This window comes from Eucyclogobius newberryi, unplaced genomic scaffold (genome assembly GCF_026437365.1).
Source record: "Eucyclogobius newberryi isolate DKJ021-1_F unplaced genomic scaffold, fEucNew1.0.hap1 SCAF_3, whole genome shotgun sequence".
In the NCBI taxonomy this organism is placed as follows: domain Eukaryota; kingdom Metazoa; phylum Chordata; class Actinopteri; order Gobiiformes; family Gobiidae; genus Eucyclogobius; species Eucyclogobius newberryi.
In genome coordinates, this window is record NW_027315945.1 from 29,649,139 (window position 1) to 29,721,227 (window position 72,089).

Genomic DNA, 72,089 nt, shown 5'->3' on the forward strand with positions numbered 1-72,089 from the left:
TATGTAACGGTGCTGTCCCGGTGGTCCTTGTTTGGTGCTGCTGCTGGACAGGACAATGGTTGCCTCGGGACGCACAGTGATGCAGAGCGTAAATGGAAACTAAAAGCTGCGCGGTGCCTTCTTGGGTCAAAGCGTTAGCCGTGCAGGAATGTAGACCCTTTACAGAGCAGCTCTTTAGATGTTTACTGCACATTTTGAATAACATTTTGGTTAAACTTGGGCAATCTCCACCTTCTATTCCTACTATTGTCTTACTGCTACTACTATGATTGTTTTATTCTTAAATTGTCTCCTAGTTTCTCAATGTTATATTTCTCTATTTATACACATTTACGGAAAGGTTTTCTGATGTTGTGATAATGTAAATATTGTCTCTACTACTACTACTACTACTACTACTACTACTACTACTACTACTACCACATGTATATATTTATGATGCTTTATTACTTTTTCAGGGAGGTTATTATTTACATTTCAGTACTAGCATGTAATGTTGTCTAGCATGTACTACTACTACTATTACTACTGTAATAGTAGTAATAGTAGTAGTAACTGTGATGAGAACTTAGAATTTTCAACTTGGACAAATTTTATGGATCCACAAGGGGAACAAGTAACTATATCAAAATACTTCTATATGGTCGTGTACTAAACGCAGACACTTAAATGACCTGCATGCAGCAACAGTCACAGCTTTAGTTGCACTGCTGCGTACACCAAACAAGCCAGAAACCCACAACAAACGAGCGCAACATGCAGCATCTTTCCTCCTCTGTTCTGTTCTCACCTTGTCCCGCTGGTGATGTCCGGACTGACTCTGGTCGTGCAGCGTGAGCCTCAGACTCCTGCAGCGGTCCTGAGGGTGAGAGGAGAGCGTCAGAATGAGCGCGATACACAAAGAGGACGCTGTGTGATGGAGGGTCCGGGTTATTTTTGAGGAGGAGAGATTGAGTCATGGAGCAGAGCGGCTTCTCTTTTTTTCACAGCGACACACACACATATATATAAATAGTTTGGGACGTCACAGGGACACAGGCGGGAACCCTCCAGCCAATTTAGAGAAGCGTCTGGATTTCTGGGAAAGAAAAGTGAAACAAGATGGGGGGATTTACCAGAGCAGCCGATGTTTAGAGAAGCCCCCCCCCCACGTTAAATCTAAGTAACAAAGCAGCAGAAGTGGGAAGAGATGCCAAATATGTGTCGTCAAGACTACTATTGTGGATAAAAAAGTGGGAAAAAGTATAAAATTGTGACTCAGATAAGAAAAAAATACAATAAATAACAAGTATGTTTTGACTTTGACTTTGACTGAAATATTGCCAATAGAAGTTATGTTCATATTCCATATAAGTGCAGTCTCATTTTATTGTGCTTAATTAAGAGTAAATATATTCTGTGTACTGTGTAACGGTTTGTAAGTAACATCTTATTTTCAGAATTGAAGGCACAGATGCTAATAATAGTGGATGAAAAGCTTTTGCTCCCTGTAGATCTGCACAAAATATAGTAGAGTGACCAAGTCTTTCACAAAAGCTTGACTTAAATAAAGCCTGAAACAAGTTAAAGTCAAAGTATGTGTAGCGAGTACATAAAGTACATAAAGAGTATTCCCAGCTCAACACGCAATAAAGATTACAATACTGCAATAATAACAATGAGTCACTTCCAACACAAAATAATAAACCTTCTCTCAAGTTGCTCTGATACAGCTCTAGTTCTAAATCTGTTCAGAAAAGGTCAACGTTTGTCCAGTTTATGGGCTTTTTTCCCCCCATAATCGATACTTGCTTATCCTACTTAGTTTCAATGGTTGTTCTAGTGTCAATAAGTCTCTAATTTCCATGACTTTTGACCCCCACTCGTTCCCAAACCGCCTGCGTCAGAAGCGAGGGAGTCGAACAGGAAACGTCTGGACTGGGAGTTTGTGTCTCTGAAGGGAAAGCTCCGGAACATGATGCAACAAACACATTGAGTTCTGTTTGCTTTTCCAGCGCGATAACTCTAGTGTCGTCCACATCCGAGCTGCGCGGGCAAACATTCGTTACCGAGGCGATTACTGGTCATGTGTCGCACGGGCCTTGTGGCGGTTAATGAGTAATCTTTGGTGGACGGGACGTTTGCCGGCGGATTTCAGCCACGTCGCACCGAGTTTGGCGTTTGGCATGAATAGATCCGGGGAGTCCAAACGCGATCGCGAAACATCGATGTAAACAACAACAACAACAACAATAACAACAACAACAAAAAATGAATAAGCGGCTTTATCCGTCGTTTTGACCTGGTGCGTGTGATTCTTGCTTTTAGTTATGCATATTTCCGTACGAGTCGAGCTTCAAATGCTTCCTGGATGTGTTACAAATGTGCACGGTGAACTTTATCTTGAATTCATAACCTATATTGCAAATCTAATAACAAGCACAAAAAACAACAACACACAGTTAGATTATTTCTCCAAATCTTGCAGAAAAAGGCAAAGTTAAGAAGGATCTCGGACTAACAAACCCTGACAATGTGATCTGTGTTACTTTATTATGCATTATTCTACTTTTGGAAACATATATTTAAACTAATAACAGAAATCAGATAAAGGTCAAACTGTCTGGATGTTTAAATACCAAAATATATTCATAACATGCTTAAAGTCTTTATCACAGCTGCACGATGTCACTTTTCTGGTGTGTATGTTGCATTTAGTCAATAACAGATAAAAAATACCATGACAAAACATCCATTATTATTAACTCTGTGTGAGCGGGGTCGCCCCTCCACAAATCTGACCTGTAACTTGGTTTGGGGGCTTCAAGTTGCAAATAGGGTTTGGAAAATCGTGATTCTTCAAGTCACAATTAAATCGTAAGAACTACAAAATACAAGTTAAATCTGAGTGTGAAACGCTTTTATATCCGGCCACTTAAGTCACATTAACTGGACTTTCTCGTTCATAAAGTTTGATTTCATAAAGACTAGACAAATGTTGATCTATTATTCAACTTAAATGAGAGTAACTTTATGATTTCACTGTTGTTTGGGGTCAACACATCGTGAATAATCAGTAAACGCGGTGTTTCTCCTCACAACAATCGCAACAGTCTGACACACGACAACTTTGAAACTAAAAAGCAGGTGACGCTGGGTAAAAACAGGAAAAGAAGAAGCAAACTCGCCGCAAACATTAAGTACAAAAGAGACGCTGATGCTCTCATTCCGCGTGGTGTTTGTCGTCGGGCGGAGTCCAACATAACGACCCGGGTCGCATCGTTTTGTGGACGGTTGCTGCGAGACTAATAAATGTTTACGAGGCCAGAGTGTGTTTGCAAACTGGCGTAACGCTGATACCACCCGAAGGCCCGAACGCAGCCGGTTGTGTAATGAAACGATAAAGGAGCGGGCGTGGTTATGGAAGTATTTATTTTACATCTGACCCAAAGGTCTTTGAGGTGTCGGGGAAGTGGAAGGAGCTGGAATAACACATTGTGGCGGGGGGTCCAGGGTATTGAAGGCCCCGCTCGCCCTGCTGTCCTCTCGGGTTACGTGCACCTGAAAGAGCTCTGAGGGGTCGGGAAAGCGGGGAGAACAGAAGCGGGGTTGTTTTACAGAGGAATTCATCACTATGCAACGCCACAAAGGCAAATCCACGACCGCTCGAGTATGCAGTCTGAACCAGCTTCAATAAGAGACTTTACTACAGATTATTGATGTTTATTTGAGTTGCTTTGACTGGTTTGGATTGACTTGGGCCTCGAAATGTTGATGTGTTTCAGCTGGATGTGAACTTTTATGACGATGCAGAGCCATTACTTTAGTTAAGGTTAGGAAACTCTAACCTTAACTAAAGTAAACTTAAACATACTTGACCGTAAAGGGAGTTTGAAAAACAAGCGACCGTGAGAGCTACAGCAGGAGCTGATTTAAAGCAGATGAACAGCCTCCACATTCCTCTGAAGGTATGTGGAGCTTCTGAACTCTCTCCTCCTCCTCCTCCTCCTCCTCCTCCTCCTCTTCCTCCCCCGTGTGGGATCTGGAGCGCAGATTTCTCTCTTCGCTCCAACCATCCTCAGAGTGAAGCGTTTCGTCGACAGGTGCGAGATGGTGGAGACTGAGGTTTCCGTAACACCAGACGTGACTCAGAACAGACTTGTTTTTGTAGCTTTTCCTCAAGGAGTGTGCAGTTCTCTAACAGGGATGTGCAGTTCCCTCGCACAGGGATGTGCAGTTCTCTTACAGGGATGTGCAGTTCCCTCGCACAGGGATGTGCAGTTCTCTTACAGGGATGTGCAGTTCCCTCGCACAGGGATGTGCAGTTCTCTTACAGGGATGTGCAGTTCTCTTACAGGGATGTGCAGTTCTCTTACAGGGATGTGCAGTTCCCTCGCACAGGGATGTGCAGTTCTCTTACAGGGATGTGCAGTTCCCTCGCACTGAGATGTGCAGTTCTCTTACAGGGATGTGCAGTTCCCTCGCACAGGGATGTGCAGTTCTCTTACAGGGATGTGCAGTTCTCTTACAGGGATGTGCAGTTCCCTCGCACAGGGATGTGCAGTTCTCTTACAGGGATGTGCAGTTCCCTCGCACAGGGATGTGCAGTTCTCTTACAGGGATGTGCAGTTCTCTTACAGGGATGTGCAGTTCTCTTACAGGGATGTGCAGTTCCCTCGCACAGGGATGTGCAGTTCCCTCGCACAGGGATGTGCAGTTCCCTCGCACAGGGATGTGCAGTTCCCTCGCACAGGGATGTGCAGGTCCCTCGCACAGGGATGTGCAGTTCCCTCGCACAGGGATGTGCAGTTCCCTCGGATGTGCAGTTCCCTCGCACAGGGATGTGCAGTTCCCTCGCACAGGGATGTGCAGTTCCCTCGCACTGGGATGTGCAGTTCCCTCGGATGTGCAGTTCCCTCGCACAGGGATGTGCAGTTCCCTCGCACTGGGATGTGCAGTTCTCTCGCACAGGGTTGTGCAGTCCCCTCGCACAGGGATGTGCAGTTCCCTCGGATGTGCAGTTCCCTCGCACAGGGATGTGCAGTTCCCTCGCACAGGGATGTGCAGTTCCCTCGCACAGGGATGTGCAGTTCCCTCGCACTGGGATGTGCAGTTCCCTCGCACAGGGATGTGCAGTTCCCTCGGATGTGCAGTTCCCTCGCACAGGGATGTGCAGTTCCCTCGCACTGGGATGTGCAGTTCCCTCGCACAGGGATGTGCAGTTCCCTCGCACAGGGATGTGCAGTTCCCTCGGATGTGCAGTTCCCTCGCACAGGGATGTGCAGTTCTCTCGCACAGGGATGTGCAGTTCTCTCGCACAGGGATGTGCAGTTCCCTAGCACAGGGATGTGCAGTTCCCTCGCACTGGGATGTGCAGTTCCCTCGCACTGGGATGTGCAGTTCCCTCGCACTGGGATGTGCAGTTCCCTCGCACTGGGATGTGCAGTTCCCTCGCACAGGGATGTGCAGTTCCCTCGGATGTGCAGTTCCCTCGCACAGGGATGTGCAGTTCCCTAGCACAGGGATGTGCAGTTCCCTAGCACAGGGATGTGCAGTTCTCTCGCACAGGGATGTGCAGTTCCCTCGCACTGGGATGTGCAGTTCCCTCGCACAGGGATGTGCAGTTCCCTCGCACTGGGATGTGCAGTTCCCTCGCACAGGGATGTGCAGTTCCCTCGCACAGGGATGTGCAGTTCCCTCGCACAGGGATGTGCAGTTCCCTCGCACAGGGATGTGCAGTTCCCTCGCACAGGGATCGTGACGTAACAAACAGCGTGCAGCTCGTGTTGATCTATAATGTGCAGTTCGTCAAATCAAGTGCATTCAAAGGCGCGACAGGTGCTTTTGAAGTATTTGCGACTTGTGCAACGTGTGAACTCAAACGCAAAGTCAAATGTAGTCTTTCTTCAATGTGGTCTTTGTTCAGGTGTAGTTTGTTCTTGACCTGGGAAAGTCATGGTTTGGTTCTGGTTTAGTCCTGATTTGGACTTGATTGCCTGATTTAAATCCTTTTTGGCGTGAGGGTGAGCAAGTTTAGTCCTAATTTAGTCCTGGTTTAGTCCTTGTTTGGAACTTGTTTGGTCCTAGTTTAGTCCTGGTTTAGCTTAGATGGCAATAGGAAAGACAAATATGCTCCGTTATGCTATTAACTGATTAACTGCCAAAACAGTTTCTATCACAGATCCTTTGTGGGAAAACTACTTTGCACTTGCTATTTTACTCCGCACACAACAACCTTAAATGCATTTAAAGCACAATCCAAGTTGAAAACACGTCGACTTTAACTGCACGGGAACAGCTATTTCGATTATAATATTACACCGGCATTCGGATCGAGTTGTGGGAACGACTCGTCTCTTTTGTTCACGCTCAATGCAAAACAGCTCCGGCTCTTTAATAACCAACATTCCAAATCAAACCAGTTCAACTTCCAGCGAACTCGTTCTCTCGTCTGGTTGAATATAAAACAATGTGAAGCATGTCGTAGTGTCACTTATTAAACTGCAGAGAACACACGGGCGACAAATGCCTGGAGTCGGAATTTTGGCTTCAGTTTTCCAGTCTAAACAAACTAATGCTTTATTACTGTAGCACGTTTAAAAAGCGCAGGTGACCACAGGGACAGTGCTAGTTTAAATAATACCACATAGAAATAAAATAAAACTACTGGGAGGAGGATCTTGGGACACAAACATCAACACAGAGACTGGTAAACAAAGAAAAAGCAGCTTAATCCGTCCAAACTTCAGCTCAGTTACTCCTTTCTGCTCGTGTGCAGGTAAAAATAATAAGTGGACAAATGAAAACAGGCGAGATTTAAGTCCCAGCAACAGCGTGTTGATTTAAAGGTGCCATGTGTAGCTTTAGTGGTTGTTTGTTTCCATGGAGATGTCATTGTTTTGCCTGGAATGTTCCACAGTATGGCATGAAACATATCTGTCTCGCATTTGTTCAATTACAGATGTTTTTATGGCTGAAATAAATACAACAAGCTATGTTTTTACTGTGAGCCTGAAGAAGGTACAGTCGGACTTCAATTGACCAAAATGTGACAAAAATGTGACAAAAATGTGACAAAATGGAACAAAAATGAGACAAAATTTGACCAAAATGTGACAAAAAAATTTAAAAAATGTGACAAAATGGAACAATGTGACAAAATGGAACAAAAACGTGACCAAATGGGACAAAAATGGGACCAAAATGGGACCAAAATGGGACAAAATGGAACAAAAGTGTTAAGGACTGTGTACAATGTTTGCATGTTCTCTCTCTGCGTCTTGTATCTATTCTGTATTCAATGTTTTCTCTAAAAAAAATAAGAAATGAAATAAGAAAAGAAACAACAAGGGGAAATAACATTCGGACTCAATTTAGAAATGGATAAATTTGACAGACTTTTTAATTTAGATGCCGTGACTTTGTTTCTCTGGGTGTTTTGCTTGTGTTCTTTTTTAGGTTTTCGCTCCCTGGTTGCGTTCTGTATCATTCTGTATCATTCTGTATCATTCTGTATCATTCTGTGTTCTGTAAACTGGATAAAAGTTCACTAATCATCCATGTCGCTTCTTCATTTCACAAACTTCCCTCTTCTTTATTTGATTCACTCCCTTGCTTCCGGTCATGATCACATCTAAACAAGCTGAACTGCAATAAACACAACGGTGGCAAATGCCTCGGTCTGACTTTTTGAGCTCCAGTTTTCCCAAAGAAGATTTAAACCCCGGTGTGAGGCGAGCGTTTTCCCGTCAGCGCCTGCGTTACCGTCGACGCTGACGCAACCGTCTGGAAACAGTCACCTGCCTTTTCCTCGGACGACGTCGCTGTCAGTGTCATGGCTTTGGATTTTACGAGACAATCCGACGTGCGAGACCTGATGCCCCCGCAGTGATTGAACATGTTTCTATGATGTCACACTGCTGACTGTGGAGAGGAGAATGTATGAGCTCATGCAACACCGAGAAATGCTGCCCGCCAAAACTGCATCGTAAAAGGTAAAAGCTGCACCTGAAGCTGTTAAAACAAAGTGTGGCTCGTTTTACGGTGATCCCATGACACAATCGCATGAAAAACAAGCGTATCGTGGCTTAAAAACAGGATTTGGCCTCATTATAATCATTTTAAAAGCTGATTAGTAAGGGATATTTCTGTAAGGGTTGATAAAACAAACAATTATTTATATTGCGCCTTGGATTAAAGTAATTATAGGTATAATCCTGCACTGGTTTAGTCCTGGTTTGCGTTTGGACTTGGTGAAGATCCTAAACGAGATTGGATTCTTATATTTCTGTAAAGATCTGAAAAGTGACATCCTTCTCTTGAGCCGTTATGATATAATAATGTCGTCTAATCTCTTTTATTGCACAGGATATGGTTTAGAGCCTGTGTGTTGTCTAGATGAGTGATTATTGTCTTTATCTTTGTCTTATTGTTGTTATATAACATCTTATTTATCGCGAGCTAGTTCTGGTGATACATGAACTCTTTTTTTTTTCACCTTTTTGGCTTAGTTCTTATTTAGTACTTGTGTAGTCTGACTTTAGTCTGACTTTTAGACCTGGTTTAGACCTGAAATTGTTCTGTTTAAAACCTGGTTTGGATCGTGTGGCTCGACAAACACCAGTCGGTGTTTAAAGTGCAAACTGTGGATTATTACATCAGTTTGTTGGTCATTTTGTCGCTCAAGCCGTTACATTTAACCCACAGTCGTCATCGCCACGTCCCAGATACTTCTCATATTTGAATAATGCCTCGTTTCATATGATGCAGCGTGAAACCTTTGACCTGGAACAGCAATCGCACGTGCAAAAGAGAGAAAAAGGGCCGTGTCTTTCTTGCCTATTGTATGAAGTGTATTAAAAGCACACACTTGTCTTCCGTGCCAGTGCTTTGCGTGCAGAGGTTTGACGTGCGCTTGTTTGAACTCCATTTGAGCAAATATCAGTTAGATTACTTTATGGCCTCGTGTCACATTCCTCGGCTTTATTATTCAGCACCATCGGCACAATAATCGGCACATATCGCGAGCCTAAGTGTGTTTTAAGTCTAGACTCAGAGATAGACTCCGGCGCGGGCTCATACGTTTGAATGGTAACCGTGGCGATAAGGGGAAAGTGTCATGTTTCCTCAGAATCTCGTAAAGTGCAGGTTAAATGTTTGCTCAGTGCAGAGATAATGATCGAGCTGCAGTTGAACACGCAAGAGAGTAGTATCCATTTGAAAGGAGGTTAATGTCAGGCTGATGATTTTACAGTTTGAATCAGTTGTTATGTTATGAAAATGAATATGTGTTTCGATTTGAACACAAGCAACTATTAATATCCTTTATTCACTTTCATTCAGCCACAGATTTAACTTTAAAGGCGCTGCACGATGTTGGAAAAGATTGCGATTCGGCTGTTAATTTGAATAAACTGTGTCGATTTGCAAGTCAAACTCTGTCAAAATAAAAGCTTAACATGGACAAAACCAAGAGTAAATCCAGGCTAATTTACCGTAGGAGTTTAGCGCAATAATACATCATAAAAACACACATTTGTATTTAAACCTGAACCGTCACGGTGTTTGTACGATATATTTAGCTTGTTGCGATATCTATACTTTTGCGACATATTGTGCAAATGTTATGTCACTTTTTTTGACATGACCCGCCACCTGCTCGTTCCCATGGAGTTGTAAAAGTTTTGCATATTGCACGGAATGGAAATAAACTTGTATTAATTCAAGGTAAAGCGACGATGTATCCATGGAGACCAGCACAGTGCAGTTTCCTCTACTTGAAATGTCACACAGGGTTTAAACTGACAGAATAATAACTATAAAGTCATGTCGCAGCGTTTGAATGTGAACTTTGCCTATCAAAACTGATAAACGCGAATCTGTTCTTTACGTTACAGTATGTTATTTAAATGTTGGTCAACAGGTTAAACGAAATGTGCTGCTAAATGGAAGCTTCCTACAATTACGGAGACGAGGGTAATCAGGATTAAGGTAAAAGCCATTGATCTTGACATCCTTCTGCTCGTTGCACTTTGGGAGTTTGAATGTGTCACAGTGCGATAAATAAGCCCCACGTGAAGAGCCACAGATGTTCCTCCTGCTGCACAGGGGCCCACCTGAGCACAGAGCCAAAGCCTTAAGCACAATGAGGCCCCAGACTTTAAAAAAAAAAAAAAACTGTGGCTGTCCGAGGTCAAAGGAAAGTGTGAAAATGCCACCGGCAGCAGAAGTTTAGACACTCAAAGAACTTTAAAGGCAGAAATACAGGCAATGCAACAGGTGTTTGTTGGTAAAACGCTGAATCCGACCAAATAAAAGATAAAAATAGACTACAATTGACATTATACATTCACACATTTTGCCTTTATCGATATGTCCCCAAAGTGACAAATGGACTGAAATGTACTCATGGGTTTCAGCTTCTTTAATGCAACATTTTGAGGACTTTTTCCAATTCAAAAGACACAATATTCTGTTCATTCTGAAAGCCATGGATAGACTATAACACTGTGATTAGTTATTTAAGCATGACTGTCATTTCGAGATGTCAAAATGAGTTCAACTAACATAAAAGAGAACAAATGGTTTATGTTTAAGCGCCTGAGGAAATTATTTTATATTAGCTTGCTTTGTTTTATTGGCACAAAACTAATTCACTTCCGAGTCTCCTGCATTCCACTCGCATTTAACTGAGCTATAATAAAGTTATAATGGGCAAATAAATCCACAACACGCCAACTTCATAACGTAACACACTGATTATTAAAACACATATAATATAACACGTATATTATCATTTATAAAGACATTTAACACATATAAACGTACCGCATACTCCTGATTCCGGATGTCCTCAAAGGTGCACAGACTCCTGCTTCCTCCGTTCATGTTTGAGAGTTATAAATAAGCAAAAACACGCGAAAAAACAAAGATAAATACAAATAAATAGACGTTAGGCTCAGCTCCTGCTTCCTTCACGCGCGCGCGGTCTGTCGCCTTTTACGCACGGGCTCGCGCTCCGTCTCTCACTCTCTCACTTTCCCATGACGTCAGCGCGCAGCCACGCCCCCCGCGCGCTCGGGCCTCATAAGGCGCAGAGCGGAGGGACTACGACAAAGTCTGAGGGGAGGAGGAACTTCTATAGGATACAATGACAAAGGCATCTCATGACCTCTTGGGCTTTGTCAAAGCACTGGAGGTCAAAGCACTGGAAGAACAACTTTTAGGACTACGACAAAGTCTGGGGAATAAAGTCTGGCGGTAATGCGACACTCAGATGCCAACCGCCATAAAACAACAACAACAACAACCATGGGGAGGAACCATGGGAGGAACCATGGGGAGGAACCATGGGGAGGAACCATGGGGAGGAACAGGGAGAGTCTGAGGCAGAAACTATTCAGAGGGAGTTGTTGTTGTTGCAGTGGTGATGATGATGAGGCCGCTAATGGTTTTGGAGGAGGCACGAAATAAAAAGACAGGTTTATAATTATTGCACCACGTGAATTTGATCATCGTTTGATCAAAGCCAGCGCTCAATTTACCTCTGAATGATTGATTTAAGTTGAGCGTCACGCCGCAGCCACGAAGCAACTGTCTCCACTTACAAAAGGATTTTTATGGAGTAAAATGTAGCTTAAAGTGTTTTTGTGCACCGTCAAAAGTGATGTACATATTATTAGAATGGCCTAATGACATATTAGTTTGACATATTAGACATATTGGTTTGCTATGCATTTTGAGAGAGAAGTAAGATGTTTTATTGACTTGTTAAATTGACGCTTAATATGTGCAACATTGACATTAATAACCATAATAAACTGTAAATTTGTTTTTCTAAAGCTGTTATATGCTGACACTATACAGAAATCTAGATGAATATTCAGATTTAAGTTATTTCCTAGCAGTCTGAAGATTCATTTGTAACATGCAAGAACTTAATTTTGTATATTTAGCTTTAATGCCATAAACAGGACAAATCCAGGTAAACAAGAACGTGCACATGTGACTAAATGTCTAGTTTGGAGTCTTCTTTCTTATATTGTATCTCACTTTGACCACGTTCTTGTGGGATGGAGCATAAAGGTGGCAGAATGGAGCACAGCCGGCTCAGATGGCACTGCCTGTCGCTCCGCTCTAATTGGATAAGACTTAGTTGGCATTAATGGCTGTGAGAGCCAAACTGCAGGTGACAAACAAGAGATCCCGTTACACAAATCTATATCTGCTGACAGGGCTGAGCACACACAGGGCTGAGGGCAAACTAGGGCTAAACCAGGACTAAACCAGGACTAAACCAGGACTAAACCAGGACTAAACCAGGATTAAACCAGGACTAAACCAGGACTAAACCAGGACTAAACCAGGACTAAACCAGGACTAAACCAGGGCTAAACCAGGACTAAACCAGGATTAAACCAGGACTAAACCAGGACTAAACCAGGACTAAACCAGGACTAAACCAGGGCTAAACCAGGACTAAACCAGGATTAAACCAGGACTAAACCAGGAATAAACCAGGACTGAAACACGACCAAACCGGGACTAAATTTGGAATTAACCAGGAGCAAATTACGGAAAAAGAATCTGCACGGCTGTGGATGTCCTCTTTTAGGAACAAACAGGTTTATTCGTTTTGGAAGTGTCTGTGTCTTTTTCCCTTTCGCTAAATTTGGACTACAACTGTGCTAAACTAAACCAGCTGTAAAACAGGCTTAAAGAAGGCCAAACCAGGTCTTAACCAGGATTAAACCAAAGCACAGCTAAAACTAAACTGGTTTTACCAAACCTGAATTAAGACAAGACTAAACTAAGAGTAAACTAGAATTAAACAACAGCAACATTAAGACCAACCAGTATAACCAAACCAGAATTAAACCAGGAGAAAACTAAAACTAAACTAGTATTAAACAAGAGCAAAATAAAGACTAAACCAGGAATAATCTGGTATTACCAAATTAGAATTAAACCAAGACTAAACTAGAATTAAACTAGAGCAAAATTAAGACCAAACTAGGATTAAACCAGTACCAAACCTGTAATGAACCAGTTTAAAACCAGGACTAAACCAGCTCAAATACAGGTGTGAACCAAGGCCTAAAATGGGTCTCAAAATGATGAATTTATCGTTTATGTTCAAGCCTAAATCAAGGTTAAATTAGCACTAAACCAGGTCTAAACCAGGCTAAACTAAGTCAAAACCAGGACTAAAATGATTCTAATCGTGTTTGGCTCCAGAGATTATTATTCTCTATGACTGACACTCCTAAACTAAAATGTCGTCATCTTTGCATCATTATTGATTTAACGTCTGGTGTTAGTCCCGCTCCCTTTGTCCCTTTGTGCAGTTGATTATTTGGTTATTTGGTTATTTGGGGCGACTCCCGGTGCACGTACGCTAAATAAAGGTAATCGTTATTGCAGCATCATGTGACCACGAGTCCAGCCGTAACGCAAGTCCCAAATATGTGTTTACGGCGAAGATCCCAGACCAGACGTCCTGATCCTCAGATTAGAGGGGTTTCAGCGTGAGACGGTGACTCAGGACGCTGCTATTCCAAACAAGGATGATGTGATGATGATATATAATGAAGCAAACAGAACTGTGAACTGGCCTATGGTGCCTCAAGTCAATACGTTACAGGTCAGAGGTCTCATGAAGTGGAATTCTTAATAAACGTGATAATACTCTGTCACTTCTCGTCTCTCTGAGCTCAGATCGTCTCTGAAAGCCCAGACACACAAAGTTCAGAGTTTTTGGACACAGGTTTTCTCTTTATAGATCACAAACCTAATATTAAAATGTTTGTATGCACTCGCTTTTTATAATTGAGACCCCTGAACTGTGCAGAGACGACCCCACTCGCAGAAAGAATGAATGTTTAACACATGTAACTGAATATATGCAACATAGATGAGTTAAATCTTAATCCCTTCAAGAAAAAGCACATCGTGTACCTTCAAATACTTCAAATACTTTCCCCGATGTGTTTTTGCTGCACTTGATATCACGTGCGTTTCAAATACATATTTTGCCTGTTACTTCAAAGAATGGACATAAATCATATCAGATGGTGGAGCTGATGATGCGACAATAATAAAGCAAAAATAACTCTGAACTGGTTAAATAAAAGGTGCAATGTAACTTTTCAGGTGGAGATTTGCTTGCTTTATGGCAAAATTTCATGCTGTTTATCGCATAAGAAAAGAGAATAATCCAAATTTAAACTCAAACTTGTTCCTAAAATGTATTGATTTAGTCTTGTATTGCAGTTGGTTGTGTTTTTTCCCACATATTTCCTCCGACCCCCGGGAAGTCTGAAGTTAAAGAGTAATCTGTGTTGAACTTGACCTCGGTGAAAACATGTCACACTCTGAGCTGACGTCGCAGGGAAAAGTTAAAGAAAGACAGAGAAAAACGCTGACGGTAAAACCAGGGCATAAGTCAACACAAAGCAGTTTATTTGTCATCTTTTATACACGTACAATCATAAAACAGCAGTCATGAAAACAACAATTATGAACGTAGAGTTGTCCATAATGTTTTATCACATAGTTTGATCATTTTCTGTCCATAATAATGCATATATGACATAAAAAACAACGCTTATCTACACATTTGAGACTGGACTGAAGACTATTTGCTTTTAAATAAGTTTTTTTTAATGATACGCATCTGTCAACTTGTTTTTCCATTGAATGTTTGTGGGCGGCGACATGAGCCATGAGATTATAATCATTTCCAAGCAATTAGGAGTGGATTTTTCAGTGTTTTCAAAGATTCTCAACATCAGTGAAGTGGCTCTAAAGCAATAAAAAAAGTCTAAGCCAGGATTGTAATTTGGACCTATAATTCTGTATATAATTTGGACCTAAACAGGACTAAACTGTAAATAAACCAAGTGCCAACCAGGATTCACATGTCCAAACCAGAACGACAACCAGATCAACTTAAATCAAGTCCAAAACACGATGAAACCAGGACTAAACCCAAACTAAACCGCAACTAAATTGAATATTAACGAGATGGAATTCAGTTTGACCAAAATGCTGCGTATTCGCTGCAGGTGACTGTACAATTGTGTTGCGCTGCATACTTCATGAACAGCTGTGACAATAAACGTAATAGTCAAAACACGACACGCCCAGCGCTTGACAAATCAGGCTTCTGTTGTAAAGTTGTAAAGGAAAACAGGATTCATCCAGAAACCTAATCCCTCCCATGGAAACTATGTCCAACTTTAAGAGCAGCCAAACAGGTCCAGTACCACATTTATCGTAGTATTTATGTAGGTTTGGTCTTGGAGGCGCAGTATGGAAAGTACAAGTGATGCGTTCTTTTGTTTTTGTGCAAGACGCCCACATTATACTGCACACTCAGGGATAAAACATATGCATAAAGCGATGAAATGTTGTGTTTTTCAATGGTCAAATGTCCCCAAAATGGCACCTACAAACAGGAAGCTGAAGCCCAGGAACAGACAAATGCTTTACGGCTACATTAATGTCGCGAAATCATTAGTTTGAAGTAACGTAAGCTTTACATCTTTACGGAGACGAGCGAGTGACATCACCAGGCCGAGAGGTCAGAGGTCGACTAAAATGTAATGTGGAATTCTTAATAAACGTCTACGTGCGGACACATTCAACCCTCAAATCAATGTCAAATATAAATTCCCCAAATAAATATAAATCAAACAGAAATTAATGTTAAATAAAATCATATGTTACAGTCACTGATGCAACATTTTTCTACTTTTTAAAAATGAGACCCTGAACTGTGCAGAGACGACCCCACTCAGGGAAATAATGAATGTTTAACACATATAACCGAATAAATGCAACATAGATGCGTTAAATCCAATCGCTAGAAGAAAAAGCACATCGTGTACCTTCAAATACTTCAAATACTTTCCCCAATATGTTTTTGCTTTGATATCGCGTGTGTTTCAAATGCATATTTTGCCTGTTACTTCAAAGAATGGACATAAATCATATCAGATGGTGGAGCCTCGGGGCGCTTTTAAGTTATGAAACGTATTTGGCCATAAAACATGTTTTATTGTTGAACTTTCAAAGCCGCGTGTGCACATTTTAGTGAGTGAGAAAATAAGTTATTTACAACGTTTTTATGATGAAATGTTGAACGACGGTGCTACAGGTCGTCAAATGTTAATGAGCTCTTTGCACAACGGCACTTGGCTAGCTCAGTGTTAGCATCTATCGCTAAGTCAGTCTAAAATAAATTAATATTATACGTATGTTTGACAGAGCTTATGTGAGAACCACGCTGAGGGAACATTGTTTGTCTAGTAAAGGAGTTAAATTATGGAACAATTGTTGCGATGAATTGAAAAATGCCTCTTCTTTATTTCAGTTTAAAAGGATCTTTACGAAAATAATCATAGAAAAATATTTAGCAGAATAAAATAACATAAATGTATCTCTAATTTTATTTTGTGCTTGAATGTTGAGCGCCTTTTGTTTTTGACCAAACCACAATAAATAAAAATAAATATATGATGAGGCAGTTAACGGCGAGTTGAGAGCGGGAAACGACACGTTAAAACAAGTGAATTCACCACTTGTGGCTTTGTAAAGGGACGTGTTTGTGTCTCAATGCTAATGCTAATGCTAATGCTACTGTGCGCCACGGTTACGGTCGATCCATTTCAGAGAAGTGAGTCTGAGATCTGTATCAATATCTCCTAGTTTACTGACACATGATCGTCTGAGAGAGGAATCATCAGGACACACAGTCATCATAACAAACACTAGATCTGTCATTCCAATGCATCTGAAATACAACATGAGAACGGTTGTTACAATAAACCAACCGTTTTATCTAAGCTCACTCATACGGGCAACGAATTTGAATTTTTATATGAAGCAGATTTCGTATACAAGATCTAAACAAAGTCTCTTGCTTTTAGTTTACCAGATCTAAACTCGGTATAAAGCAAATCTAAAATAGAACTAATATACCACGTGGAGGATAAAAATGTGAAGACAGTTTGTTCTGAATTAAGCAAACACTAGAACTGCAAAGGAAACAGTTGGTTTAAAGTTCATGAGACCGGTTAGACAAGTCCTTTAGTCAAATATAATGAATGTAGGGCAATACATTTGACATAAAACATCCTTCAGGTTGTGACATACATGTAAAATTAATCCATAACTATTACTAAGCAAATTTACAAGAACCAAAGCTAATTTAATATTGACAAAAAGAAAAATGCTGCGCACAGGTGAGTGTAACAGTCGATAATATAATAGATCCATAGTAACAGTAGATTTAGTGTGTTTTAGACGGACAGAACTGAGGCTTAAGTGTGCACCCTTAAGTCACGCGCTGAAGAAAATGTGGTAAACGAGTTTAAAATGTGTATTTGCGATATAAAGGCGCGCAGCAGCTGGCAAACGGGCGCGCGCTCTCTCCCTGGGACCGCGCGCAGGGACAGAGCAGCTCAGAGCAGCCTCGTCAGACTTCCGCAGGAGTTTGGCGAGAAATTGCTTCACGCGCTCCTATCTTTTGACTTAATACCATTTTTTACATTTCATTTAATGCTATTTTGCATTGTCTGCGGTACTTTATGAAAAAAAAAAAACATAATAATTTATTTTATTTATATTGTAGAAATCAATAATCTAAGTGCGGCGGATCCGTAAACCAAGTACTACAATAACTAAGGCCTAAATAGACTGATGTAAAAGTGTGATACATATTTACCCCACCAAACAAAATAATAACTGGAAAAATGTCCTTTAATGCATGTTTTCCAGTCAGAATTAGCCATGAACACTAAAATCCCCACGTTTCTTCTCACGTTTACCGTAAATGATCGCTCTGTACACAGTATTTGTCCTGTACACGGCATCTGTCCTGTACACGGCATCTGTCCTGTACACGGCATCTGTCCTGTACACAGTATTTGTCCTGTACACAGCATCTGTCTTGTACACAGTATTTGTCCTGTACACGGCATCTGTCCTGTACACAGTATTTGTCCTGTACACGGCATCTGTCCTGTACACGGCATCTGTCCTGTACACGGCATCTGTCCTGTACACAGCATCTGTCCTGTACACAGCATCTGTCCTGTACACAGCATCTGTCTTGTACACAGTATTTGTCCTGTACACAGTATTTGTCCTGTACACAGCATCTGTCCTGTACACGGCATCTGTCCTGTACACAGCATCTGTCTTGTACACAGTATTTGTCCTGTACACAGTATTTGTCCTGTACACGGCATCTGTCCTGTAAACAGCATCTGTCCTGTACACAGCATCTGTCCTGTACACAGTATTTGTCCTGTACACAGTATTTGTCCTGTACACGGCATCTGTCCTGTAAACAGCATCTGTCCTGTACACAGCATCTGTCCTGTACACAGCATCTGTCCTGTACACGGCATCTGTCCTGTACACGGCATCTGTCCTGTACACGGCATCTGTCCTGTACACGGCATCTGTCCTGTACACAGTATTTGTCCTGTACACGGCATCTGTCCTGTACACGGCATCTGTCCTGTACACGGCATCTGTCCTGTACACAGTATTTGTCCTGTACACAGCATCTGTCTTGTACACAGTATTTGTCCTGTACACGGCATCTGTCCTGTACACAGTATTTGTCCTGTACACGGCATCTGTCCTGTACACGGCATCTGTCCTGTACACAGCATCTGTCCTGTACACAGCATCTGTCCTGTACACAGCATCTGTCTTGTACACAGTATTTGTCCTGTACACAGTATTTGTCCTGTACACAGCATCTGTCCTGTACACGGCATCTGTCCTGTACACAGCATCTGTCTTGTACACAGTATTTGTCCTGTACACAGTATTTGTCCTGTACACGGCATCTGTCCTGTAAACAGCATCTGTCCTGTACACAGCATCTGTCCTGTACACAGTATTTGTCCTGTACACAGTATTTGTCCTGTACACAGTATTTGTCCTGTACACAGTATTTGTCCTGTACACGGCATCTGTCCTGTAAACAGCATCTGTCCTGTACACAGCATCTGTCCTGTACACAGCATCTGTCCTGTACCCAGTATTTGTCCTGTACCCAGTATTTGTCCTGTACACAGTATTTGTCCTGTACACAGTATTTGTCCTGTACTTTAGATGTTTTGGAGCACACATTCCTCTCACGCACCTTGAGGTTTTCCTGACATCAGCTCCGTCTGTCACTGCTGCAGAGACGGCTCTTTATTGTGCCCACACGGACCATAATCCTCTGCAAACACCGGAGAGTTTCAACAATAACAGGCCGGCTCTCTGTGTCTCGGGAAAGGCGTGGTCCAGGTGAGAAGGGCGTGGTCCAGGTGAGAAGGGCGTGGTCCAGGTGAGAAGGGCGTGGTCCAGGTGAGAAGGGCGTGGAGGTCAGGAGAAGGATAAACCATTTCTGACGGCATTTTCTCACAAGGGAAGAGATTTATAACAAAAATAGTACTAGTATATTTGCCTTTTAGACAAGGCAAGTTTATTTGTAGAGCACATTTCCTACACAAGGTAATTCAAAGTGCTTCACAGAACAGGAAAAATGCATTAAAATCACAAAGAAATTACAGAAACAGAAATACAATAAAATGTACTAAATAAAAAAATAAAAATAAAATAAAGAACACCTAGCCACAAAGGGTAACGTGTTTTCGGAGTCCAACTCCTTTTTAAATCAATCCAACTGATTTTCTAAACTAATGAAATCACAAACATAAAAGAGAAGAGTGCAAAGAAAAAATCCTTTCAGTCATATGCACAGCTAAACAAAACTGTTTTTAGCTTAGATTTGAACATTGTCAGAGTAGAATCTGTCTCACATCTTCAGGAAGACTGTTCCAGATTTTAGCTGCATAAAACTGAAACGCAGATTCCCCATGTTTTGTCCTGACTCTGGCACCAGCAGGAGGCCGGTCCATGTTTAGTCCTGACTCTGGCACCAGCAGGAGGCCGGTCCATGTTTAGTCCTGACTCTGGCACCAGCAGGAGGCCGGTCCATGTTTAGTCCTGACTCTGGCACCAGTAGGAGGCCAGTCCATGTTTAGTCCTGACTCTGGCACCAGCAGGAGGCCGGTCCATGTTTAGTCCTGACTCTGGGCACCAACAGGAGGCCGGTCCATGTTTAGTCCTGACTCTGGCACCAGCAGGAGGCCGGGCCATGTTTAGTCCTGACTCTGGCACCAGCAGGAGGCCGGTCCATGTTTAGTCCTGACTCTGGCACCAGCAGGAGGCAGGTCCATGTTCAGTCCTGACTCTGGCACCAGCAGGAGGCCGGTCCATGTTCAGTCCTGACTCTGGCACCAGCAGGAGGCCGGTCCATGTTTAGTCCTGACTCTGGCACCAGCAGGAGGCCGGTCCATGTTTAGTCCTGACTCTGGCACCAGCAGGAGGCCAGTCCATGTTTAGTCCTGACTCTGGCACCAGCAGGAGGCAGGTCCATGTTCAGTCCTGACTCTGGCACCAGCAGGAGGCCGGTCCATGTTTAGTCCTGACTCTGGCACCAGCAGGAGGCTGGTCCATGTTTAGTCCTGACTCTGGCACCAGCAGGAGGACGGTCCATGTTCAGTCCTGACTCTGGCACCAGCAGGAGGCCGGTCCATGTTTAGTCCTGACTCTGGCACCAGCAGGAGGACGGTCCATGTTCAGTCCTGACTCTGGCACCAGCAGGAGGCCGGTCCATGTTTAGTCCTGACTCTGGCACCAGCAGGAGGACGGTCCCTGAGGTCCTCAGAGGCTGAGATGGTTCATATGGCACTAACATGTCCAAGATGTACTTTGGTGCTAGGCCATGGAGAGACTTGTGCACAATTTAGTGGCTCTCCATTTTCCAGCTGCTGTTTGTGAACTGCTCCTGTGCCGAGCCTCTGTTGTTATAAACACACTGTTGCTTAAGCTAATGTTGCTAACAAAACACACAGCGCTAATGACAACAGAAGCAGAAATTCCCGCTCAAACGATGTCGTAACGTTGTAATAACACTGTACACAGGTTAATACATGTACTTATTGGAACGACTTTTTGGCAGTTTTGAGCACTTTCTTGGTTTTTAGCATTTGTTTTTGATCGTAACTGTAAATAAACCGCAGTGTGTTGCTCATTGTTTTTTCCGACTCTGGAACAAAGAAACCCTCAAAACCGACCTCCAAAATGAAAAATGGAACACCGCAGAGCTCCGATTGTTCTTATGGTGTCGGCGATTAAACCGTTTTCGAATCGCACCGACTACTCCTGGACCAAAAAAAAAATAGCACCTTCAGATTGAAATCGACTTCTGGATGGAAACGTTTCGATTCCAACAACGGCGAGCAGACGATTACCTTTGAAACCTTTACGGCCGTGAACAGATCCAGGACGAACGAGGGATTACACCGACCCGATGATGTTCAAGACCGTTTGCCAAGCGTCTCTCCCCACTCTTCGCACCCACGTCCCACTGCACTATAAGGTCAAATACAAGTCAAAAACAGCCTATAACAAAAAAAACTTTACCAAGAATAAGTCCTTGTTCATGCTTTATTAAGGCTAATTAAGGTGCACTTATTATAAAGTCACATTTGATAGTTCTTGATCACAAAATACTACACAATACTAAAGTAAAGTTATGGAAGTAAAAAATGGAGAGCTTCATTTTTCATTCTTTCTTCATACAAAGCTTAAGTCTAAAGGCTGCGGATTAGCTGTATCGATACATCTTCAATATCAATATATCGCCCAGCACTGCACCAGATACTGAAATAGTTAAATAACGAGTCAATTTCAGTCCATTTGTCGTGTTTTAGGCGCACGCATGTCGGTCTAAAATACACGCACGGCTCTCGAAGCAGCTAATTATCGCCGTTGTAATAGTTCCGTATAAAAGCTTTAATGACGCTCTTTGTTCCTCAGAAGTCAAACCCATGCCTTCGTTATCTAACGCGATCGCTTCCTTTATCATTTCACAAAGAGATTCTCTGGAAACGCGTTAAAAGGTCACGAAGACAAAGATAAAGATTTCCAAACACTTTTATTATTGCCAAATATAAACGCGATGGACAAACGTCACATTGATTACAGTCATTCTCCATTTGAATACTGTGCTTTAAAAAGGGAAATATACAGGATGTGATTCTTCAAAATGTACAAAATATCATACAAATACAACAGTTTAAAAAAAATTATACGTGGTAAACATAATTAACAAATAAAACAATTAAAACGTATGCATAGAAATAGTGCAGTTTCATCTTCTAACGATCGGTTTGGCTAAAAAGTGACAACAACAACAACAAAACATTAAGACAAATCGCTAACAATGATCATACATGTTTTAATTATATGTTAAGTGTATTTATTTAACCGCTTTAGGTGCAATATATTAGAAAAAGCTCCACAACATATACGATAGTCATTTCTCTTTCTTTTTTAACACATTTTGGGATGAAAACAGTCAACCTAAGACTAAAGCGTTTAAGTTCAAACTATAATCGAGGTATTTCATGTTTCTTGTGCCGCTTCCTTTTCCATAAAAAGTGCTTTTGTTGTTTCAAATGTGTGAACCGCAGCCTTTTAACCGCTTTTGCACTCAGCAAATCGAACGTCAGCGTTGAATTCACGCCTTAAATCAGCCGGATGCTTTTCTACGTGAAGATGTTCTCGCAACTTTGCCTGAAATGTTCCACACTCTGGCATTACAGTTACGTATCAGGCATTTACTCCATTACAGGCGTTTAGAGTGCTCAAAAATAACTTCCATCTATCCGGAATTAAGTGAGCACGATAATAATCAAATAATTGTCGTGACAGTTTTAGAGACTACATTTACCGTATTTCCTGGAGTATAAGTCGCACCAGCCAAAAAATGCATAGTAGAGAATTAAAAAAAAGTCACACTGGAGTATGAAATGCTCCAGTGTACCCCGGCCAAAACTATGAAAAAAAGGTGCGACTTATAGTCCGGAAAATACGGTAGTCTTTTTGATTCAGCCTATACAGTCCTACATCCGCCTGTAAAGTGTGTTTTATGCGTTTGTGTCACTCAGAAAGGTCAATTTTGTAAAACCGGTCACAAACTGGAGGAACGATCACGCGTCAAGACAACGGGAATTAAATAAAATTAAAAGATTTCACAGTTGTTTGGTAAACTCTAAACTCGTGACAACTCTAGTGCGGGATCAAAAATGCAACACAAAAATGATGGAAAGAGTTGAACCTTGAGAGGCTGTTTCCGCTGAGCTACGTTTAATGCCGCGCTCTCCTCGACCGTTCCAGGCAAAGCAAAGACATCTCCACAACTGGAGAAACCAGACTAGAAAATGACATGTTTTAAGAAGATATCCAACTCAAAATTAGACGTAAAAAGATGACAGAATGCATTTAGTTTGAGCCGACAATGGTATTTTTGAGGGTGCGCCGCAGCCTAATTTGCATGTACACACACCGCGGCGAAGAGAAAACAGCGTTTGACGTTTGACTTCCTGCTATTCTTTCTCACAGGTTTGGGAATTCATTCTCCTCGTGCCCTTTAGTGCATTCCGAAGTGCAATTAGCCCACATTAGACGCGCCGTTTCCTCCCCTGCATTCTTTTGTGCGCGGCGCGGGGTTTTTCCCCACACGGGCCCTGCTCCTGGAGGGGCCCTAGCACGAGCTGGTTTGGAGGTTGCTCTCGGTGAGGATGGAGGTGATGCTGGAGTGATCGTACAGACTGTCGTCGTCGTCGTCCGAGCTCAGGGCCGACGAGTCCAGAGCCGGGCGCATGGAGGCCTGGGTTTTACGCCTGCAACGACAATCGAGAGCTCGTCACGCTGCGTCGGACTAAAAACATACGACATACAACTTTACTCCTATACAATTCATTAAAGGGCAAATACTGTGCATTATCTGTATTGTTACTGCTCTCGAGTACATTTACTTTGGGATCTCAGGATTTAAAACGTTTGACTGACGTTTGCCTCTGCTGGCCACAGCGGGAATTACATGGGTGAGATAAACATGATAATGCAGCCACACAGTTGTAATGCTTGTGTTTTAAAGGCAGAAATGCTCAGAACGTTGACTGGCGATGATGATTTATGGATTTATGGACTGACGTGTGACATCACAGATCGGGGAAATTCAGAATTGTGTGTTTCTGATGCTCGGAGGGAGAGGACTCGCTAACCAGGAGCCGACAAACTAGCGTGAGTTAAACTAAGTGCAACTCCAGGTATGTTTGGATGAGGGAACAATGTTATAACAACATTCATTTAGCATAATATGTTTAAATAAAAAGGTCTCATTAAAAGGACCATCACCATAGTCTCAATTCATGTTTCAGTTTCCTATTCTATTCAACATTTTGAGGACTTTTTCACATTTAAAAGTTATAATATTTTGTTTTAAATTGTTAATTGCTAAGGCAACGGCCCTAACTTTTCATTCTTCTGAAACTCATGGATAGAAATCTGTTGGGGCTGTAGTATTTCCTGGGACCTGTGCAGCAATTGCTCGACTAATGAATATAAGTGAATGTTTTTTTTACAATAATTGCACTTGCATTATTATCAAGCGCTTTTTGAAACAGTCACAAAGTGCTCTACGGCGTGAAATATACACAAACACTTTAGAGTCAGAGTTCCAAAGCTTTGGCTCCGACAGAGAAGGCCCAGTGAAGACAGTGAGGAGGGTCTGACAGGAAGAGCACGAGGACCTCGCAGATACAGGAGAACGTCATTTAGTGTTGACATAGATGAGCTCCAACTTTAGCAGCAGCATGACTATGGCACTCCCTCTGGTGGTCACAAGCGGGAACAGCACTGTGCACTTGGGACCGTCACTTAATTTCCCCTGTGGCGCGTGAGTAATGTCCCTTCTTAGTTTAATGAAATACCTTTTCGCTCTTGGCTGATGGCGCACATGTTTTACACACATGTAACAGTAAAACCCTCCTCCTCAGGGACACACAGACCTCTGCTAAGTTTCTCTGTCCAATGAAGCGTACACGACTTTGGCCGGTGGTTAATACCGTCGTTTACATGCAGCAGAGAGGGTGACGGCGTTATTACTCTCTCCTTCACACGGCACTGGGGTGAAGTGTCTGTCAGGAAGACGTTACTGGCATAATTATTAGGGCTGTATTCAACTCCTCTGCATTCAGTCCTGGCCACAGAGGAGAGATCGTGTTTCCTTTGGGCCGCTTTGACTAGAAGTGAGTTTTAGGGACTTGTAATAAAGTAAAAAAACAAAAAAAGACAGAATACATTTTGTTAATTTAAATTTTAGGTGGCAAACTCTCCGCCGGAAAAGCTACGTAGTGCACCTTTAATGACCCCTCACCTGACGACAAACACACCTGTAAATAAAAAAATCACTGAGAAGACTTTAATCCTGCTTGGTTTAGTTTCATGTGGACAGGCTCAATAATAACAACAGAGATATTAACCATAAACCAGGTCAAAACATCGTATATTCGACAATAAACTTCTGCCGTAACATTATTAACCATTTTACACCTCAGATGTGAACTGTGGCCTCTGCTTGTGCGAGTAGGTGCATACTTGAGTTCAGTCTCGAGCGCGGCGACTCTGCTCTGTAGCGCCTCCTTCAGCTCCGTCTGCTCCTCTGCGTCCCTCTGGGCTTTCCGCCGCAGGTTATCGATGCGCTCCAGCTCCGTCTCGCCCTCGTCCACCTGCCTCTTCAGAGCCTTCACCTTTAGAGTGAGCTGCGACGCCAGAAACACAGACGGGGCAGTTAAGGCTTTGAGAAGGGACTTTTGGATATAATGTGACTATAATATGTTTGATTTGAATGTAATCTATACTTCAAAAACAATGTATGCTTTGCAAGGGACAATTTGAGCTTGTAAAATGTCAACGAAACACACTGTACAATAAAAATAGTAAGTATGATACATTAATTAAGTACAGAATAATATGTTCAATGAATTACTTTTTGAATTTACTTCAAAAAGGACAAATATTATGCATTATTTGTATTGTTATTGGACTTTAAACATGTGCTTGAGTACCGTTATTTTGGCATATCATGTTTTAGAACAACAACAAAAAGCAATATAACTTTGCCGCAGTCTTGGGAGATGCAAGAGTAACTTAGCTTTGGCTCCATCTACTGGCTGGAGAGGGAATTGCACAATTTTAAAAATCAACACTATTTGCTAATACAACTTCCTGGTTTTAACACGCAGTTGCAAAGACCGTGATTTGATGGCAAAAAAGTACAAAACGAGTGCGGCGATGATTTGTGGACTTAAAAACTGCAGAGAAGATTCTCCACGTCACAGATCGAGAAACGTCAGTTATCGAGGAGATTCAGAACTTGTTTTTGACGCTTAGACGTAAAGGACTTTCTAACCAGGATTCATCAAAATAGTGTGAATGAAGCTAAATGCTACTCCAGCTATGTTTTTGAAGAAGGAACAATGTTAAATGGTTAAAAACTCCTTTAAATGAATATAATGTTGGCATATTTCCATTACATCCCTCATAAAAATGAAACAATTGAGAAACTCTTTAACCTGGTCCCTCTGTTCTGAATGGTTGTGCTTCTCCTCGTCCAGCGTCATGTTCAGGTCTTTCAGTTTTCTCTCCAGACGACGTTGAGTTGCCAGCACCGTGCTTTTCTCTCTTTACAACAGAAAACAGAAATACACAGATTATAATGACCGTTTTACTAGTGAAAACACCTTCACTTTAAATGCACTCGAAGCGTGTACCTCTCCTCACTTCGAAGTCGATCTTCCAACTCCAGGATCTTGTTTTCCAGCTGTGAAAGTCCGGCTGAAGAGCGACTGTGACCGTCCATGTCGGCCAGTCGAGTCCTCAGCTCCTTCAGCTGAAAGAAGAGATCACAGAGGGAAAATCTGTCAGTGCTCATGTTTTCTATCATATTCCTTTACCCCACACAGTGTGTATATACATGCAGTAAACCCGTATCTTTGTACTTTTTAAACAGCATATTTCTCTAATAATATTCATCTTATATTATATTTTATACTGTTTTTTTATGTAAAATCTGTTAAGCTCCAGTGCAGATGCAATGTAAAAGCATCTATTCGGGTCAAAATGAGACCACTCTGCGCTTTTTGCATGCAATTCCAAAGCGCTTTACTCTCCACGAAGCAGGAAGTTAGCATGCTAGTTGTTGTTAGCTTTATTGCGAGGGCAAAACTCTGCTCTGGGTGCCGAAAGCTGTAAAAAGCGCTTATAAACTCATTGGTAAAAATCAGGTTAAATAAATGTCAAATATGGTCTTTTAATTGTAATTTTTCGAGCCATTGCGTCCACATAATTTGGCGCGTGGATCAGATGCGTTTGACGGAGCGCAGGGGGAAACGTACGTGTCGCTCCATGGCGTTTTTGTCCAGCTCCAAGTCCTGCTTGGACGAGCGCTCCTGCATGAGCTCCGAGCGCAGCTGATCGATCTGGTCTCTGCTCCGGGACAGTCTCTCCGTGAGCATCTCCACGCTGCTCTTCTCCTCCTCCAGCTCCAGCTCCTGACGCTTCAACTTGTCCTAAAAACACAAGCACATTACACCACACTAAACCTATATTATTGCTATATTATTATTATTATTATTATTATTATTAACACTTTGCACAACTTAGCCTTTTGATCTCTTGCAGTAAAACATATTTAATACCTATAAAATAACTCTTACAGATCGGATACGTAGAGCATTTTATGGAATTTGAATGGAAATTACAATGGTCAGAATTGTACCTCTCTCGGTAGATGGCTTTAAAAATATCTTACATTTTAAAGATATCCATTTGAAACTCCTCCTGTAGTTTACTCACATAAATGTTAAATGTGTTACAAGTTTTCCATTGGGTAAGGTTTTTTTAAAAAAGAAAGAATAAAGGCATTTAATGTGTAAAAAAGTCCAAAAAACTAAATAATTGACATAGGCAGGTTTAAATTTCTTGGTATGTTTTGTTGAAATTAGAACATACAGGGAGGATTTGGGATATTGTATTTAGTTTTTGAGCAGATTAAGCAGAAGTTTTACACTAAAGCATAAATGTTGAGAGAAAACTGCCCAAACAAACACAAAAAAAGAGTTTCCAGTAGAAAAACTTAGTAGAAAAAGTTTCAACACTTTCACTTGGTTAAATCATCGTTACATCGTTACAGCGTGATATAAGGACCTTTAACTGGCTTAGTGGAGTTGTATAAGAGGGAAATACAATTGAAAATGGGATATTACCTCCAAGAGTCGAACCTCCCGTATTTTCTCGTTGAGGCCGTTCTTGCCGTTCTCCTGCTCTGCCTCTAGGTGGCGCAGTCTGTTGGTCAGGAGCTCTTTGTCCAGCTGGTGGTTGTCTCTTTCCTCACACGCCAGCAGCAGCTCCTTCTTCACTCGAGACATCTGACACGCACCACAATATAACAATCACATTATTAGAAATACGTCAGCAACTGGTTCTGTTCTGTTCTGTTCTCATGGCAACTATGCAATTTAAATGAGATATAACATCTTTTGAACGGGGGACGGTCCTCTCAAAAGCCTTCAAACCAGGACGGAATAGTTTCAATTGCGCGGGACGGCAATAAACTGTTAGATTGCAGATGTTTTGACCAGTTTTTTTTTGCTTAAATTACAACATTTAAAGTCAACACACCGACAGCAACCACCCCCCCTTTCATGGTGCTCTTTATTTAAGTTTTACTAGTATATTAAGGCATGATCATATTTGTTTTCATATAACACCGTTCAAAGACATGTGTTAGGTTAAATTAGTACCTTTTTAAATCCAGGCTTAAAACATATTTATTCAGACTGGCTTTGAACACATGTAGTGACACTTTATTTTGTATTATTTTGTTTAGTTTTTACTTTGTTTTATGTTTTGTATTGGTTAGATTTTTTTTGTGTGAAGCACTTTAGTCACTTTTGAGTGTGGTAAAGGGCTCTATAAATAAATATTGATTGATTAGTTACTTTAAATCTCCCCAAGTGAATGAACATGAGAGTGAATGTTGGTCTGTCTAGGGTGTGCCCCCGCCTAATGCCCAAAGTCACTGGGACAGGCTCCAGTCACCCACGACGGCAACAAGCGGCACAAAATGAACTAAATTAATATCAATAGTTCAATACTCAAATCATTTCCAACACCACAAAGCGCTAATGATGGGTTTCCTGTGACATGAAACATTTTGAGGGCTTTTCACCATTTTAACCTTTTTTATATTTTACTTTAAACTGTTAAATCGTTATAGCAACTGCCCTAATCCCTCATCACTCTGAAGCTTACGGCCCGTGCGTCTGAAATCACGACACGATCCGAGTCTACAACGTGCACCAAACCCTGGCGGTCACTTTGAGCTCTCTGACCTCTTCCTCCATTCGCCTGATGTCGCTCTGGCTGCGGCTCAGTTCGCTCTGTGCGTCCGTGCCGTGACGCTGCACCTCCTGCATCTCCTTGCGTGCCTTCTCCCTCTGCTCCTCCAGCTGAACCCGGAGCGTCCGAGCGTCTTCTTTTGACGACGCCACCAGAGACTCGGACTGACACAAAAGGACAAAGACTTTCATTCAACGAGGCGCGCGTTATAATCGTTTACAAGAAAAGATATTAATAATAAGCACAAAAAGCTGCAATATAAAGTTATATATCTGCCCTTTTGTGGTTGATTTTACAATGTACAGTATTTACTTTTTGTGCATTTCTTGAAATTAAAAACAAGGAAACCAAGAAATATCACTACATACATTTTTGTGTGGTCCAATTATTCTACGAAAAATTATTATTTTTTTATTATTTATTTATTAATGATTTTAAAAGATGATCATTCTGCGACTTTATGACATATTACAATCTGAATGGGAAAGTAAAATTACTCCGATATATACAGTCATCAATTTCTTATTAGTTAATCTTTTTGTAACTATAAATTACAATTAAATTTAAAAAAAATGTTTTTGAAAAGAATACAAATAAAAAGATTTCTCATGATTATATTCACAATTAAATCGATTAAAACATCCGTAACCATGACACACGGCACAGTGTAGCACATGTTTGATGAATAGAGAAAGTACCGTATTTTCCGGACTATAAGTCGCACCAGCCAAAAATGCATAATAGAGAAGAAAACACATATATAAGTCGCACTGGAGTATGAAATGCGGTTACAAGTGTGAAAATAACAAATAATATCACATATAAGTCGCTCCGGAGTACAAGTATACGTCGCACTCCGGCCAAAACCATGAAAAACGGTGCAACTTATAGTCCGGAAAATATGGTATATCGTGATTATTGTCATCAAGAGAATCCCCAAAACGATGGAGGCCTTACTCCCGTCATCATCTCTCACCAGAGCTTCGTTTCCTTACCTCTTTGGCGACTTTGTCCAGGGCCTTTTCCAGTTGTCGTTTCTTCTCCTCCAGCTCGAGCGTCGTCTGCTTCAGTGCATCTTTGTCCTTCTCCACGTTTTCCAGTCGGAGGACGAGCTCGCCGCGCTCCTGGTCATGTCTGGAGGCTTTCCTTTTGGCCTCGTCCAGCTCGGACCGCAGCCCTCTGACCTCGGAGTGAAGCGCCAGCTCCGCCTCCGAGCTCTCCGTGGCGTTGTTCTGCAGCTGCCCCTGGACACGCCGCACAAGTGTCATCTCACTGCAGAACCCTCCTCCAGTTTACACAGAACCGTACCCACAGTTTGGATGGAATATTGCGCATTTACGACATAAATAGAACTTGACTGATGATAAAAATGGTACATGTGGAAATAATAACGATTATTCCAGTCATTTTGGAACAGATTGCTATTTTGAGCAATCCATTTGTTGTTAAGGATGCCTCTGAATGAGATTTGTATTCAATTTGACACTAAAGTGATGCCGAACGTCGTCGTTTCATTAAAAAATACAAACATTTCTCGTGTCATTTTGAAGTCATTACTGCTTTCGTCATGTTTTGGAGACAACATAGCGATAATTTGAGCACTAAATTGGTTGATAATGACTAGTGAGATGCAATGAATCACTTGTGCTACCCTTCATGAACGATACATATTCACCACCAAACAAAGTATAATTAGTATAACACATCATTTGCTGTAAGACTGTACACTACATAAGTGCTGTTTCACCTCCAAACGTGACACTTTTTCTCTGAGGCGTGTGTTGACCTCCTCCTGGGCCTTCTGGGCGTCTTCAGCCACTCGGACGTCCAGCTCGGACCTCTTCAGCTGGGTCCTCGTGGCCTCCAGCTCCTTCTCAGCCACAGAGAGCCGCTCTTTCAGATCACTGGCTTCACTTCTCGCATCGATGAGCCGCTGCTCCAGAGCCGAGATGGTGGCTGGGTCCGGCAGCTACGAGCCAAAAACAACTTGTACAGTCGGATTTGTGCGTGTGCTGTATGTGTAGATGTGTTCAGGCTGGTGTGTTACTGGTTTGAGCCCAGTTTAGACCAGATTTAGACTTGGTTTGGTCCTGGTGTGCTACTGGTTTGAGCCCAGTTTAGACCAGATTTAGACTTGGTTTGGTCCTGGTGTGTTACTGGTTTGAGCCCAGTTTAGACCAGATTTAGACTTGGTTTGGTCCTGGTGTGCTACTGGTTTGAGCCCAGTTTAGACCCGATTTATACTTGGTTTGGTCCTGGTTTGTTACTGGTTTGAGCCCAGTTTAGACCAGATTTAGACTTGGTTTGGTCCTGATTTGTTACTGGTTTGAGCCCAGTTTAGACCAGATTTAGACTTGGTTTGGTCCTGGTTTGTTACTGGTTTGAGCCCAGTTTAGACCTGATTTAGACTTGGTTTGGTCCTCGTGTGCTACTGGTTTGAGCCTAGTTTAGACCTGATTTAGACTTGGTTTGTTACTGGTTTGAGCCTAGTTTAGACCTGATTTAGACTTGGTTTGGTCCTGGTTTGTTACTGGTTTGAGCCCACTTTAGACCTGATTTAGACTTGGTTTGTTAATGGTTTGAGCCCAGTTTAGACCTGATTTAGACTTGGTTTGTTAATGGTTTGAGCCCAGTTTAGACCTGATTTAGACTTGGTTTGGTCCTGGTTTGTTAATGGTTTGAGCCCAGTTTAGACCCGATTTAGACTTGATTTGTTAATGGTTTGAGCCCAGTTTAGACCAGATTTAGACTTGGTTGGTACCGTTCTAGTTCTGGTGTAGTCCAGGTTTATTTCTGAGTCTTGTCTCTGGTTGGTCCCACTTTTTATGTGACAAGTCGACATGTAAGACACAGATATGGAGGTTTTTATTGATGTTTTAGATCAATATTTCTGTGGCTTTTGGGCTACTTTTGGTAGTACTTTGCAGATATAGTTTTTGTCAAAATGTGTTATGTTATGTTTTGAACTACCTTAGCCATGTTTTAAAGCCTCTACACAGCCCTGACTCATAACTCATAATAGATATTTTTGCTGTGACCAGACACACATCTCTATGGTTAATGTTCTAAAGTTTGGATTTAACTTTCTAAATCCACCAAGTCATGCAATTCATGGGTGCCTTTTCCGTTTCCTGTTTGATATTTTGAGGACTTTTGCTCATTCAAACCATACAACATTTTGTTTTGAGTTGCGAATCGCCATGGCAACGGTGTTCAGACGTTCACCTTCTTGCTCTTCTCCTGTGCCTTGCTGACTTCGCCCTTGGCCCGCTGTAGCTGGCCTTTTAGCCGGTCGATCTCGTACTTCAGTTCTGCCTCTTGGTCTTGGTGGCCCTTTTTCAGCGCGATCATCTCCATGACTTTCTTATCACACTGCGTCCGCTGCTTTTCCACCTCCAGCCTGGCTTTCTGAAGGTCTGTGGTGCACCTTTGAAGGTCCTGGACAGAAATGTTAACTTACACTATTAACTTGTGCTTTTTAGTCGGCGCTTTCATTATTTTTCAGGGACCATGTAGAAATAAATTCATCTTGCAAAGTAACTGTACCAGATTGATCGACAGCTACTTTCCAATTTCAGATATTAAGACAATCAATGTTTAGTTTGTCCTGTATAACTGTACCTGGTTGAGAGCCTGTGATTGGCTGGAGTCTGGTGCCGTCTGTTGTTTCATGGCCGTCACTCTCTCCTTCAGCTCCTTCAGTTCCTCCTCAAACTCGTCTTTTTCCAAACGAGATGTCAGAAGTCTAAACCAGCAGAAAATATGACTTATTATATGAGCAAATCCAACATCCGTTCCAGCTTCCTCGTTCAATCAGAATCAGTTGGATTGGCGTTAATGATGAAACAATTGTCTGCCGCACACATGGATCGAGTCAAATGGACAATAAAACAGGGGAGACACAGGAGTTCTAAACACATAAAAACATCCACAACATGTGTATAAATTGTCTAGACAAGACAGATTCTACAAAGATACTCACTCTTCTTTGTTAAAGGCCTACATTATGTTTTATAGAGTTTTTGCTGGCCTGTCACAAGAATTACTATATCGAGGATAAGGCAGTCTTTCAGTCTTTCACTACAACTCCATTTGTGTGTACCTTTTCTTTGCACCGGTAGTGAAATCCGTGTCATTTCCCCCTGTATAATCAAATATAAGCTGTAGAGGGCCAAAAAAGTCACTTCTATGACTCATTATACAAACTAATATGCTTAATTGTGCCATTTATTTGTCGCAATTGCAAGTTTTGAATGGTATTGTTCATTTGGAAGGGTTTAACTTGAGATTATCCTGCTTTGTTGTCGTGTCAGTGGCATTACGTAGTTTAAATTTGTAGTGCGACTCGTGAAAAACAAGTGAAAAAACAAGCTTTAAATTTCGCTGGTTGACAATTAAAAAGTGGATGTGGATGGTTTTACAACTACAAGCGGCTACATATTGGGGTTAGTACAGCTACTGCTTGAATTGGAACACATCTAGGAACATATCTATCTCTGATGTGGAGTCTCACTGTGTTTCAGGGCTGCTGTGCGTCTCACTGACAGCCAACGCCAGAGAAAGATGAGAGAAAACAGACACATTAGTGCGACAAACGGGACAATCGGAACGCTGTGAAACCTTGGGGAAACTCGTGGAAAGCAACAGTTACGTCTGTGGATAAAGGTTTGTGGTCTTTGAGTGCCTTGGAGTCGACTCACTCTTGTTTGGTGCTCCGCAGTTCATCCCTGGTGTTGTGAAACTGCTCCATCCAGTGGCTGCTCTCGTCTCTGCAGTCTTCCAGCTGCTGCTGAAGTGTGCGTACTGAGGAGTTGACTCGCAGGCGCTCGGCCTCGATGCCGGCGTGAGACTGCAACGTAAAGAAATAAATCCTAATGCAGTTGAACAGGTCTGTAACGGGGAATCGACATGCTGTGAATGACATGAAAGCAGAAGAATACAACTGCCCTATTTTTACGGACAAAGACACTAAATAAAATGTAAACGAGATGTAATTAGCAATTGTTTAGTCATTCATGGCATGTTGTAGTTGTTTTATGCCATTTTTCAGGCTTTTTAAGTAAATATTCAGTTGTATGCACTTATGGCACACTTTGAGTATTTTTATTTAATCAATGTCTATTTTTTGACGGCAGATATACCAGTGTCACCACAGATTGCAGCAGAGACTACTTTTTACAATTTGTGTAGTCATAATGTCACTTATGTTGTGTATTTGATCTACTTTAACAGTTAAATAAGGGTTTACACAGGTTTTGTAATTTCCTCTTATATGGTTACGAAAACAAAACGTACAAAAGCATAATTAATCTTTCCAAATTATTGTGCAGTTTTTTATTGGACTAAATTGCAGTATTGTCTCCCCGGAAAACAAATCATTTCAGTTGACATTCAGATTGTCTCATTTAGGTTTCACTCAGTTTTAAAAAACAAAGAGCAAAACATTTCTGTCCTTATAAATGTTGTTTACATTTTCCTGAAACGACTATTTTAAATGTGCAACTGTTTTTATGATTTGTGTGCTGCTACATATTCACTTTGGCCCAGGTCACGCTCAAAAAAGAGGTTTGGAAGTGTTTTAGCTGGTTAAATGAAGGTTAATAAACTGAATTCCTGGATGTGTTTTCTGTTTATAAGTGACATTTTCAGTATTCTCAGACATTTCATTTGCAGTTTCCCAGAATGCCCCTTGCTGTGTTTTCTTAATCTCCTCACAGGGTGGTCTAGAGATGCCTCCTGCTGCTTTTTGCCGACGGCGCCGCTCGTACCTGGGACACCTGCTCCATGCTGCTGCGGAGTTTCTCCATGTCGGCGCTGTACTGCTCTCGGAGCGTCTCCAGCTCTTTGTCGTGCGACGCCACCTCCTCCTTCAGCGCTCCTTTCAGGGCCGTGAGTTCCCTCTCGCGCTGCCTCAGAGTCTCCTCCAGCTTTTGTTTGGCCTGATGGAGTTCCGTCATCTCGTTTTGGCAAGATATCAGGTCCTAAACGCAGGAAGTACTCGGATTTAAAAGGCTGAACGACCGCAGTGGCCCATTTTTGCCACGTTTTCGATTACAGAGGTTGTTTTTGTATTGACCCAGATAGCTGTAAATGGAAGCGCAGGTGCAATTCTGGAGACTGCAAAATGCTTAACAAGGCGTTTTGGTTTATTTGGTATTTGATAGCAGACGTTGTTGCTGACTCAGAGACGGGATGAGCAATATCAAGAAAACAATGTCCCAGTTTTGGTTTTATCATGATTTGTGCACACTTAGTAGCTTTATATTGCCTTTAAAAAGAAACTAAGGCCATCTGCTTCTTCTGAGAGTTCACACTTCACTGTGATTGGTTAAATGCACCCTGGGATACAATACAAATCGTGATCTTATCCGTGTGATAACTGAATATGCCATTTTAGTGAGTTTCAGTGTTTAACGCTGCTTAAAACTAAGATCAAACTGACTATTTTCCCCACAAGCTTCTCAGGCCGGGATTTTACAATTACATCCTCCGTCATCACGTGATCTTGCCCTTGAAGGAGGGTGATATTCATATTGTTTTGGACGATATCAGGTCAATCCAACATAAATGTGTTAAAACATGTCTTTGAAAGTATTAGTTGAGGTTCAATTATCAGACAACTGTGAAATGTCTGTAAAATGAATGGCAAAAGTGCACAAATATCACCTTATACCCTTATGATAATTTACATCATTACTTTTTTGAATTGGCATTTTGTATTTCAGCTCTTTTTGTTGCATTTTTCACTACAAAATGACAAACTCAATGTTTCAAGTTTGGCATGATATTCATTTTGTTGGCAAATCCCCCACCTCCAGTCACGGTTACATGATTTATTGCAGTATTGCCCGGCCCATCCCTAAATAAAACTGTAGTATCATGCAGCGGCGTGTAAGTGGAGAGCATTACTGTTTTGTTGTGGTTTTCCCTTCTGATCTCCTCCTGAAGCTCGGCCAGTTGGTCCTCCACGTTTCTGGCGCGAGCCTCTGCACTTTCCCTGTCCATGCGCAGCTGCGTCAACCTGAGAAGAGACGGAGAGAACATCCACGTCTGACTGAAAGTGCCTCATCACACTAGTTACACTCTGCAACAGTAAGTTCTTGTTTCATGAAATAAGAGTGAGAGCGACTGGTCGACAACAGGGGCCGTGTACAGACTCCGCTCGCAGTACTATAGAGCTCTTGTTTCCCGGTGCAATGCGTGTCAAAGAGAGCGTGTTCTCGTGTCCTCACTCGGATTGGGTTTCGTTCAGCTCTTTCTTCATCCGGTCGTGCAGCTCGCGCAGTTGCAGATTCTCATCCAGACACGACTCCAGCTCGTCTTTCAGAGCGGCGCTGGAGTTGTTCGCCGAGTCCTGCGAGCACACGACCGGGAGAATGAAGCAAAAAAGACGGATCGTGGTCGAGTCACAGTTACGACACGAGCGGCGGTTCACGGATGCTGTGATGAGTGACACAATGTCTCCATCAAACCGATTTCAAACAAAAACACAGCAATTTGTGTCGTTTGGACCTCTACAAAGTGTTCTGAAATGCGTTCGTATCGTATTTCAATCTCCTCTCGAATGTCGACGGCCCTGGATGGGTTTAAACTTTGCACTGTGACCTTAAGCTTGATTGATTTTTAAACTTAATTTCGGTACTTCAGAAAAATACCAATTACATATTTGTAGAGTTAGCATCTACATTTGTATCAATAACAACAGGCTTTTGGAGAGGCAGGAGCAGTTTGGCGGCGCACACCAATCAATAATGCATAATGGATTAGTTTCTTAAGAGCTACAGGAGATTAGGACCGGCCCAACTTCCTTAAACCGGCATAATGAGTGGTTATTGAGCTTGAATGAGGGTCTGCGCCCAGTTTCCCAGACAGAGAGCGCTTGAAGGATTAATGAGCGGATTAATCTCAAGCGCACTCCAAGAACGCAGTTCCCATTAGCAGGGAATAAAAGACATTCCAATCGACAAGGAAATAAAACGCAAAAAAGAAGCAAGAACCATTTCTACGTTTCTATTATTGATGCGTTTGGTGCCGCTCGTGTTGTGCCGGGTCCGGGGTGGCACTTACGAAATTGCACTGTGCATGATCTGTGTAATTAGAGCTGCGGTAAAGTGGCAGGTTACATTCGGGATGTCAGCGATTCTCAATTAGAGGAGGCAAAAAAAAGTGCGATCGGACGGCACAGTTCGGCAAGAGCGCGGAACCACCGGGACATAGTGCAATGGACAGACATTTCTGCAAAAGCTGCAAGTTATAAAAGGACAAACACGCACTATTTGATCACTTTTTTTGGACTATCGCTCAGCCAATATTAACCTACTGTTTGTATACCGTATTATCCGGACTATAATAGAGAAGAAAAAGCATATATAAGTTGCACTGGAGTATGAAATGCGGTTGCAAGTGTGAAAATAACAAATAATATCACATATAAGTCCGGAGTGTAAGTATACAAGTATAAATATAGGTATAAGTCGCACCCCGGTCAAAACTATGACAAAAGGTGCGACTTATAGTCCGGAAAATACGGTATACACAATTCAGATGAGATTTCTAACTCATATCATATCAAATCTGAAGCTGAATACCCGTCTTTCCTGCTGCAGGGTCGACTGGAGCTCGGCCACTTTCCTCTGAAGCTCCGCCCTCTCTCGGTTTAGCTCTTCCCGCGTGATTTCTTTGAGCTGCGGGAGGAGAATGCGAAATCAAACGGAATTAAAGTGGACAAAAAGAGCTATTAAAATATACGTCGCTGCCACAAACCCACCTTGAAAGTCTGAAGAATGACCTTGACTTTGTGTTTGATGACGTTATCGCTCTCGATTGTCCTGATAAAGAAACGAAATGAGCAGAATGCATGATTTTCTCTTTGATCGAGGCAGAGGAACGTGGAAAACTGTGCAGTAAGATATGAAAACCTGAATCACGTTGGAGCAAATACACAATGAGTGAGTTGGTAAAAGGATTTATTTAGCCTCGAATTATAAATGTTGAGTTTAGTTTAACGTTGGGACTAGAACATGACATTTACCTTCAGGACTTCACAGTATCATCATGCAGCGCCAACAGATAATCAAATCTTTTCTAAATAAATCACCATTTACATTTCATTGACAATTACAGTGTGACATCAGCGTGACCGATTCATTCATTCCCGTCATGTGTTGCATCGAATTTTACCGTAATCGATATAGATTCCGGCATTTCAAATAATTGAAGCTTGGGACTTATTCATTGTTCATCAAGTTCTACCATTTATTTTTGTTTTGTTTTAGATTTTTTGTTTTAGATTTTTTTGAAAGACTGTGTTGTTTATTTTTCAGGAAATTAATTATGAAAGTGATTTAAAAAAAGAAAGAAAAAGACAATGTTCCGACTAATCACCATGAAGGAAAATAAAACATAATTCAGTCTTATTTCCACAAAGTCAGTCCAGCAGTTAAAGTCCCTCATCATTTAAGAACAATAAGACAATAATGATTAATAGTGTGAAAGATGCCATGTGGAAATCAAGAATTCTGTTGATCTTTAAAAGTTATGGAATGTCCGTAAAGTAAATGAAGCAAGTTTTCAAGAATGTTTTTGAAAACTTGCATGAAGAAGGGACAAAATGACAAGTAATAAATGGTAGGAAGATGGAGTGGAAGATTCTGAACCATTTTTATATTTTTAGAAATGTTATAGAAATATTTGGGTATTCTCTTGCCCACGTTTTTATTTTTATTAGTTATTTTGTTTATTTATTAGGACTATTTTGTAATTCATGGTTGACTGATACTAGCAACAAGTCTTTTATGTGTGAAACGTTTTGAATATTTGTCAATTTTGTGACGATTTAATTAAAACACCGGAAAAGCGTTCAAATTTTACTCTTTTTGGACACAATTTGACGCCTGGATGTCGCACAATCTTCACCATTTAATCACAGAGTCTTAATTAGTGCCGGAGCAGGCTTTACCCTTCTCTGAGGACATTGTAAATGGTCTGCATCATCTGCCGCTCTTCGCCGCTCGTCTCTGCGCTCTGCCCCTGGTCCAGCAAAAGGTCAGGCGTCACCTTAACACACAGACCAGACAACGGCTCTTCCACATGGTGCGAGCGACTTCGACGACCGGGCGCGGGATCGTTGTGAGCGCTCTACTCACCTGTGTCTCCGTCGGGTTCGCTCTCGGCGTCTCGGCGGCGGCGCGTCTCCCCGTCCAGGCGTCGGCGGGACTTCTGCGGTCGACGGACTGCTGCCGGCTGCTGTGCGCGGAGGACGGGGGCGAGGAGGCGTACGGGGGAGGACGGGCCGCGGCGAGGTCCTGCAGGAGACGGCAATGAGGGGTACGGCCCAACTATCTAATCGAGAGGCTTCTGACGCACTTTACTGCAATTGCGAGGATTTAATTGTAGAATTCTGTATTCAAGTATTAAAGGACACATAGTCTAACACGGCTTCCTCATCAAAGACTTAGCTGGAGTCGCCTTTAGCTTCATTAGTTAGTTTTATTAAGTCCTGTTTACGAGCTTGTCTTCTCTGCTCCTTCTGCGAGCCTCTCAAAAACACTTTTAAATTTCCCAGATTTGTGACATCAGAGGTAGAGCTGCGGAGTTCTGCTGTGGATTCGACTGGTTTATGTATCAGTAAGTAAAGTCTGTTTAGCCGCAGTACAGGTATAATTGATGAGACCACAGAACTTTCTATGTATCTAAATATAAAGCGTTTTTTTCTCCGAGAAGCAGGACGTGCGCAGTTAGCATGCTAATGTTTGTTAGCTTCACCCGGGACGGCAAAACTCGCTCTGGGCTCATCTCTGTGAATATTTCGGGTGCTGGGAACGCATTAGGTAAGTGAGTGATACATGTGGACTGACTTAAAGAGTTTAAAATGAACTTGTTCCGTTTTCAAGTTTCAAAACAGTAACAATCAGGGACCACATTTTGATTTGATTGTGATGTACCGTGCAGCTCTGCTAAAGAGAGAATGGATTCTGTCGCTGTGGCATTTTCCTGCAGCAATCTTGTGCGTTAAGAAGCAGCAAAATTCAAATAGTAACTGTGTAAAGTACAGACACCTAATAAAGTACAGTAGCTTTATGCTTGGTTACGTCACTGACCTCATTGGAAGAAGGGCCTCGGCTCTGGCCTCCATCAGAGCGGTTCATTTGTCTGTAAGCGTTTGTTTGCTTGTTTGCGTCATTAAAGGCCCGTGTATTCCTCTCGCCGCTCCCATTTCTACTGCCGACCCTCGCCGCCGTTCCTCCGTCCAGATTCCCAAAACTTCCAGACTTCCCCTCGGCCGGGAGTCTAGACCGGTGAAAATCCTCCGCGTCTTCTCCATCGCGGTCCAGGAGCGACCCGTGCGACTGTGCCCTCCGCAGCGCCCCGCCATGACCGTCCTCATCCTCGCCGTGCGCTCTGGAGTCCGACTTGTCCCTCCGACGGGGCAGACTGCCGTAACCCGAGGGGTAGTCTGGCCTGAGCTGGACACCGTACGAGTCCCCTTTCTGTCCGTCTTTCAGCACCACGTACGGTTGCCCGGCGATGCCCTGGACTCGGACCGCCACGCCGTACTTGGAGGGGGGCTGCGACTTGGGGCGAGGCGGCTGCCGCGGCTGCCCCTGCTGCCCCCCGCCGCCGCCGTCCTGGAGGTCGTTGATGAAGCGGATCTGAACGCCGTAGTCCACCGGGGTTTTACGGCCAGAAGAGGAGGTGCTCATTCTACAAACAAACGAAGAGAAGACAGGACTTCAGTTGGTGTGTAAAGGATTACCACTGGGCCATATTGACAAAAATGAATCCCTCAATATCTTTGGGATCAGCTCGATGACGCAATTTGTACGATACTGTGGCAATCCATCAGAAATATGACTAAATCTGCCTGTAAACGTCTTGATTGTATGTCAAGTATGTCAAAAAGTGAAAGGGCTGTACAACAAACCACAAATAGTTCAGAAATGTCACTTTTTACAGTTTGCAATGCAGTTTTTCTAGTATTCCTTTATCTGCTCTATTTGCAGTTGTTTTAATGCTTTTTTTTTCTCCAGACAATAAACTTGATATTCTAATTTTACATATAATTATCTGAACCAACAACTACAATATTACAGCTCTATCAATGCATTGTTTAAATCAGGGTTGTTAATTATTAATGAAATCGACCTGCACTACATGTTTGAAATGACATTTTAGAACATTGTACCATTTAAAGTGTACATTTGCTTCATTTTCACTTGTTTAGTCTATTTTATTTTAAAAGTGTATTGTTTTCAGAGAGTAAACAATAAAATACATTCAATAAGTAATACAAAACCATCACATATTGTCATTGTCGAGTCTTTGATCCGGTCTTTTTGTCCCTCCAACAATACCTCTTTCAAAACAGCTGTGTTGTGGAATTTGACTACACTTTTTTTTCCAACTCCTTTGTATAGTTGATGTTAAGTTCAGTGAAGGGCATTCCAAGTGCGTTAAATACACAAAAAGCTGCCCGTTTCTTCTGCCTGGCTGAGAGTGTGCAAACAAACCTTCTAAGACAAACACGGGGACAGAGATTTCCAGGCTGGAAGTTTCGGGCTTGTGACGACTGGTGCGGACTTTGCTCTCACGGCTCCATTAGTCATTAACCTGAAACACACACCCACAGATCACTTTCCCCTCCAACTGCTGGTGCAGCAACTTTCCCCGCTCGGCACCAAATACACCCAAAAACACACACACACACACACACACACACACACACACACAGACAACAACCACTACACTCCGCAGACACCAATCAGTAATAAAACAAGAACAAAAAGCATTTATATTGAAATAATTGCATGAATGGGACAAATTTGAACTGTTTGTGTGGTTTAAGTTTTGCTGTGCATCAGAACTAGCATAAGATCACACAGTATTTAAGAAAATATTGCTGTATATCTTTTTATTTGGCGTTTTGGCATTTTGTCTCTACCTTTTTAGAGATTCCTTCAGCGGTTTTACCTCCCTCCCTAATCCTCCCCCGTCATGGACTTTGATAACGACTCGATTATGAGCCACTGCGAAACCATTTGATCTCCCGCCGAAACCAATTACAGCGTTTCAGATGCCGTGCGTGTCCCGGCCCAGTAATCGTGTGACAAAGTGCATTTTCCCCCAGTGTTTTGTGGGGTCACACCACCAGAGAGGGCGTGTTCTCCACGTCATCATACACACGAGCGCACGGTTCGCTTAACGCACTTTGAAACTCGCTCACTGCTCCCTCCACAACTTCTTCACCTTTCACTTCATCCTCCATTTTTCCAAGGTGAGAGAGGGAGAGAAAATCACTCCTCTCTCCCGCTCTTCTTATCAGTGCTTCATGCTAAACTGAAGTGTCAAGAGAGAGAGATACACTGCAGCCAGTTCAGCTACAATTTTAATTTGCAGATTTGCAGTGTAGAAATGTAAGCTATCAGACTTCCTATAAGTGATCTGTTCTTCTGTATCTACCTCTGTCTTCCTGCGTTGCACCAATGAAATTTCCCCATGTGGGACAATAAAGGAATATCTTATCTTATTTTCTCGATTTTAAAAAAAAGAGTGAAACATGCAGTAAAATACATGTGAGGCTAGAAAGTAGTAACAAGCAGTATAGCATATGGGGTGAAGTAACTCAACGTAATAAATGTGTGTGAAAAGGCATTGTGGTTCAAAGTATTTGTCCAGTGAAAACAAAAGATCAAGGAGTTGCTTTGAACTAAAACGGTTGGTGTGCATTAAAGATTGACCAGCATTTCTAGAATCCAGTGTTGCCGATATGATAAAGATGACACATTATGTAAAATCTACTTTAATGAGCTTTTAACCTCATTACAACAGTGTTTGCTCATCATTAGTGTATTTGGTGTTTGGATTGAGTCATGCACGTTTGAGTAATCATGTATTGTCTTGCAACTGAGGCTCGAGGGCTCAGAAAATGTCTGTTTTCACTTAACCCCTATCCCCGCCCACATCCCTGTACTGAGTTGTGACTATTTGAAAAAAGGTAAGACTCCGAGTGACACATGTCAGGTTCTAAAGTGTCAGACATTTTTCGTGAAAGAAGCATGTAAATGACAATCTACGGCTTGTTAAGGGGAAATGTCACTATGAAGAGGCGGAGCTTATCGTTTCGGCAGTTTTGAACAGGAAGTCAATTGACCTGGTTCTATCATAAGTTGTTTTAGATTGATATTGATCAATTGACAAAATGTAAAAGACTTGATATAGTTCAATACTACCCTGGCTCACACAAATTAATCTGTGTCTCACTCTGAATTGAGTTTCTCACATGAAAAGGCTCTCGCAGAAAGCAGTCGGAATGTAAAAAAAATACTTCACGCTGATTGGTCGAAGCCAGGTCTCAACAGCGGAAGCAGAAAAATAAAGACTATTGAATGTTCAGACAAGCACAGTTCTCTTTCTCGTGTACAAAGTGCCATGGTGTGCACATTAAGATAAACTAAATGGTCCGTATTTCTCCTAAAACAGCCGAAACCCCAATGCTGCTCTACGATTGGTTCAAGTCTTGCCTGCGGGCCCTAAATGCCATGTGATTGGCCCATTAAGCCACTGGTGCGGACTGCAAACCAATCACCCTAATATGGAGTTTGTGAACTCACAAAAAATTGCAAAATAATAGTACGTTGCAGCCCTACTGATCATTTAAGAGGGACAAATAATGATTTTTAGACATCTCAAAACGACAAACCTGTAACATAACAAAGTAGTTTTGTGCAGAGCCTGTTTTGCACTTCAATTAAAGCAGGTTTTACCCCTCAAACAAAGAGAGGTCCCCTAGACATGAGTTGAGAGTTGTGTTTGGCCACTGCACAGACAGGCTTGTTCTGAGCCACACTTGGGTCATCTTTTAGGACCCTTTGGGAAACACAGAGGAAGCGCTCTGTCACAGCACGTTTGGGCATCGGAGCGTGGAGTCTGCAGCTTCACACCAAGGTCAAGAAAGAAAACATGTTCCGACTTCAAACCTGCTGTACATTTTATTTGCCCTCGTAAGTAACTAGTTAAAGGTTGAATGGACGATTTTTTTGGCACAAATCTAAGTCTTATTTCCTCGTGGCGTGGACTGCCGACTAGTCCTGCCACGTATCAATCATAAAACACACCTATCGCTCACCTGCAGCCGCGTCAGGCTCGTCCCCACGTTTCCGCGTGTCTAAGCGCATGGATCTATCATGATATAGTTCCCTCAGTGTACGGGACAAAATGAAGACGGAGAAAGACAGTTCGAGCTGATGCAGAAGTGGACAGAAATCTACGGGAGACGAGCGATGCGATGCGCTCCGTTGCGCTAATAAACAAACGCATGTGTGTGTTGTATCAGTCCACACGGGGGAGTGCGCATGCGCACTTCCACCCGAGTTCTCAAATCGCCGAAAAATCGTCCATTGCGCCTTTAAAACATTGTATTCGTGTGTAGTACGCACACAGTTAACAGTTGAGCTCTGATCTAGGGATGATTAGGTTAATCGTGATTACTCAGGTCACATAATCGTGAGAACCAAAAAATCATAATCATGGCAATTTTAGAAACAAAACGATTTTTTAAAAATCTATCTTAAAGTCAAAAATAGACCTAAATGTAAAATAACTTTATTTGAATCAGTTTTGGTCACGTTTAACTTTATCTTGTCCCTCAGAAAGTTCAGTTTGTTAAAGTTGAAGTCACATGTCAGAACGAAAATTAAATATTTCGCTTTTGTTTGGTCACAGTCTCAATAATCGAGAAGAATCGTTAAATCGTGAGGTTTTTTTCTCACAATAAACGAAACACTGATATTGCGTTATCTCGACTTTACTCATGAGTCAGATCCCTGTTGTGAGCAACATTTTGAGAGCTTTTAAGAATCTCAATTTGAAAGATATAAATTGTTAATCGCTATGGCAATGGTACAAATTTTGCATAATTCAGAAATCCATGTACAAGTTTGAATAATCAACATTCAGGTGAGAAATATATATTAAACTACACTTTTGTAAACTATCAAATAAGGGTACAAGATGATATTTCTGCACTTCAGTGATTCATTTAACAGACATTTCACATTTGCGTTATTAAACCTCAACTAATGCGTTCAAACACACGTTTTAACACATTTCTATTTGCCTGTCGTCTGAGCATCGTTATCGGGACACTCCAAATACAGTTTTGTCCCCCTCGCCCACCCCCACTTTAGCGTTACGGCATCGCGACAGGCCGTGTGGAGCGACTGAAGCGTCACGAGCAGAACAGTCCTAGTTCTCAGAGGAGCCGGGGCAAAGGGGGGAAGCGCGTCCCATTGTTCACCTGATGTGGGGCGGAAAACGAGGCCAGCGATTCTGGGAATGCCACCAACCATCTCCCTACAGTGGACATCTTTTTCCACGCGCAAATCCATCTCTGCAGGCAAAATATGAACATTTTCCCAACCAACATTGAGACTATGAAATACGTCCAAGATCGTCAATCGCAAAATTTAGTTCCAAGAAGAATTACATTGAGTGAAGACTGAAATAAGAACCGCTAAACTAGCACAAGAGATGCATTGCAGAACATAACCGTGGTCTTACAGCATCGTGCAACCATAAAATAAAAATGTGATTCAATTTTGGAGACCTATTGTCTTTCTTACCATCGATTTTTCCAACTCGTTCAGGGACATGTTTAAAAAAGGACTTCAGGATGTCACCGTTTGGCCCGTAACAAATACCGCTCGGTTTTCCTTTGACGTAATTGAATATTTTGGCTGCGCTATTCTCCGTTTTCGAGGCAAAATGAGGATGGTGAGGGTGTTTTTGTCTGAAAGGTCTGCCTAGTTCCCACACCTGTATCACTGACAGGAAGCGAGATACGTTGCATGCTCATTTTTACCAGCTTGTTTAACCTGTTAAGATTATAGCCGCTGCATAGGTTTAAATTACCTACGCTCCGTTATAGGTTTTTAAAAAAAGGTCTTCTGGGTCTAAATTCAAACAGTAACTATACCTTTTTTTGACCAGCTTTCAATTCAATTTCAATTCAAAACAAAAGTCATTCCCGTACAATATTTTCGGCCTCGGAACTGGTCCGCGCAGCCGTCGACGCTCGTCTTTTCATTGTCGTTTTTAGATGAATACGCTCGAGTAGCTTGTTGTTTCAAGTCGAGCCTGTGTTCTGGTCGCACCGCTGTCAGATGTGGTCTATATTGTATCGAGTATTTAGTGCGGGGAAAGAGTCTGTAATCTTTTGTTGTTGCCGTTGTACCCACGTTTAGTCCATTTCACAGAGTTTCATTTGAGACTGCCTTTGTAACCAATACATCATAAAAATGTAATGGGTGACCTCATACAGCCTGCAATAAAGAAACTACTATAAAAGTGTTTCTCACAGGTGAATGATTATATAGAGAAGGACAGGGGGGTTTAAGTAACAGCAGGACAAAGGAGCGGTTCATGGTAGTCTGTCGGTGCAGGACAGTTGGGCTCTGGTCCCCCGGGGTGTTTTCTCCCTCTCCTCCTGGTGCATTCTTGACACAAAACCAGCTTTTGCCTCCACAAGTCAATCTTTTTTCTCTCGGTCTCTCCAAACGTACCTCTCCTCCTCTTTCAGCTCGGACAAACATCCATTTATTCCCTCATTCAACGTCATTCGCATGACAAAAGAAAGGCTCCAGACGGAATCGTGAACAAATTACGGCGTATTTAGTGGTATAAAAGACGCCCCTCCCATATCCCACATTCCAGACACTTGTTCCTTCTCTGTCTAGATGTTTTTTTCAATGGGATAATGATTATAAATGGGTTACACGTGGGAAAAGGTCAATTCGGTAAGCTTAGCGTCTTTTAAAAAGGGCATAATAGGCATTTTATCGGTATTTTAGTTAGTATTAATCAACAACATACATAAGTAGAGCATTATTTGGCATTTTGTTCACCGCTATATTGATTTAAAAGTTATAGAAACAGGTCCAATGACTTCCTGTTCAAAACTGCAGAACTTCTTTGCAGCATTTCATCATCACAAGCAACAGATTGTCATACGTGTCGTTTTTTTGTCAATAAAAGGCTCAGTTAACGCAGGTTGGCCAAAAGTGTAGTAAATCAGCTAAAACTGGTATCAAAAACTGAAAAAAACCTAATATTTTATCGTTTGGACGGACCAGCGCCGCATGAAATGGGGATGAGACTGGGGAAAGACATGCAGGAAATCATTGGAGCCGGACCACGGAGCGAGCGGCAGGAGCAAAAAGCAACAATACGACTTTTCCTGAACGGTTTAAGAATTCAAAACTAAGATCGTATTATGTTGTTGCTGTTGTTGAAACGACGGCATTATTATTGTCAAACATTGAGTATTTAAAGGATCATTGTGGTAATCGGCATCGGAGCATCGAGCTTTATTCCTTAGTATTGAAATCGAGTTTGACCTTTGGGCCTCGTGACAACACTACACGTTTGACCCGGAGTCTGATATGTTTTAATAAATCATATACGGACAGAGAAATGGGCCGAAAACTGACATTTCCCAGAGCACTTCTCTGCATTAGATGATGAACGCAGGACAATGCAAGAATCCTCAAAAAGAAACATGCTCCAGTCAATGAAAATACAACTGATGATGAGGGGAACACGTTTAAAACACGATTAAACACAAATCCTCCTTAAAAAATATAAAATCCTCAATATCAGATGGCACAGCAACTTCTTATTCCCATCTTTGACTGTGTGAATACATCATAACCGAGTCTAAATTAGAGAAGAAGACTATTAGATCCAGGCTAACCTCAGTAACTCCTTTCTAAACACACAATTAAAAGCTCTCAAATGTATATGTTTATTTCCCCCAGCAATAAATCCCTTGGGAGTAACAGGTGCACCATGATAATAAAACATTTAGGCGTTTATGCAGTCATGTTATGCACGTCGATGGCATTGAAATACACTTGTTGCAGTTGTATACAGTTGTTTCACGTTCCACAAACACTAGAGCACTGCAGAAGAACGACAAAGTGTATATTAAAGTGTATTATTAGAGGAGACTGGACCATTGCACTGCGTGTGAGCAGCGTTAGCTTTAAGGCTAATACAGATACAGCTGCAGTAATAAGAAGAATTACACGGTACAGCTTCTTTTTTTTTTTAAATACCAACAAATATTTATAGCAAAAGCAGGAACAAAACAGTGCAGATACAACTGTTAAATACGCGTTTGTTTGTAGTCTTAGCTGTCTGTGTGTCATGTTGGGTGCAAAAAGCAAAAATCACAATTGAGCGCATGATTTTTAACGCTACCTGTTTTCAGAAGTTTATCCGATGATCTTCCCGGAGTTTTTTGTATCCTTCAGACGGGGAAAACTTAGTAAAAGTTCTCAAATAAACGCCACATTTGGAGAGACTGTTGGGGAGAGAAAAGGAGCTGGAGACGTACAAAAAAAACCAGCGCAACAACAAGTTCATTGAGCGGCGAACGCAACCTGTTACCTCTGTGTCCCCGCCCACCGCGGCCGAGGAGAGCGCTGTGATTGGTCAGAAGAGTTTGAAGGGGCGGGACAGAGGTGACGAACCACACTGCCCATTGGATAAACGTTATGTCGATCATTCGCCGGCGCCGTTTGTTTTCTAAAGTTGATGATTATTATTTGAGCGATATTCTTTATTTACCGGCTCTTTTTCGTGAATCATATCGAATTGATATTAGGCTACCATGAAATACGTAGCTTTTTGAATTCAGAGGGCAACGAAAGCTAACTAAACGTCAAATGTTTTTTAATAATAATCTGTCACAAGATGGCGCAGCAACCAACAAGTTGCTTCATTTGACGGTGGTAAGAAAATCATTTGCCCCTCGTGGATTAAATGAAACATCCATAAGTTTATATTGTGTCAAATGGAATAACAAATGCTAGGTTTGATTTGTAGCCAGAAATGAAATTGCATCAAATTAGACTAGAATATGCCCTTTTCACGTGCAACATTAAAGTTAAAAAAGATGCGAAATATTTAGGCATTGTTGTGATCAGAGATAAAACTCTCTCGGAGAAAGCTTAAATATTTTGGACAATGTGGACAACTGTAAAGCGTTTTTTTTAATCTATTGTCTCAAAGAGATCTTTCAGTATTTGGTCGATTATCACTAACTAAAATGGATAGTCTGTCTAGGTTAATTTATCCCACTTATTCCCTCTATTATATCACCCAAAAGAATTTGAATAAATGTCACAATATAGCAAAACATGATTTGATTAGGTCGTATGAAGATGGGCGCGGTAATGCAATATACTTTGATATTATGGATATTAAAATGTAAGTGGTTGAAACTATGCTTACAAAATAAGCTTAAACAACTCAATATTTCAAATGTTCGGTTGTCTTGATTTCGTTTTGAGATGTGATTTTGACCTTAAAAAATTCCAGTGAAATTCATCAGCAGGAAATTGGAAATTCATCTTCAACCACAATTTCAAACCACACAATACTCCAGTATGGAATATAAATACCGTCATATTCATGTGCAATTACTGTCGTACTCACACACAATAATGTCACATTCATGTGCATAGAACTGATGAAAATAGAGTGTTTGCTTTACCATTATTATTAGTATTATTTTGTCTTAAGTAAGCTGTTTTTTATTTTATTTCATCTTTATTTTTCCCCTCCATTCCTTTTTAGGATATGAGAGGTTTTGTCTATAGGAGTTTTTGTTTATAAGAGTTCTTCTATTAAGAGTGTTTTTTAAACTTCCTATTATCTGTCCTTTTCCTCTGTATCTACCTGCGCTGCAACAATGAAATTTCCCCATGTGTGGACAATAAAGGAATATCTTATCTTATCTTAAACATATTATAAAACATAAACAAGATATAATACATTGTAAGGTGAGCTCTGTCATGAGGAATATTTATGTGGATGCTTTTAAGTTATCGGATTATAAATTAAATGACTAATGTACAAAGATGTTTACTTTATAGTGTTACTAATGTCCTTAAAAGGGATTTTAAAACAGTAAAATATATATATATATATATAAAACAAAATGTTCGGAAACTCATTTCTTTTTTATACACGGCTGTGTCCAAGATTTTTGGCTTGACCTTCAAAAGTGGATTCACTCTGAAGGGATTAATTTAGAAAATGTATCCATTTATGCATATTTTGGCTAATACTCCGATGTGACTTATAGTCCGGAAAATACGGTAAGTTTTTCAATTTGTCAACAATTTGCTACGGCAATTCCATCAAACAAAGTAATTACAAAAACATAAAAACACTTAATATATATTCTTTAATAATCATTCCTATAAAGAAATGAATGCATTAATTCCATTAATTACAATTGTCTTAGTAATTGCTTTATTTGAAGTCATTAAAATAATGGTGTTGTTATCAGAGAGGAGTTGCACACAACTCATAGGGCATTGGGCTGATGGTAAAGCCTTTTGAGTCAACTGTAAGTCTTCCTCTCTCACTCCAGGTGCAGGGGAGTGTGGTGAATAAGAGGAATAGCTCCATTTTGGCCAATCCCTCTCCCAGACATGATCTAGGACCTGCAAAATAACTCCAGGTAAGAAGGCTCCATATTTATTACAGTCATTTAAAAATTAGCAACACAAATATTGATGGAAAACGGTATATCGGCTTTTCTCTTGGTGAATTTACCATCTTTGTCCAAGAAATGAGAAGGATTGAAAGTTTCCCATTCATTCTCATCAATGAGCACAGAACTGATGATAAAACTGACTTATGATTTATTTTTCCCCTCCATTCCTTATTAAGAAATGAGAGGTTTTGTCTATAGGAGTTTTTGTTTAGAAGAGTTTTGTTTATAAGAGTTCTTCTATTAAGACTTTTTTTAAACTTCCTATAAGTTATCTTCTGTATCTACCTGCGTTGCAAAAATGAAATTTCCCCATGTGTGGACACTAAAGGAATATCGTATCTTATCTTATCTTAACCTCTGGGCCAACAAAGCTGAAGTTCTACTCTGCGAGACGGTAAAATTAGCTTGCATGTGATCTGGGCCGCCAATGGGAGATGACCAGATTTGAGGTCAACGCCCACCCAGAAGCTGCTCGCCTTCTAATTGGCTGAGAAATCTGCATCGTGTCAGAAGTTACCTACGAAAAAAATATTCGCGCCCAGGAGGCATCGGGAACAGATGCCCGAGCCGCCTCAGCTGGCTCCTCTCGACGTGGAGGAGCAGCGTCTGTGTGACTGAGCTCCTCACCCTATCCCTAAGGGACGCCCAACCTCCCTGCGGAGGAAACTCATTTCGCAATCTTGTCCTTTCGGTCATTGCCTAAAGCTCATGACCATAGGTGAGGGTAGGAACGTAGATTGACAGATAAATCGAGAGCTTTATCTTTCTACTCAGCTCCTTCTTCAGCGACCGCATCACTGCAGACGCTGCACCGATCCGCCTGTCAATCTCCCGTTCAATCCTTCCCTCACTCGTGAACAAGACCCCGAGATACTTGAACTCCCCACCCACCTGGAGAGGGCAAGCCAACTTTCTCCGGTCGAGAACCATGGCCTCGGATTTGGAGGTGCTGATTCTCATCCCAGCCGCTTCACACTCGGCTGCAAACTGTCCCAGTGCATGTTGCAGGTCCGGGTTTGATGGAGCCATCAGGACAACATCGTCTGCCTGTCAGCGGCCTCAGGAGTCCTACAAGCCAAAAAGGCCTGATAGGACTCCAGCCTGATGGCATCCCTTACTTCCGGTGTCCACCACCGGGTTCGGGGGTTGCCGCCGCGACAGGCACCAGAGACTTTGCGACCACAGCTCCGACCAGCCACATTGACAATGGAGGTCGGGAACATGGTTCACTCTGACTCAATGTCCCCAGCCTCCCCCGTGATCTGGGAGAAACTCTACCAGAGGTGTGAGATCCTGCTATAAACTTTGTATGTATTGCATTGGCTACAAGCTTTGTTTTGTAACTACGTATGACTGCATTGTCTCTACCAATAAAATAAAGAAATACATAAATACATAAAATTAACCATGGACAGAGCTGAGAGACCGGTTTTTAACCTCTAGAGGGAGATAAAAGCTAATCAGCATGAAGCATGTTTATGTGACATTTGGCCATTTGGAATACTTGAATTACACTCACCCTCATAAGCCTATTTCATATACATTTTACTCATCATTTTAGTGATGGTTAGTGTTTTGTTTCTATGTATTTTGCAAGATAGGAAACCTCAGGTATAGAGGATGATTTAGTCACTGAAAGTTGGCTTGATGCAGAGGACAAAGAGGGAGCTAAATGTATTATAATGTATGTTGCTCTCTGTTAGGGCTGGGTATTGCCGAGTACCTCACAATACTATGTATCCCGCTACACGGTCCACCATATCATACAAATCCAGATAATCGGAACTTCACATGACACACGTCCTGAGACATGGATATCCCTTAAACAAATTTAGCCCCCCCCAAAAAAGATGAGCGTAGTTTGATTTTAAATTTCATTATTTGGTTGTGATCTGTTTGGTGATTTATTGTAGATTTATATAGTGCAGAACTCTGCAATTTCGAATGACTTGTTGTATAAAAGTATCACGACAGATGGGCATTTCTGTATCAATACATGTAATGACAATAAGTCCGTCACGATATGTCACAGTATACAGCCCTACCCTCTGTAGTAAAGGTGCTGGTCAGACTGACACACACACAAAACAGTTACTCACTACAATATCCATTGCATTTGTATAATTCAAGTGTGCCCCATTTGTTTTAAGAATGTTATTGTTTTATTTGTCATGAAGGAATTGAGTGTCAAAGTGAGGCTGACCAGTTCAGTTAGATCAGATCACCTCAATGACGATTATGAATAAAAATATAATTTAGTCGAGGCTACTTCTATCTTCCTTTGAACAGGTCAAAGTGCAGAAAACGCCACTATCTAGAAAACTAAACTATCCTTTTCACCAAAGTAAGTCATACTTTTACTTAATAGTTTTACCTTTGGCAACTTTGAACTTTAGAATGTGATTTCCTGCTTGAACATAAGCAGTTGTGAACCAGTGTGAACAAGGGCAAAAGTTTGTAAGAAAAAATTTTGTTGTAAACTGTCCAAATAATCACCCAAACGGCCACGTGACTGATGATAAACTACGATAAATCTTCTTTCTTTTTATTTCATTATTCTTTGAGATTTGCACACTTCCATAATCAATGGTAGCTACACTTGTTTAGCCCGCCTCTCACTTCCTCAGCTACTTCTCTCCGTTGGGACATCTCATGCTCATAGCTTTACTTTGCTCTCTCAGTCTTTTCCTCAGACACAGACTGGACGCACCGCCTCACTCAAAGGGAATGGGATCCTCACAGAGCTCCAAGAAAAACTTTGACTTTTTTCAACTGTATGCCTTGAAGAAGTTTATTTTCAAACTACAGGGATAGCTCTCTCCAAGTGACAACACGCCCTGCTCGCTCTCCTCCGATGGTGTATTCGTTTTCTTAAACTGTCGACGTCTTCTAGGGTTTGTTTTAGGTCTATTTCATCACCAGAACATTGACATAAATAGTCCCTGGACCACAATACTGACGTTTTAGTGAGAACCTTTGACAGTCATGGCAAAGTGGTTTAAAGATTTTCCCATCAACTTGAAAAATGGGAACGAACGCGCGCGCTCTGCCTCCGAGTCGTGCCCGCAGACCAGATCCAAACCCTCTTTCGCTCGGGACAGTCTGAAAGGCAGCGCGAGAAAAGACGAGGGGGCCGGGGGGCTTTTGGCCGGCAGGAACAGGAAAAACTCCGCCACTGCAGAGTTGGGCCGTAACAACGCTGGCCCCGGGGTAACCGTGTGGGACAGTTTGACCTCCGGGAAAAGCCGAAAAAACTCCAAGATTGAAGCGGGGACGTCACCGGAGGAGCAGCGCCAGGTCAGGAGCTCCAGTCTGGCTCAAGCCTACATCAGCAGAATGATCAAAGTGGACAAGCAGCCGGACAAGACCAACAAAGTCAAAGCCACGAGTGAGAAGCAAAACCTGCCTGAGAACGACAAGGGGAGAACGGATTTTAAAACAACGGTGAGCATTTCGGTTTTAAAAGCATCTTGGAATTACTATTTAAAAGTTAACTATGAAACAGATAACGTTATGGCTTGCAGATAAGTCTTTTTGGTTGTGGGGGGGGGGGGGGGTCTTGTAATACGACGGGAGCCTCAAACTCAAAGGAACAAGTCAGAAGCGAAACTTGCCTGAGAAAACCGATTACGAAAACAAAGATTGATTTGAAATGAGAAAAGAATGAAACTGATTTGATTGTGCCTTTGCTTTTGGGGGTCTCAACGCAGGACAAGACCACCGAACTCAGTAAAGTCAAACCTGGCCGGGAACGAGATGGGATAGGAACAGATATTTAAACGCCGATGATCATTTGTACATATCATTTTGCTGAAGGTATGAATGGATGAATGGACGAGTCAGCAAAAATGATTGTCTTCGTATTTTTTTGTTTAGTGGGCAGGAAATGTACACAAGTCGCACAAGAAGTGAGAAGCGCCATCCTTTTCCTCTCTCTCTCTCTCTCTAGTTATTTTTGCAGAGGAAAAAATACTCAACATTCAAATTGATCCAATTTTAAACTAACAAGTCCACTTTTCTCCACTAAAAGCGCATTAAACTAATTCCATTTTGATTTGCAAGTGGCTTTCGTTCACGCTTCTTCACGTCGGTTCACCAGATCAAGCGACCAGATTAACATTGCACTTTTGTTACATTGTTTTCCATCGAAACAACAGGCTGTACAACGAGCTGACCTATTTGCACAAGTGTTTCCGGCCGTCTTGTCCCGCAGTTACAGACACCACATCCTTTGAGCGTGGCATCCTTCCTTCACGTTTGACACTGAAAGGAGTGCACCATAAAGTATGAATATTGCAGTTGTTAGTGATTGTTTTATGTGTGCTTTTAGCTGATTATTCTGGAGGATTACGCCGATCCTTTCGATGCGGAGAAAACCAGAGGGCAAAGAGAAGCGGAGAGAGCGGGAGTCAATGATGGCTACATGGAGCCTTACGACGCACAGGTCATTATCACTGGTAAGAGCATAGTTTGTCTGTATTAGCCTAATGCAAAACTAACACTATCACTCAACAGCACAGATCTGCAAAACTCAGATTAAAGTGTCATTTGAGTAACAGGTCTTCAGACAGAGCAGTGCCTCCAGTTAGCTTCACCGCCAGAGGATTCCCATCATCCGTATCTGTGGTCGCCGCTGTCACACTAAAACATGTCTGTCAATCACTGTTGTCACGATTCCGTCGTTCCAAACTAAATTTCAATTCAGGTTTTTCTTCAGTTTCGATGCTTTAATTGAGTTTCTAGTTCTGTTACTTCTTTGAGTATTGATTTGTATCAGATTTCAACACTTTTGACCACCCTACTGCCGCGCGCCAACTCATGTAAGATCAGCACACAATCACATTGAATTAGACTAAATAGCAGGATTTTTGTTTTGAGCTGCCGATCTTCTCAAATATATGATACAATACATAGAAACTGTAATGTGGCATATACTATACAGCCTTGATGACTGCTTACAGAGCACGCTCTGTATAAAATAAATACACATAAACACTTTAGTTCCCACACATTCAGATTTGAGTTGCCTATTTCATGATTTCTAAAAGTTTAACAAAGATCTATTACAGTTTACATAATGGGTCCCAGTGTGTAGTTGGGGGTTGAGGTCTGGAAGGTTTTGGGACCTTCTGGCTAATTTGAAGTGAAAATGGTCTATTCAGATTCACAAGCACATTCTGGTGTAGTACAGTACTATTGACACGCTTCCCGCGCAGTCTTCACATTTTGGATTTTAAAGGGGCTCTGAGCCCCATTTGATCTGCCCTCTCGCCGCCGGTGGTTTCCATGGAAACAGTGTTGTGCAGGGACAATGGGCGCAGCTTCCTTTCCCAGCTTCCTGCCTCCTGCATGCGCTTCCTTCGCCCCATTCTCCAGATAGGAAGTTGGCCCCTGACCGCCCCGCTCGTGCACGCACAGCGACACGCACAACGACACGCACAGCGACACGCACAGCGACACGCACAACGACACGCACAAACACTTTATGAAATAATGCAGTTTTAACCCGATCGTTTCCCGGCAGTCAGGAAGCGGGACCTGGTCTGTCAGCCAATCAGCCGCGGCGTTGACCTTTTCTTCCTGTAGCTCCATTGTTTGGCCGCACAATAGCGCAGACACAGAGGCTACCTGTCAGACTGTGAAAAACATACAATGCAGAAATTCCCTGAAATGTAGAGATTTATTCATAACAAACACAATGCCAGAAGAATAGAAATTCAAATCAAGGTTAAAAGTCAACTAATGTGTTTATATGCATGGTTTTGTCTGGCAGAACACTGTTAGATGTCTAGAGAGAATCTTTATGAATCATCCCGCATATTATTTGTAGTGTATTATTTGTAGAACAGCGACATAAAAGGTGTAATGTGCTATTGCAAGTTTAAAACTGGACCACAATTTAGAGCTGATCCTTGGGTTGCATTATGTATTACCGTATGTAATGGTCTGTAGTTATTTAAGGGACAATGCATATCAAATAAAATGATATGTGCTGGATGATTGCCTGAGCTAGTGTCCCTCCTTCGTCCCTGCTGGACACTGCAAAACCACATCTTCTTAGAACTAGAAAAATGTCCTTGAAATAAGTGAAATTATCTGTGAAGTAGGTGAATTTGACTTCACACGAATTCTTGAAACAAGCTTAATAATCTTACTGATTTAGTGTTTATTTAGTAAATTTTAGTATTTTTGTCTAGATTTATGTTAATAAATCCTTGTAAGATTTATGAAATTTGCAGTGAACCTGCACAATTTACAGTCTTAAATAAGCTAAAAAGTGCTTGAATTAAGCAGTATCTTGGTTTGAGGGTTTTTTATGTCTTAAAATTAGACGTGCCAATGGAACAAGCATAATATGTCTTGAATGTATTTCTTCTGAGAACACAGATTGACTCATTGAATAAACTACGTTTTTGTTTTGTTTTAATAAAACAAATAGTATTACATTTATTCCTGGACATATCAAGGAAACCAAAACTGAAAACACAAAGTTAATTGTAATCTGTGTTTGAAAAATTAGAATGAATCATTCTTATCTATGGCATTGTAGTGCGGACAATATTAATACAAACAGGCACAGTTTTCTTTTAAAAGATTTGATTTTGTTCTGTCCGAGGCCTTGTTTGTGACAGTGACAAAAGAAAACTTCCCATCTTCACCTTCTCCCTGCTGCGTTGCAGAAGTGCGCAGAAGAGGGTCCAAGGATCTCCTCAAAGTGTGTGTTCTGGTGGACCGGGGTCAGATGGAGGGGAAGTCTGAGGAGGTGTCACCCACAGCCCTGAACACAGCCCTGAACATCTACGACACGCCTTACGAGGCCCCGCACGGACACAGCGAGGGCGTGTGGATCCCTGTGTCACGCCCTGAGTCGGATGTGCGTCCTGCGGGAGAGTACGAGCTGCCCTGGGAGTGGAGGAAGGAGGACATTGTTCGAGCCCTGTCAGGTAGACCCAGGTTGTCTGTCAAATCTGCAGAGACTCTTTACGTGGGAACAACATCTGCACCTAAAGATGTTATATTATTCCATTTATTCAACTTACATCCATAGATTAGGACATTGACTTAAAAAGGCATCTCCCCCAGAGCCATAAAGATCTACCCTTAAAGTAGCACCTACACACATCAAACTTTCCAGTCTTGTTCCCAAATTCCCTCTGTAAATGTATTTGTATTTATGTCAATAAAACAAATCAAGAAATTCAATCGCAGTTTTACACATAAAATGCATTATTTTTGTATGAACACACCACATGATTTTCTCTCATTTATGAAGGTAAACTAGAGAGAAAAGTGTCAAATTGATACCTCTAACATTTTTAGATTTAATATATATTTTCAACTGCCTCGCCTTAATTCATAGTTGAAGAAGTTCACACTGTGTTTTATGTATGTATTAGTTATTTATTTATATGGACAAAACACTTTCATTACAATGATTATTTACTTTCTTTACTTAAAATGAAATGCAGCTTCCTCATGAATAATAATGCTGTTTATCGTGTTCATATATCACTGTCATCAGCTCAATTTGAGGCAGTGGACTGTTCAGCCAGCAAAGAAAACAGCTCCACCACCAGACCAAGACAGAAGAACTGGACCAAGACCCTCGTATCATCCACTCCCTCATTTCCCTCTTCTCCGATCCTTAAACTCTCCCCCCTCACTCCCTCCTCGTCCTCATTCTCCGCCCTGAAACCTCTGCCCCTCTCTCCGTCCTCCAGCCCAAACAAACTGTCCCCCCCTTCGCCCTCCTCGCCCTGGACTCCGCTGGAAGCAGAGGTGACGCGAGTCGACCCCGGCCTGTCCCTGGAGAAGCAGAGGTAGGAGAAGAAGCTCTGTGTCCTACTCAAACTGCTCCTGATGTCAGACGTTTACATTTTCACACTTTGGTTTTCTGTTATTCTATTTATCCTTTGTTTACCTGCTGTGAGATGAAAGTCTGTCACTTACACAATTAGATAAGATAAGATAAGATATGCCTTTATTTGTCCACACATGGGGACATTTAGAAAAGTAGATACAGAAGAAAGAAACAGATAACACTCTTAAATAGAAAAAAACTCTTATAAACAAAACTCCTATGTACAGAACCTCTCATATTCTTAATCGGGAATAGAGAGAAGAAAAAAAACAAAAAATTGAAATTGAAAAAATAAAAATAAATAAAATAGAAATAGAATAAAAATAAAAAGATAAAAAATGGCTAACACAGGACACAATTATACTAATCATAGTGGTAAAGTAAACACTCTTATTTACAGCAGTTCTATGCACATGAATATGACATTATTGCGTCTGAGTATTGCACATGAATATGACACTATTGCGTCTGAGTATTGCACATGAATATGACATTATTGCGTCTGAGTATTGCACATGAATATGACACTATTGCGTCTGAGTATTGCACATTAATATGACATTATTGCGTCTGAGTATTGCACATTAATATGACATTATTGCGTCTGAGTATTGCACATGAGTGTGACATTATTGCGTCTGAGTATTGCACATGAGTGTGACATTATTGCGTCTGAGTATTGCACATGAATATGAAATTATTGTGTCTGAGTATTGCACATGAGTGTGACATTATTGTGTAAATTATGACAGTAATTACATATGAATATGACAGCATTGCACTTGGTTAAGTCAGTATTGCACATGGTTAAGTCAGTATTGCACATGGGTATGACAGTTACACGTGTTCAGGGCTAACAGTGTTTGTTGTAGAGCCTGACAGCAGCAGGAATTGCATGGAAATAGAAAGTTTAAAGTAATCACTCTTCAGTACATTCTTCATGAATATAAATACTGTGGAACAACATGGAAACAAGCCATATAAAAGTAAATTTTGTGGAGCAAACCAGAACGGACCCTGACACAGATAACCAATAATATTGGCTGATGCCGATATTGGTATTTTAAAAGCCACACCAAGGCCCACACATTAATCCTTATAGCAAAGGTCACACATTCAGTTTTCATTTTGGTAAAATAATATGGATTTATGGTGAATAATATAATTTGTTCTTTGTATCTTTATGATGATTGTGTAAACATACAGCCACCTCTTTAGCTTTATTGCTCTTCTCTTTTCACTTTTGCTCATTAGTCGTTTTAAAAAGGCAAATCTGATGCACTGTGGACAAACAGACTGGAGCAGCTTAGAAAAACATGCAACAAATATTTTCTATAATGGTTCGACATGTCTGGTTAAAAATGTGTACAGTAGATACATACAAGAATATTACATTTCATAAGTAATCCTTGACTGTTTGGAACGTTCAAAGACTTCATTGAGGCTTGACAACAGCACACCTCTAAATGTGAAGGTCATTGAGTTAAATTATGAATAAAAACATAGAAAAACATGCTCGCGGCGGCTGGCATAATGCAGTGTTGTAGAAGCCCTCATGCGTGAAGCTTGGTTAATATGTGCTGTTTATGTGGAGTCGGTCATACTTTACATTTCAGGTCTCTCACCTGTGACAGTGTCCAACAGTGTTTCACAGATTTTTGCACAGCGTAAGTCAGAGTTGGCCCGTTGTGTTCTTTGCCATTCTCCTGTTCTGGTTTCCTCGTTCGCACACCACTGCTGCGCATCATTGACTTGACATTTGACTTGTCTCCATATGTCAGTGTGCTATATGTCAGTGATAGTCTGTCTGTCTGTCTGTCTCCTTCCTCGCCGCCCCGCTCGCCCCTGGAGCTGGTACCATGGCAGCGTGAGCCGGCAGCAGGCGGAGGCTCAGCTGCAGCGCTGCAGGGACGCCAGCTTTCTGGTGAGAGACAGCGAATCAGGGACCAGCAAGTACTCCATCGCTCTGAAGTGAGTGCACAATATGAGTGTCGCTGCGCGTGCTTTCTACTTCATAATGCAACGCTGTACACTTTTATTTATAGCGCCTGTCTTTTTCTGCTGCATCACCGACTGATCACACAATTCAACCCATCACCCAAAGCTCTTTCTAAAAATAGTTTCCAGTTGGAGGCATGTCGGCACTTGGACGTTTACCGCTTCAGAATTGAGACTAAACCTTGGCTAGACAAGACAATCTAAACATGGACTGGATCAGAACTAAACCTGGACTGGATCAGAACTAAACCTGGATTGGATCAGAACTAAACCTGGACTAGATCAGAACTAAACCTGGACTAGATCAGAACTAAACCTGGACTGGATCAGAACTAAACCTGGACTAGATCAGAACTAAACCTGGACTGGATCAGAACTAAACCTGGACTAGATCAGAACTAAACCTGGATTGGATCAGAACTAAACCTGGATTGGATCAGAACTAAACCTGGACTAGATCAGAACTAAACCTGGACTAGATCAGAACTAAACCTGGACTAGATCAGAACTAAACCTGGAGTAGATCAGAACTAAACCTGGACTAGATCAGACTGTTGTTTAGTTTGGTGTCAGTAATCATGACTATAATCTTAACACTTAAATGTGATGCTAAGACATCTTTATTACACAGTTCAGATGATGTCATCCTTCAGGCCGACATCTTGTGTTGTGTGGGAGTCACTTTGCTGCACATTTGTTGTTTCTCTCGTTTGTTGAAGTGAAGACATTGTAGGCACCACTTTACCCGGAACAACCGTCACTAGAATTATAGATGATATTGTGTGTGATGTTTAACATTTGTTTGATAAGTAAACATCAAATAATAAGTTTAAAGACACGTTTTAACATATTTCTGTTGGATTTACATAATATCGTCTGACTTTCGTTTAGAGCTGCAATTTGATTGTAGATAAGGTACTATAATTTCCTCCACAAACAATAAAATAACTGCTTACTCTGTAGATTACTCTGCATTATAGATTTCAGTCTTTTGTCAATTCTTCTGGACGCGCTTCTGAACTTTTGTTTTATTGAAATGATTCCGAATCGCAATAATTGTACGTAAAATAACAATTAGATCTCTTTCATCTCTACTATCGCTATCCGGATTCTCCCAAAAAACATCGACACAATCATTCTTGTCAACATTGCCCCGCCCTAACTCGACAACTCTGTTTGTGCTTGTTCTGTAGGACGAGCCACAGTTGTGTGCACATCATTGTGGCGCAGACTAAGAACGTCAAGGGCCCGGGCTACACGCTGGATCAGAGCAGCTGCGTGTTCCCCTCCATCCCCGAGCTGGTACAGCACTACTGCGCGCACAGACTGCCTTTTAATGGCGCCGAGCATATGACCCTGCAGCATCCGCTTCCCAAGCAGCAGTAAACACGGACTGAGCCGAAGTGACAGGAGGAGGCGAGCACAACCACGAGATACGAACGCACAAATTTGCACACTTGTAAAGACGTTGTACACGGCAACAGTTGGAGCGACACTGCTTCAGAACGTGTGATGAGAAGTGCAGCTGTCCAAACCGAAGCCCTCGTGTTCGCCGTGGTTTGTCTGTACTTTGTCAGTCGCTCACAGAGTCATGCGTTCCATCTGCTCAGAGCTTTGGCACTATTAAAGCTTGTAGTATTCAGAGAAGACGTCTTTACTCAGAGCGGCTCATACCAACAATTACCAACATGGCACTTGGAGCGAGGGCCCATTCTGTGCGATCGATGCACATGATTGGAGTATATTCTTTCATCAATCCAGCCTGCCAATCACGCTATTGATCGCTCTGGAAAATCATTCTGGTTTACTAACCACTGTGTCAGTCAAGAGAAAGGGATGTGTCGATTCTATAACTAGTTGTGTACTGTAATGGGAGGGGTCACAAACATTATGCTGCCCGCTCAGCAGAAAAAGCCAGAGAAGTCAATATTATAAATGTTATGGGGCTTTTTTGATCACAATTTTGTGTAAAACGAACATTATTATAATTGCCAGAAACAGTATAGGTGGGCAGTTTTATAGTGTGTGATGTAGTGTAAGTGTGTGAGGGATTTGTGGATTTTTTACTTTGACTTGACATCGACTCATATTCCTGTAAATCAGGGGCGCCAGATGGAAACTGGCTATTAAGCTGTTATTTGGTGCAAAACATCTTTGTTGTTTATGAACTTAAATTGCACATGACGGGTTGGACTTCGCTCCAAATGTCTCTAAAATGTAGTTTTTTTCAGGCATTATTCAGCTTAACAAGGATGTACACAACAAACATACCAGAGACATGACTGAAAACGTATGCTGAAGTAAAATATACTTACAATGCCTAACCCTATTTAATATAAAAGCACATGATTCCAATAAAAGCAGTGTGTCAGCATCAACTGTTCATCACATACAGTAGGACTCTATACATTACTCTATGTACATGGATCATTCCAGAGTTCTATCGTTTAAAAAGAAACCAATATTTATACCTCCTTTTTGAAGGCATCCATTGAAAAGGACATTTTAATTGATTATTCAACTTTTTGTTGCCTTGAGAAGCAAAAATGTGAAAAACATGTATGAGTAATATTCTTTCAGCTTTGTTTAAATGGTAAATGTCTAGACTATAATACCTGTTTTTCTAAGGTGGTTTTGACTCAATCTGTTCAAATAAGGTCTGTAAATAGAGAGGGTGCAAATGATTATACGCCTTATACTTACAAGAAGAATTTAAAAAAAAAAATTAAGTAACAAACTATAGGATTTTTGTGTGCAACATAGTCTGATCTCATGATTAACAATTCTAACAGCCTTCTTTTGGAGCAAAATAAAAGGATTCATGTTCAGATCATTCTTTTTTCTTTTTTTGGGTCATTTTCTATTGTATGCATAAGTTGTTGTAGGTCCTGCAAAAATACATCTCAGTTTTTCCATTGCCACAACAACATTGTTTATGTACATAATGAATAATTTGGGCCCCAACACAAAGCCCTGTGGAACACCATGTGTAAGAATTTTTTGATCAGAATTTACATTATCCATGTGCTTATTCATGTACCAGGTGTGAGCAGTTCCTCTGACACTATATCTTACTATTTAGTTTAAAAGCACCATATGGTCAATGTGTCAAAGGTCATGCTTAGATCTTTTAAGACGACCGTATTCTTTATCTATTGTTGTAGAACATGACTTTATAATGTTGATGACACAGACAGAGGGATTTTGTTTTCAACTCTGCTCTAGTTCCTGTAGATTTTGCAACTTGACTGATGTAAAACCATGATAATACAAAACAGAAACATGCAGTGCAAATTTCTATTCAAGGGTTTCATCTTCCCGTTTATGGGCGCCATAAGCATTTTTCGGCTTTCAAAAGATCAAATATTTTGTTATGAATTGCTAATTGTGTAATGTAATAGTTTTTGGTTAATATATCTCTAAGTATTGTCTATTTCTGTCCCTATCCACATGCAACACAGACTGGCACAAGGTTCAATGTCGTCTCTGCCCAAAAAAACAGACCAGAAGTGAAATATTTTTTCCCCAGTAGCTTCACAAAATGGTGCATTGGTAATTTATTCAACAGCAAAGATGTAATTTTTGACTTCAAGACATGAGATGACCGTATTTATCCGGACAATGAATTGCACTTTTTTCATAGTTTGGCCGACTTTTGCGACATATAGTCTGGAGCGACTTATATGTGATATTATTCATTATTTTCAAACAACCACAAGAGGGCGCTCTAGGCTCTAAGCGACGCAGAAGAAGAATCTGCACTTCCTCTGGAGTTTGTGGAGTTGTTTAGAAGTAACACAGAGGAAGAAGAATTCAATGGATTTAGTGATTTGGGGTAAAACTGATGCTTTGGTAAACTTGTTAGCATGTTCTTTATGCTATAGTTATCTGAATAACTGTTCATATGTTACATTAACATACCAGACACTTACCACAGTTCTGTCTGTGCATCATGTAGCTGAAGGTGTTAGCGTTAGCATACGTCATGTAGCTGAAGGTGTTAGCGTTAGCATACGTCATGTAGCTGAAGGTGTTAGCATTAGCATACGTACACCTATTCACCATGTTCTCTCATCTGTTATTATTTTAAACTGCATTTCAAGATGAAATGTCTACTCTTGGTCTTGGATTTTAATCAAATAAATGTCCCCAAATAATGCGACGTATACACCAGTGCGACTTATATATGTTTTTTTCTTCTCTATGATGCATTTTTTGCTGGTGCAATTTATACTCCGGAGCGATTTATAATCCCGAGAATACGGTAATATGGGAGTTTTGAGGCACCAATCCAGAACAAATAATGACACGTTTTTGGATCATACGTTTGAACACTTCTTTCAAAAACAATAAATCCCCTGCAGAGTTACATTCATCTGCCCTCAAACAATGACATCATCTGAAACAATGACATAATCTATCGTAGAATGCCAACGCAGCCTTTTCCCAAATGTGCGAACGGCGACTGAAGCGGCATGTGTTTTGGTGCGTTGTACTGCTGTATTACTGTCTCTTGAATAAAGTGGAATTTACAACAACAACAACAACAACAACAAGGTGACTGCGTGTTATTATTAGAAATGCCGGCAGCAAAAGCCCACCGCACTGAAACAGATAGGAGGCGCTAACCAGAGTGGATCTATGTGTTGATGGTTATTTTTGTTGTTTTTTTCTCCTCTTGCAGCCGTGAAAGCATTGACCTGAGTGTGAAATCAATTACGGCTAACGCGGACCCGCACGCAACCGAAAACACACACACACACACACACACACACACACACGCGCGCACAACACATATGCAGCGAGGAAAACACATATGCAACAACAACACGCACGCACAGGACGAACGAAGGCACGAATCGCAACGGTTGTGCACAGCATTTGCATCGCACAAACCGGGCTCTATCCTCCGTTTCGCTTGGTTTCGTGCGCGTGGTGCGATTTTTCCCTTATACCAGTGAACACCAGAGCTTTGGCTGTGGCGCGCTGAAACATCTTTGGGTTTGGTTCATTTGTGAGGGGGGCGTGCATGCAAGCGTGAACGGGCCCTGTGCATCCATGTGTGCCTCGTGTGCGTGTGTGTGTGTGTGTGTGTGTGTGTGTGTGTTGTGACAGAGATAGAGCCCACATATTGGATTTTTCTGTACAGGGATTACCAGGTTGCCATGGTGATTAGTTAGAAGAGAGGTAGGGCCGTGTCTCGAAAACGAAAAGAGAGGGAGAGAGGGACTGACGGCAATGTGGTGGTGGGTGGGGAAAGGCTGTGGATATAACTGTGGATGTGATGATGATGCGGTGCCGTTTGGACACTTGGTTTGTGAATGGGCAGCAGTAAACTCCTCACATTGTGTCTTAATGGTGCACAGATCTGTTATGCACTGACTTATCTTCATTTCTTCACTTACAGGTTGTTTCTATTGCTCAAAAGCACCTTGAAAAACATGCTTTCTCATTATGCCTGCCTCTCCACAGATCTGACCTGTAACTTAGCCTTGTTTTATGCCATTTTGTGGAGTACTTAAAATAACAGACATTAACAATTAACAGAAAATGTACAGATATCCTGCACTTACATTGTTTTCTGGAAAAATGTGTTTCTTTGCGGTAAAATGGAAACGAACGGAACGGTAGGGGGTGATAAAGGACACTTCAACTTGCCCGACAATTTATTTCCTCAACACACAGACTCAAAAACGTCTCATTTAAGGAAAGAAAGTTCAACTATGTGTGATTGCGATGTCTGTATCAGTGAAGCTGCGGTGTTCCTGTGTTTCGTGGTCTATAACTGTTTACGTGGTTTTCTCTTTTTCGATGTCGGGTACAAATTAAATATTCAGCAGAGTTGTAGTTTTTTTTTAATATTCGTCACACATTTTAGATGCGTTTTGAGCTCTTACAGGAGAACGTTTCATTATCCACCCTTCATTGACACTGACTGCTAATGGCGAGTAATGAAATGTTGTACGGAAATCACCCACTGCATCGAAAATGTTGTGATGCCCCTGCATAACCTCTGCAACGTCTCCATGGAAACCACCAGAAAGGTTACATAGTGCTCCATGAAAGTCATAACAGTACAGTGCAACATGATTGTATTATTTTAGATTATATTATATTTTTTTTCCACCCGGTTTGACCATTTTGGTGACGTTTATAATGTTACTTCCTGGTTGGACATGAGCAGCAGATGTGACATAGGTAGAGGGAATTCCACGACTGTTACCTAGCAACCATAATGTAAACAATTGCCTAAATCCATTGAAATTACACAGCAGCTACAAATAATGATATCTTTATTTTGTTAAAGGTTGTTTGAACTGTAGGAAAATAGTCCGTATGTAACTTGTCCCTGCAATTTTGATGTAATGTCTTTTATTGATGACATAAAGGAATATCTTATCTTATCTTATAAACGGAGGGATTCTGCTTTATAACTACTTTGCGCACTACTTTGTGTTATGTACAACTTTTATTTAACTTTTTTTCCCCTCTCAAACTACAACTTGACTAATGAGAAACTGTGATAAATACTTACCACAGGTTCTAACTCATCTAAGTGTTATAATTAGACAGTGACATGAGAAACTGTCACAATGCTGCTTCTGTATTTCATTATTTATTCATTCCCATCTTGACCCTTCGCTGTAGGTCGAGGCGCAACGGACGGCAGCAGATGTACACGCGGTCAAGACAATGAAGTAATTAGTAGTTCGTCGAGACTTCGGCCAAACCTCTTTTGTGTTCAGTCATTTCAAATCTATAGACATCCTGCTGCGCCACGGGTCGTAAACACCACCAAACAATGACCACCATCACCATAAATCTACTCTTTGGTTTCCTTCAGGCTCCGCGTCAACCTCAGCATCTGTTTTTGCAATGTAAGCGATTAAATGATGAAGGTGTCGACACACCCAGGCGTATGATTATACTGAACGAGTCAAATACAGCTGGAGTCAAGTTTGTTTGAGACGATTTACTCATATCGCAGTAGAAGAATGAAAAAATAACAAATACGACTCAGAAATTATAATAACGACCGTATTTTCAGGAGTATAAGTCGCACAGTCAGAAAATGCTTAATAGAGAAAAAAAAGACATATGTAAGTCGCACTGGAGTGTGAAAGTGTGAAAATAGCAAATAATATCACATGTAAGTCGCTCCGGAGTATAAGTATATAAGTATAAATATAAGTGTAAGTCGCACCCCGGCCAAAACTATGAAAAAAAAAAAGAAAAAGGTGTGACTTATAGTTCGGAAAATACGGTAATTTGTCTGTAAATTACTGCTAATGATGAATTTAATAGGATTTATTGGCATTTTTGAGTTATAAGATATATATTAAAATGTGTTATTGTGACTAGAATTCATGTACATTTTACACGCCCGAAGTATCAGAAACAAACTGCTTTTCAACTTTCATATCCAGATCCTTCCTTTCATATCCATATCCTTCCTTTCATATCCATATCCTTCCTTTCATATCCATATCCTTCTCAGAGATAACCTTCTTCAGCTCTCTCACACCTCCAGCTGGTCTAAACTTCCCTTTATGAGCTCAAACCTGTCGCACCGAAGGAATAGTTGGTTTTCCAGGTTCCACCGGATCTAAACCTATGACACAATAACAGCTTTGACTTATTAAAGAGATAAATGTGATGCAAATATGATAAATAATTGAGTTTACAAACGTTTTTCTAGGGTATTTTGGCATCTACCACAGCCACGGAAACTACTGTTCAGTATAATGCTTTTTTAAATTGTTTGATTGTCATACTCGTTGCAGTGAAATGTATTTTTAACAAGTACTGAATAAAAAGAATGAAAGATCTACAACAGGAATGTATCAAATGTTGCCGTGATAAGACTGAATTAAATCACATTAATATAATTCTAATAAAAACTCACAAACTATGATTTCAGCAGGTTTTTTCCCACACACTTGTACTGTTTTACTCCACTTTTTTTCTTAATCAGAACCTCTTTTATTGCCATTGTCAGTGAACGAAAACTCACAAACCAGGAACTGAAGAATTGGACAGCAATAGTCAAATGTAAACTGTTAAACTGCTAAAAGAGACATGCATAAAATAAGGAGTAGGAATAAAAAGACTTAACTCGGTACCGGCACAGTGTGGACTGAACAGTGCAATAAGAGCAGTTCAAATAGAGTGTGTCGTTGTTGTGCCTGGACCACCTTTTGAGAACCACTACTGTAAACTCTTTGACATTACATCACACTTTTAAACAGTGTTTATTCAGTTTTCTTACTTTTCTCCACACTAACCTTTCAGTCTCTCTTTGTTATCTTTTAAACTCATACAGTTCCAAGACTTTATAATGAGCACACTAATATTATTTTTATTTATTTATTTTATTTAACAAATGGTCTTAAGTTGTGTTACTTTTTAATATTCTAATGATGTTCAGGGCATTTAAAAACTCTTTCAGTCAACTTGCTTAAAGGCTGCACAGCATGAATATAATCTTAGAGGGGAATTAACGATTGTATCAACTAAAGGCAAGAACTTCTGTACAATTGTGTGTTGCAGAACGAGGATTGAAACTACAACGGTAAAACTAAAATTCAAATCTAGTGCAGCTTTAAAACACACGTAAAAGAAAAGTGATGAGAAAGTGCCTTGAGTCTCAACCGAGGAGGACACGTTACGATGATGAGGAGAAGGATGAAGGTTCAGATGGTGCCCAGGCTTCTGTTTGTGTCCTGATGATTGTGGATGTGTTTATGTCATATATGTGAGCGACACTATATGTTAGCTTATGTAAAGGTTATGTTCACATCGTAATGTTGTTTGTGAATGATGCTGTGCACAAAAGTGTAATATGTGGAAGGTTTGTATTGTGATTTGAAGAGTATGACATGCCGGTTTGCAATAAAAATATAGCATTATCATTATATAACAGACTTTGCTAATATTTTTTATGATATTGTGCTGTTTTTCCCCATGTTTCTCCTCAGAGCTCTTTAAACACAGCAAATCATCTGCCTGTGTTGTATGATTTAACATGTTGAATTGGCTTACACTGCACAATGAAAGCACTCCCAATTCTAATTCATTATCGCAGTGCAATTAAACGACAATGTATTAACATTTAAATGGGGATTTAAAGGGCAACATGCTATATGTCATTCCAGGGGTGAGTGATGCTTCATTGTGCGAGTCGTTGAGCATAACGTTGACACACATTTTCCACAAATAAAAAAACTTTTCAGCACCATCTTCCCCACATTAACAAATCGTATCTGTACAAATGTGCACTAAATGACACTGGATGAATGCATTTATGACTCCGCATCATATTTACGTATTAACGCGGCGGTCAGATGTGACAGAGACGCCGAGCAATTGCCACTGCCCTGAGACGAAATGACAAGCGAAGAGGCTAAAGGGAGGAAGAGGAGGAAGGGGGGGAAGACAAGCACTTGTGGGGGTCCCAGCTTTTCAATAATTTAGAGAGCGACTCGGAGCACTCAGAGCAGAGGAGGAGCACTGTCAGGTCAGCTCATTCACTGCAGAGGAGAGGGGAGAGGTGTGCAGAGGGAGAGAGGGGGAAAGACTGGGATAAAGATGGCGCGATGAGGAGGACACACACACACACACACACACGCCCCCCCCGTCCACCAGTGTATGTTTGCGCGTGATGGAAATAGACATATTGAAGGGGAAACAGGTCGCCTTGTGCTTTCTTTCAGTCACCACAGCAACCGCCTCCGCCCTGCTCTTCTCTTTTCTCTCTCTCTCTTTCTCTCGCTTTCTCTCTCTCGGGTTTACTTTTTTACAGCGCCTCACCCTCACCCGTCCCGTGCCCACTCCCCCTGCACGCCCACGCCGCCTGCGTCGTCTCCGCTTACCGCCGCGCCTGCCCCCGTGCCTCCGTCTGTGCCGCAATACCCTCCCCACGTGGACCCTCCCTCACCCATCTGCGTGTCTCAACACGTTGCCAGAACTGGGCGCGTGTAGTTTCACACTTGAACGCCTTTTCCACTGGTTTTAACTTTGTGTGTGTGGGGGTGTGGCAATGAAATTGTAGTGAAATCAGATAATGAAGGGTGTTTTGGAAAGATGGACAATATGATACAATTTTGATAGTGTTGATGTTTTTGTTGATTATAGTAAAAACAAAGAAAAAGTACAACAAAAAGCTAATTATAAGCTTTCAAATGTTGTGTATTTCAAAAAAGGTGATATTTCTGCACTTTTTTGATTTGACACACATTTCTTTTAGATTAACAGAATATTGTGTTGCATTGGAATACTCAAAACAAATTTCTATATCTATATATTTTTCACCTCTCCTTGAACCGACACCTTAACGTGGTGGAGGGGTTTGAGTGCCCGAATGATCCCGGGAGCTATGTTGTCGGGGGCTTCATGCCCCTGGTAGGGTCTCCCAAGGCAAACAGGTCCTAGGTGACGGGTCAGACAAAGATCGGTTCAGAAGCCTCTTATGACGACGACACGAACAAGGCCGTTTACGTCGCCCGGATCGGCGTCACCGGGGCCCCATCCTGGAGCCAGGCCTGGGATGGGTGCTCCATGGCGAGCGCCTGGTGGCCGGGTCTTACCCCACGGGGCCCGGCCGGGCACAGCCCGAAAGAGCGACGTGGGGCCGCCCTCCCGTGGGCCCACCACCCGCAGGAGGATCCATAAGGGGCCGGTGCAGAGAGATCTGGGCGGCAGTCGACGGCAGGGGCCTCGGCGACCAGATCTCCAGACACAGAGACTAACTCTGGGGACATGGAATGTCACCTCGCTGGGGGGGAAAGAGCCTGAGCTTGTGCGGGAGGTTGAGCGATACCGACTAGATATAGTCGGCCTCACCTCCACGCACAGTTTGGGCTCTGGAACCCATCTCCTCGAGAGGGGCTGGACGCTCCACTTCTCTGGTGTTGCCCGCGGGGAGAGGCGGCGGGCTGGTGTGGGCTTGCTGATAGCCCCTCAGCTCAGCCGCCACGTGTTGGAGTTTACCCCGGTGAACGAGAGGGTCGTGTCCCTCCGCCTTCGGGTGGGGGACAGGTCTCTCACTGTTGTGGCGGCCTACGGGCCGAACAGCAGTGCAGAGTACCCGGCCTTCTTGGAGTCCTTGGGAGGGGTACTGGACAGTGCACCGACCGGGGACTCCGTTGTTCTACTGGGGGACTTCAACGCCCACGTGGGCAATGACAGTGACACCTGGAGAGGGGTGATCGGGAAGAACGGCTTCCCCGATCTGAACCCGAGCGGTGTTCAGTTATTGGACTTCTGTGCTAGCCACGGATTGTCCATAACGAACACCATGTTCAAGCACAAGGGTGTCCATCAGTGCACATGGCACCAGGACACCCTAGGCCGGAGGTCAAT

At 41.7% G+C, this 72,089-nt stretch overlaps 3 protein-coding genes across 4 annotated transcripts in view; 1 reads left to right on the plus strand and 2 right to left on the minus strand.

Annotated features, from left to right (window-relative positions):
* tuft1a (tuftelin 1a) overlaps window positions 1-10,942 on the minus strand; it is an 18,698-nt gene extending 7,756 nt beyond the window's left edge. Inside the window, exons 1-2 of the mRNA XM_072460195.1 lie at window positions 10,807-10,942; window positions 791-859 (exon numbers count right to left, since the gene is read on the minus strand). Of these exons, the coding sequence (XP_072316296.1) occupies window positions 791-859; window positions 10,807-10,866 (129 nt within the window). The 5' untranslated portion in view covers window positions 10,867-10,942. The remainder of the gene's footprint in view (window positions 1-790; window positions 860-10,806) is intronic.
* Window positions 10,943-23,538: 12,596 nt separating this feature from the next.
* On the minus strand, window positions 23,539-48,662 carry cgna (cingulin a). Of its 2 annotated transcripts, none has more exons than XM_072460282.1 (22): window positions 48,562-48,662; window positions 41,814-41,913; window positions 40,404-41,007; window positions 39,450-39,608; window positions 39,263-39,333; window positions 38,072-38,132; window positions 37,893-37,988; window positions 36,537-36,658; window positions 36,214-36,325; window positions 35,073-35,285; window positions 34,005-34,153; window positions 32,926-33,049; window positions 32,530-32,742; window positions 31,052-31,273; window positions 30,300-30,548; window positions 29,298-29,468; window positions 28,170-28,331; window positions 27,300-27,473; window positions 26,676-26,794; window positions 26,478-26,586; window positions 25,501-25,664; window positions 23,539-23,741 (listed from the first exon to the last, which is right to left on the minus strand). In XM_072460282.1, the coding sequence occupies exons 3-22, from the start codon at window positions 41,004-41,006 to the stop codon at window positions 23,603-23,605; spliced, it is 3,432 nt and encodes a 1,143-aa protein (XP_072316383.1). In that variant the 5' UTR covers window position 41,007; window positions 41,814-41,913; window positions 48,562-48,662; the 3' UTR covers window positions 23,539-23,602. The 2 variants fall into 2 exon arrangements, with proteins under 2 accessions (XP_072316383.1, XP_072316382.1); XM_072460281.1 differs by having other exon boundaries at window positions 39,263-39,360.
* Window positions 48,663-53,544: 4,882 nt separating this feature from the next.
* she (Src homology 2 domain containing E) lies at window positions 53,545-62,222 on the plus strand. Its single transcript, XM_072461005.1, has 6 exons — window positions 53,545-54,313; window positions 55,200-55,326; window positions 57,550-57,813; window positions 58,392-58,689; window positions 60,582-60,701; window positions 61,922-62,222. The coding sequence occupies exons 1-6, from the start codon at window positions 53,855-53,857 to the stop codon at window positions 62,112-62,114; spliced, it is 1,461 nt and encodes a 486-aa protein (XP_072317106.1). The 5' UTR covers window positions 53,545-53,854; the 3' UTR covers window positions 62,115-62,222.
* Window positions 62,223-72,089: the final 9,867 nt, after the last annotated feature.

Excerpts from the sequence above, each read along its gene's own strand:
- cgna (XM_072460281.1), bottom strand. The coding sequence starts at position 41,006 with ATGAGCACCTCCTCTTCTGGCCGTAAAACCCCGGTGGACTACGGCGTT. Across the intron at positions 30,549-31,051 it reads AAAAAGTGTCACGTTTGGAG|GGGCAGCTGCAGAACAACGC; the intron begins GTGAAACAGCAC and ends CGGCGTGTCCAG. Across the intron at positions 29,469-30,299 it reads TGGACAAAGTCGCCAAAGAG|TCCGAGTCTCTGGTGGCGTC; the intron begins GTAAGGAAACGA and ends CTTTTGTGTCAG.
- she (XM_072461005.1), top strand. The coding sequence starts at position 53,855 with ATGGCAAAGTGGTTTAAAGATTTTCCCATCAACTTGAAAAATGGGAAC. Across the intron at positions 55,327-57,549 it reads CGCACAGGTCATTATCACTG|AAGTGCGCAGAAGAGGGTCC; the intron begins GTAAGAGCATAG and ends GCTGCGTTGCAG. Across the intron at positions 60,702-61,921 it reads AAGTACTCCATCGCTCTGAA|GACGAGCCACAGTTGTGTGC; the intron begins GTGAGTGCACAA and ends CTTGTTCTGTAG.